A 72,089-nucleotide genomic window follows, 5' to 3' on the forward strand; every position below is an offset into this window, starting at 1 on the left:
GCTGAAAGCTGGACTGCTTCAACAATGCTTAGAAATAAAGTAACTGTCCACCTGCATTAGGCAGGAGGGTGCCCTGGCTGCCCAGCAGTTATGAGCCACTCCATGGGCACTTCATGTGATTTATAACAAAGTCAAGCCCCTCCTACCACAGTATCTTTTTAGACTTATTTTGAAAAGATGATTAGTATAAAATTGAAAAATTAAGTATAAAGTTTTAAAAAGAAGGTAATAGTGTTTTAAAATTAGTCCAAATAGCTCTGAACTATACTGAAAAAAATGGTACTATTTCTTTTTCTTAAAAGGATCTGGAGAAAAGCAGCTATCAAACTGAGGGAACTGAGCAGAATATAAATAAAATGCTGTACCCAAAGTAATTAAAAAGGAGTACTGCAAGTAATTGAAGTACAAGTGGAGATGTAAAGAACATGTTGAAGTTTTGAAACATGTTTTTCCAAACATTTTTAAAAGTGTCCAGATTACCTGGTGAGTAGCTCAAGACAAAGGTTAATATCAGCTCTGCAATATTTTTGATTCCACAGATGTATAAAAATTCCATAAATGCAAACTAATGTTCAGGCTGATGAACACCTTATTTCTACAAAGTGATTTAAAGATGTTGGCAAGCTATAAATGCACTGTGTGGTCACTTTCACATTTATTTCTGTGTGCCCAGAAAGAATAGACTAGAACAGGTCTTTAAATGATGAAAAAATGTGCGTGGCCACACATAAAAATTTGTGAAAAAAATAAAATGAAAATGAAGAACCCAAAAATGTCAAGAAGGACAGTAAGGCATTTTTCAAGATAGTTTCAAAAATTAATGGGCACTGAAGAGTGACTTTGAAAGTATTCCAGTGGTAAAATAAAATCTAAATGTTAAACAGCTCCTGTAGAAGCTGACATCAAAGTTGCTGAACGTCAGAGTGTTCTGGGAATGTGAAAAGTTTCAGCATGTCTTTAATCAGTAGTCAGTGCTGCAGTACTGTGGTTTAGGGGGCTCTTCGCCAGATTTAAAGTCCATGAATGATGCAAACTGTTGTCCAAAACAGAGGAAAAGATTTACCTCCCCTCATCCCCCACATTTTCCTTGCAGTTAAAACAAAATTAAAAAGAAAGAATTTATCAAGCAAAGGCTCAAACTGATGAGAAGTAACTGTGTACACCCCAAAGGGCATGACCAGGAGCTTCTCAGAGGCAGCAGCCCGTCTTGGGTTGATATCCATGTTTCCTGAGGGCTGCTGGCGGGGATGTGGGGCTGCTGCCATGGGAATGTGTTTGCCCCCCTGGCTCATGGTTTCTGTGTGGGAAATAGACTCTGCTCCTCCCCTGAGCCTGAGCAAGAAACAAAGCTTTTCCTTTTCTCCAGAGGGTGAAAGGGGCTGATGGTGCCCTTTTGCCAGCACTCCATAGGACTTTCTGTGGTGGAGCTGGAGCTGTGGTGTCCCACAAAGCCCTGCCAGGTTACTCAAAAAAAAAAACCCTGGGGAAAGACCTGCAAGTTTGTACAGCTGCTGTTATTAGTGAAGGGAAAGTCTTTTCACAGCATTCTTCTCTTTTTTTCAAAGCTGCTTTTTCAAGCCAGTAGCATTTGATGTTACATGCACCACATGTGAAATACCCAACTTCAGCCTGCACCTCATATATTCTCCCCAGCAGGGAGAGAATAGCCCTGGCAGAGGGACTGTAATTGTAAAGCGTCGGCCTGGACATGATCTCTTACAGACCTGTGTGTGCCTGTCATTTCAAGATGGCGTTTGACACCCTTGCCATTGCTGGGAGCACGCAATGGGCATCCTTTTGGCGTTTGCTTTGGCAATACACAGAGTCTCTTAAACTTCACTTCCCATAGATTAGCAGACAATGTCTCTATCGAGATTTATTTTGACAGCTTGGGTTTTAGACAGCCTGTTCTGCATTTTGGCTTCAGCCAGGATGCCACATGTCATTAAAGAGCCGCTGAACTGAGTGGACATCTGCTGTCACAAAAGTGACCATTAAATTTACAGGCGGGCATAGACTGGGCTGAATTAAAGAGGCAACAAAATCCCACTCCAATAGGGAATACAAACATAATGCCTGAAGCTAACACTGTTTGGGTGATTTTTCTTTTCTTCCTCTTCCTTTTACTTACCCTTCCTTTCCCTTTTCCCTTCCCTTCCCATTTTCCCTTCCCATTTTCCCTTCCCTCTCCCTTTCCCTCTCCCTCTCTACCCTAGAGAGTGGGTAGATCTCATTTTGATACGCGATTCACCACTGGTTTCTCAGGTTAATAATGGACCTTCTGAGTACAGTTGGTGTTTGGGAATATTTAGAGAAATGGCCTCTCAAGCAGCAAATCTCTATCAGCCTGAAAACAGCTGGCCTGTGGTGCTAACTGACACCACTCTGTAAAAGGCCTTGTAGAGGCCAGGTGGAACTGGGAGAAGAGTTTCCATGGGAAAAACATCTGAATTCTATTTTTTCCCCTGTTAATAAACTAATTTATTTAAATTAACGTGTTTCTTTCTAGCAGAGATGCCTGGGTGAAATTTTACTGGCTGCACCCCAGGATATTGGGCACTATTATGCATCTATACTGTGCTCAAAGGCGTACGGAGCTGAGGGATGACCAGGAACATCCTCCCATTGTAGCTGCTGATGTTGCTCCTGCAGCACTCTCGGTGCCTTCGTCAGCCCTGATGATGGGTGTTCGCTTTCCTGCTTAAACTACACTGAAGTGCATGAGGAGTGTCTGCCTCAGCTCATGCTGTGTTGCTCATCGCAACAGCAACAGCTTCACCAAAACAAATGTCACCGTGGCCAGGTGGGGATTTGTAGCTGCTGTATCTGCAGTGCTACAGAGCAGCAGCCTTGCTCCTTCACTCGTGGCTCATTGTCATGTTAAATGTAGAGCAGCTATTGAAACACTAAGTGCCACACTATGGACAAATAAGGAACATTTCAGTTGTAGAAACAAATAAAAGTCCTGTATGCTCATGGTTAGACACTGGGAGTAGTGAGCAATGGCAGCTCAACAGGCTCGCTCGCTGCTCACACCCTGCTGCTTGTACACCGGAGGCAATTGGGAGGCAACTGTGAGCACTGCAACAGGCCACAACTGTTTCCCCACCAGCTCATTTTGCTGATTCACCTTGATATATCAAAGCACCTGTCGATTTAAGACCTGCAGAAGCAGTCCTACATCTTCTGTATGGTTGCAGCAGCTGCAGTATTGCACATGCCCTGGCAGCCCTGTATAGATCTAAGCCGTTACACTATAAATATTTTTCTATCCTGGTCCTGTAGGTCAGAGGTTAAGTAGGTTCAGGCTAATCTTGATTTGTGACCCAGCTTCACGTGTATTGGCAGTGAGGTTAAGCCCTTTTCTGGCAGCATGCTGCCTTCACCAGGCTGTACTGGAGCCGACACACACTAGATGGCTCCAGGAGAACACGGTGCTGCGTGGAAATCATAACCAAAGGCTGCTACTTTGGACTAAAATAATTAAGAATCTTTTTACTCCAGATCTTCTCTTGTAGAATTATTTAGATTGAATTTATCAGCACACAATTTCCAGGGCAAGCCAGAGAACTTCTTAAAATATTCAAATACTAGCCCCAAAATTTTACAATACAGATTAACTTCAAAGATATTCTTTCCTCAGAGCAGCCCACAGACTGGCTACAGCTATTTTACCATTTTCCTTATTGGCACATGAGCCTGGAGATGGTGGTGGGGAAGTTATTTCAGAGGCAAAACTCTGCCATACTTACGTTTCTCACTCACCATGTGCAAATAGTACACCTTACACAGAGCTGTGGGCAGGTTTGGGGGCCTGATGGCTTGTGCAAGACAGCCCTCTGCACTGCCAAACTACAGCTGTGATGGCTGGTCCTGAACTGACTGACTTTGATAAATACCACTAAAATAGAGAAGATTGAGACAGACCCCCTCAAAATAAGATATAAAAAAATAAACCCAAACAAAAACCTAAATAGGCCTGGTTAACTGTATGTAAGGACTTGGGAACAGGAGTGCTTTTGGCTCCACCTTCATATTACCAACCAACCAAACATGTCTGTTAACGTCCATGCAGCTAAAGGCTAATTGCCAAGGGTGGTCCCAGGGGTGATTTTTAGCACTTTGACACAGGCAATGAACCATACATGTCTTCTTTAGGGTCGGCTCTCCAGCAGGATTTATTTCTGCGTCAAGGAAGATTACAACTAATAGGATTTGCTTCTTGGAGGCTGTTGGCATGTTTGGTGCACACCCTGCACAGTGCTTTCTTAAAGGAGAATATGGACCCTATGTGTTATATTTTTCTTCTTCTTCTGGCCTTCCACAAGATAAACCCATCTGTTTCATCTTGTGTCACAGGATGCTCTTGTTCTCAAAACAGCTTTGGAAGGTAAGAGCACTAGTTACCTTAGTTGTAGTGCCAGCAAAGCAGCTCTGAGATTCCCAATAGATATTTGCCGATGTTACATGCACCAAAACCAAGCAGCTCGCTGCACGGTATGCTACATCTAATTCTTGAATAGTACTAGCCTGAGCACAGACTGAGAATTCTTTTACTTCCCTGAGATACATAGTTGGATTACATAGCAATTTTAATGACTTAAATGTAGTCTTTGTGGAAAAACGGGTGTAAAACCAAACGGACGGATGGATGGCTCATGCATGCCCTGCATACAATTCCTTATATATGTTAAACTATTCAAGTGCTGCTAGACCTGTATAGGGAACTTGTTTGTTTGCCACGAATGTGATTTGCAACCTGGAGAATTTTCTGGTTTTCTCCTTAGGAGTTTGCTCTGCATGTCTGCATTGCTGAGGCAGATCCCTGCAAACATCCCTCAAGACATCCGGAAAATTAGAATAGAAAATTCTCACTTAACAGAATTGCCTCGTGGGTCTTTTGAGAACGTTAGTGCCTTGGAGTATCTCTGGCTCAATTTTAACAACATCACGGTGATGCACATCAAGAGCCTGGAATATCTACCGGCGCTGAAGGAGCTGCGCTTGCAAGGGAACAAATTAAGTTCAGTGCCATGGACAGCATTTCAAGACACCCCGGCTCTGAAAATCCTGGATCTGAAGCACAACCGGCTAGATGTCCTTCCAGAACATGCACTCCGCTATCTGCCCAACTTGACCTATTTAGATCTATCCTCAAATCAGCTTACCATCATATCCAGGGATGTCTTCTACAGCTGGCCCGTCTACCAGAGAAGCCAGAGGGTGGAGGGGCAGGTAGAAGCTATTTCCAATGCCGTCCTAGCCCTTCATGACAACCCCTGGATTTGTGACTGTCGCCTGCGGGGATTTGTCCAGTTTATCAAGTCAGTCGGCCCACCTATTATTCTGATGAATTCCTATTTAACTTGCTCAAGCCCAAAATTCAGGGAAGGGAAGTTTTTTCATGAAGTGGAGCTCAAAAGCTGCACGAAGCCCCTGACATCATCCCTGGACACTAACCTGACAGTCCCAGTGGGACTGAACGTCACCCTGACCTGCTTTGTGCAAGCCAGCCCTTCCCCAGCTGTCTGGTGGACCTATGCACTCAAACTTTTAAGGGCATTTAATGGTAAGCAAAGCTTTTTCTTTTCTTTTTTTAATTAAAAATTTACATTCTTCTACTAAATGTAATGTAGGTCCTCAGGCCATCTAGTCACCCCACCAGCTCCCTGCTCCTTTAGAGCATCACAGTTACTGTGGTGGCAATAATCCAAATAATCTTAATCATCTGATGTGTCTAAGCACATTTGACCTGCATGAGGAGAGCTGCTCCATGCAGGATAGAAGTCAAAGATGAAAGGAGCACAGCCTTGTTTTACACAATTATGTGTGAGGTTTTAGTAGTAACTCTTTCTTCATGGCATGTGATGTAAGAACTATTAATAATACCTCAGTCATATGTATATAGTAAATACATAGTTATCTAGCCATGCATACACATTTACACTACCTTATATACTTCATATATGTGTATGCACACACTCCATATATTTGTGTGTGCTTGTAGTAGCACACAGAGACACACACACATATATTTGTATACCTTTCCCATGTTTTGTCACGAACACACCAGCCCACACAAACCTCAGGCCTCGTTGCCTGTTTCCATTCATGTTATATAACCAAAACAGAGGTGGTTGTTGTCCATAAGCCTCCATAATTTATCTTCTTTATTGAGGACCTCATAATACAAGGTCTTTGCCTTTTCCTCTTCCTCCTCACAGTGCAGCTCTCATGTGCCTTCCTTCACATTTATTTTTACTAAGAGCCTTCACTAGGACAAGTTGCTATTTTCATCAGGTAAGCTAATAATGCAAACGAGCACCACACAGGTTATGTGTGGTCCTAAGCAGCCAGCTAGCTAAATAAGATGGCATTAGCCCTTAATCCTACCCTGATGTTTGTTGTAATCATAGCAGCACTTGTGTCTCTTTACACAAGCATATGCTGAATTAATCGTATAGACGGCTCCTGACCACAGCCACAGGCTCCTGTTTGGGTAGATGACAGGGTATTCTCACTTCCAGCACTGCATCTCACTTCCAGCCAGACACTTCCTGGCTCCCAATGCCTCATTTTGGCCAGAACCTCTTGAGACCAACAATTTTCCACACTCAAGCCTGACAGAAGGCAGAGAGCATGTGCCTAGAATGCAGCTGTGCCTCCCACCCCTCAGTTACTCGCCCTGACTTCCCTGATCTGAGCATGCTGATGGCAGATCACACATGGGTGGCTTGGGCCGCTCACGCTGTGATGGCACAGATACAGTCATAGACTCATAGACTGGCATGGGTTGGAAGGGACCCCCTAGGATCATAAAGTTCCAACCCCCCTGCCACAGGCAGGGCCACCAACCTCCAGGCCTGGAGCTACACAAGGCTGCCCAGGGCCCCATCCAACCTGGCCTTGAACACCTCCAGGGATGGGGCATCCAGAACCTCTCTGGGCAGCCCATTCCAGCACCTCACCATTCTCTGTAAAAAGCTTCCCCCTAATATCTGATCTAACCCTTCCCTCCTCTAGCTTTAGTCCATTCCCCTTTGTCCTGCCATTGCCCTTTTCAAAAGCTGATTCCCCTCCTGTTTATAAGCTCCCTTCAGGGATTGGAAGGCTGCAATGAGGTCCCCCCCACAGCCTTCTCTTCTTTAGGCTGGACAAGACCAGCTCTCTCAGCCTCCCTTCACAGGGGAAGTGCTCCAGCTCTCTAATCATCTTTGTGGCCATCCTCTGAACCCACTCCAACAGTTCTACATCTTTCTTGTATTAGGGGCCCCAGATTTGGACACAGGACTCCAGCCCTCATGAGGGCAGTCCCTGTCTCCCATGCGTGGGTGTCCAGTGTGTTTATTGCCTTTGAGCCTGGAGAGCTTTGCTCATGAGCTCTGTGGGGTTTATGTGCCTCTATTCCTCTTTTCTGGGGCCAGGCAGGGTCTGCCTGGCCCCCATCCCACACTGTAGTGGTCTTGTGGCTGCCCCAAGGACATGGTGGCTCCTTGCCTCCATGGACAGGAGGGGCCCCCACCTGCTGACACAATTCTCCTCTGCCCACAGTGTCCACTGAGCCCATCAGTGAGGAGACTGTCCGCTCAGAGCTGCTGATCCCAGCGGCACGGCCAGTGGATGCTGGCAACTACACCTGCATGGCTGCCAACTTCTTGGGCAACTCCTCGGTGACCATCACCCTCCACGTGGGGGCTCCGTGGGTGTCCACCACCCCTGCAGACTGGGCACTCGTTGCTCCTGCTGAGCCGGGTGCCCATGTAGAAGTGCGCATCACCAAGCAGACAGTCTATGGCATCACCTTGGAGTGGTTTGCAGCAGCAGCGGCAGAGCCAGGGGAGACCTGGTACACCCTTCTGGTGGGCCGCTACGATGCCGCGCAGAAGGATGCCATCTACATCGGCCCTGGTGTCAACACCTACTCTGTGACCGACCTGCTGCCAGCTACCAAGTATGAAGTCTGTGTGGCCGTGCGCAACCAGGCACCCCGCAAGGGCCAGTGTGTTGTCTTCGTCACAGGCAGTGATGTCAGCCAGCTGGAGCAGCGCGAGAAGCTCATCCACATCATTGTCATTGTCTGCGCCATGGTACTGGCAGTGCCTGCTGGCATGTACGCCTGCACCGCCGAGGCTCGCCCCGGCTGCCTGGCCCGCTGCCCTGGCGCCTGCCCTCGCCGCCGCCGTGGGGGCCAGGCACAGACCGCGGGCAGCAAGGAGAGCACGCTGGACAGCCTGCCTGGTGGCAGCGAGGATGGCCTCTGCCGCCCCGAGGGTGGCCGTGGTGCCCGGCGGCCCCCAGCCCGCGAGGAGCCTGGCAAGACCCGGCCGCCCCACAGGAACAGCGCAGACCTCTACTAGCCCAATGCCTGCCTGCCCCGTGAACGTGGCCACAGCGGCACTTTTGCAGATGGCCTTGTGGCACAGAGTGTGCTTGATTTCTTGAAGAACCATGCAAGGAAGGCTCTGTGCTTCAAGGATTCGGGGCACAGCAGTGTGCATGTCCAGGCTTGGGGAGCTCTGGGACTCAGGGTGCCCAGTGTGTGCAACTGTGGGGGTTGTGACTGTGCCCCCACGGCCTCAGACTGCTCTCACAGCACTGTCCCGAGCAACGCATGCAGACACACACACACACACACACAAGCAAGCATTAACAAAACCCCCTAACAACCAAACCCAAAACCTACAGCAACATATGTAGCAAAAGGGCAAAGGCCTCCCCTTGCTCACCTGCACAGCCCTCTGTCTGTCTCTGGTCTTCCAGGGGAGGTGGGTGGGAAGACTTGGTCCCAGCTCTGCCCTGTGCAGGGTGTCAGCTTCCCCTGGGTGCTGCCTCATGCAGCCCGGGCAGGGCTGTGGTCATAACCAGCAACAGTGTGTGTGAAAGTGGCTTAAGGTGATGGCTTTATTTCATTTCGAAAAACCCTTTTTATTATTATTATTATTATTTATTGCTCAGAGATGCTGGTTTGGGGAGGAGTGGGGTTGGTTTGGGTTTTTTTGCTTTTCGCATTAAGTTTTACACAGCCCTAAGATGTCCGCATCCCTGGTGATGAGCATGGGAACTCACTGGACACCAGCGCACTGTACCTGCAGCACAGGGTTTTGGGTTTTCTTGAGATGGGTATTTTTTGGGTACTGGGGGAGGGCCTTTTACTGATACCCAAACATATCCTGGAGGACCGGTTTAGTTTCATACTAGTGCGCACACACACACACACACAGACCAGCCCACCCACCCCCCCTAATGCCCATTGCTACACAAGTGTTAATACAGTCTTTTTTTACAGAACAAGCACGGGTGAAAACGGAACAGTTTGCATTTTACAGGCAAACACTCACCTGCTGTTTCCCCTGCTATCCTGGCCACCGCCTGTCTCCCTCAACCGGGACATCAGCACAAGTGGCTGGGAGACAGACATGGTACTGAAGCTGGGGTTTGGGAGCCAAAGGTGCAAGCCAGGCTCCTTCCCCACATGCAGATGGGCCCCCAGCCTATCCTGCTGCTTTGAAAGCAAAGCTTGCCTCCTTTCTAGAGGCACCCGTCTCCCCAAAATGTGCAGGTAAGGGCAAACGGCTCCTGCTCGCAGAGCAGCTCACGCTGCATTTCTTGGAGGTCTGAGGACAGGTGACTTTCTTCTATTTTGGCCTCTTGCTTTCCAGCACAACCAAAGCACATGGCTGATGGACCCGCAGCCCTTGTCATATGTGGTGTTACAGACTGACTCAGAAAGAAAATAACCTAGAGTAGAAACCTCAGCTGTAAGCAGAGATAAAGCCTAATGTGAACTTCACTACGCGGCACTTCTTTGGCTTTCTAGTTGTAGTTTGTTTTTTGCTGTGTGTAATCCATGCCCTCAGCCCCCACATTTCCTCCCCCAGCACCTCCTTACTGCACAGCTTTTGAAGAGACCTGTTTTGTCAATGCTGACTCTCAGTGTTCTACTTCATGAGACTTCCTAGTCTTGTCAGGCTCTTAGTGTCAAAGAATAAACTGGATGGATTTTCAGAATACGCAGAGGTCCTCTGCTTCCTTTCTATTCTTCTGCAGTTACAAGTTGCAAAGAAATGTGAATGCCCAGGGGCTCCTGGGTTTGGCTGCAGGGACAGGGGAGGCTGAGCAGTTGCAGCACATGTGACGGGGGGTCTGCAGCAGTGAGGAAGGGGCAGAAGCAGCTGGCTGAGCAGGGAGACAACTGTGTCCTGGAGACCACTGTGTGACTCCCTGAGGAGTCAGTGTATACAGGGTCAAGTATGAACTGGTGCTGGTTGAGGACCAGCACAGGGCTGTGTATGAAGGCAAGTGAAAAACAAACCAGTGCCTGTAACGACTAGCCTTCTCCCACCTCAGCCAACATAGAGGAACCACCGCAAACTGCAGAGACTGTAGAAAGAATTGTTGAATCACAGCAAGGTAACAGTGAGGGAAAGACAACACATCCCATCACAATGTGTACAAAGTTCATAGTAAATTGCATAACCAGCAACCTCTGGCCTCAAACTCAACCTGCCGCCCCAGGAGCAGTCTTCTTACCCTCAGGGCTGTGTTGCAGTGGGCTGCAGAGCATAATCAGAGCGCAGCCAGGGGCTTGTCCCCTACTCCTCATGGCATCCCACTTCTCGCCTTTTCTCCTTCCAGGTTGGTGGTGTCCAAAACCCACACAGCCCCCCTCCTGACTCACGGCCTGAGAAAGGGCCATTTAGCCACCCTGGAAAGCTGTCTGGCTGCCTGTGCCCGAGCGGTCACCTCACAGCAATGACAAGTGTCATTGCCAGCAGAAGCACACCATGCACCGAAGCACCTTTAGCAGGTTTTTTAATTTATTTAAAAAAGAAAACAACCCTGAATTTGAAATACAGAGTAACTGGAAAACAGTCTCACAACATAGTAATAAAACATCTTTATTCCTTCTTAAATATAATCTCTAAAACTGTAAGCCTATAATTCCTGTCAAATCTCACTTAATTGAATGGTCTTTATAGGCTTTCTTCATCGGAGAATGAACATTGAATACTGGCTTCAATACAACATTGGTAAAACAGTGGTAAATAAATCAGGAACTTTTGGTACCCCAGGAAATACTGCAGAACCTGGTGGAGACACAACCAGCAGAAGGCCTATGCTCATGCAGGGCACCAGGCGTGGAGCCAGGGCCTGAACATCCCCTCCCTTCATACCAGCTCGCAGCAAGAGGACAAGAACAAGGTGACTGCATGCAACATGAGGGCCTGGGCCTCAGACCACACAGCCCCAGAAGGAGGGATAAGTGAGAAAACAACGGAGGGAACAAGAAAGGCGGCAGGAAAGGCCCTGAGAGCAGCGCTGCTGCCATGGCCCCCACCTGGGACCCTGCTGCACCCCTCAGCTACAGCTTCCGTCTCAGCCTGTGAGGGACATGAGCCATGATCACCCTCTGGGTTCTAGGCAGCTTGAATTGAGGTTAAAACCCACAAGATTTTTCCCATAACCGGGTAACTTCTCATTCAACCAGGTGTCTCCCAAGCTGATGAAGTCCTGCTGCAAACAGAGGGAGTTAGACCAGCTAACTGGGTGAGGGACGAGGAGCCCCTGAGGGGCAGGTCTGCTGGCCAGCTGAAATGACGGCTGGAGGTGTCTCATCAGCCTCTTGAATGAACCAGTGGGGTCTGGACCCCCACCTGCATGTTCATGGTGCAGATCCATGACAGCACAGCTGCCATGCGGGGCCAGGGCTCAGGGTGCTGCTCCCCCAGCCAGCCTGGCACACAGTGCCTTCCCTCTAAGGGATGGTAAACAGTCAGGCCCAGCTGAAAAACATCTCAAAAATGAACATGGGGGAGAAACTGTGGGGTAGATGCAGTAAAAAATGTGCTCTGCCTTCAGTACCTTTTTACTGTCACATAACAGGAAAAAAGTGTCAGCTGCCCACTTTCCCCCTATGAACTGTTACATAATTCACACAAAAATACTGATAGAACAAACCAGAATATCTTATGGAAACCTCCTTTTGCACTCACCAGTCCCTGGAGCAAGACAGGAGAGGTGATGAAATACATTCCCCAACACCTCCTGCCAGCAAAACCAAATGATCTTTCCAGACACCTCCCTGACCAACATATGTAACTTCCCAGCACTTGTCTGTATTTTTCACTTACCGCTTTTCTCTGTGTTTTACCTCACCTTCCCTGCTGCTTTAATCATGTCCTTCTCCTGCTGGCCTCCCCCTCATTCAGGGACACAGTGGCAGGAGGCAGTACAGAGCGAGTGCTGCTATTGAACTTCTGCACTTGATCTTGCCCCAGCTGGTCTAGGAAAGGTTGAAGTGGCCCTCCCACCCCCTGATTAGCGAGCAGGCCCAGGGCAGCAGCGCAGCGCAGCATCATGTCAGTGGCAAAGCCCAGCAGAAGCTGCAGGAAAATGAAGAACTTCCCCAAGCCTGCCCGCTTACCTTTTGGGAATGAAGGTAGTCAGGCCATGAGCACGCTACTCCGCCAGCTGCTGCAAAGCGCCTTGCGCCCCAAGGACAGCATGTACCAGCTGCTGTAGGTACCTCATACAGTGCCCAGTATCACTGCTGTAGGAGACCTTCGACTGCATGCCGGCTCAGTGCTGGTGCCACAGCCAGGCCAACAACTTCAAAAGTGGGTCTGGGATTTGAAGCGATGGATTTTCAGACGCCTCAAACCCTCCTGCCAGACCAGATCAGAAGTGGCATCCACCAGCGCCTTGGCTGCAGAGCACCCTGTTTGAAAACCAGGACTCTGGGTAGGGACCTCTAAAATGGGGGAAACTTGAACCCCTGTCACTTGGGGAGACTGTGACCCACACGAGGGTACTCAGCACCCTGGTCAGACAGCTGCACAAGGGACCAGCACTGGGACATGAGCCAAAGGAACTGCAGTCACAAGTGGACATGGACTGCAGCATTTGCAATGGGTGGGGTGACTCTGTAGTGCGTAATACTTGTAGGAGGTGAGGGGTGGCTATCACAGCGAGAAGCTGCTCTCTGTTCACAGGGTGCTGACAGACACAGGGGAAACCACAGCACGTAAATATATCCATGCACAGCCACAATCCACAGCCTCTGCGGGCTGCCAAGAGCACCTAGATGTGGGGCTCACCGATTGCTGCGTTCCTCTTCTCAAACTTCATTTTCAGCTCCGACACGAGGGCGTTATGGGCGCTGCCATGACCTCTCTTCTTCAGCTGCTTGTTTATAAACTTGGGAGTGAGGGAGCCAGACACGGTTGGCACCCGGCATCCCGGGGCGTCCCCCTTAGGACCCAGGGTGGGGGGCGGCGGGGGCAAGGGGGCAGTCGGTGGCACAGGGACAACCTGTATGTTGTTGTTGCTGTTCTCATTCTGCAGGCTCTTGGCATCGTCCTCAACCACAAACTTCTCTGCAGCGTTGCTGGGCCTCTTGAACTTCAGCCACTCCATCCTGACCGTGCGAGACTGCGGGGTCTGTCTCTTTTTTATGATCCTTCTTACCGGCATGATTTTGTTGGATCGCTTATTGCGCCAGAACATGGCAGTGGAGATCATGATAGTTATCAGCACCATTATGCCCATGACACCAGCTAGCACTCCTAAGGCTTTCATGGGGTTATCTTTAGTTTGCATCAAAAAGGCGGCCATAGGCCCTTTGTGAAGAGTCTGTAAAAGAGTACAAAGAAAACACATGACTTACTCTGCGGGACAGACAGTGACCCAGAAATTTCATTTGTCCGAAATATGTAGCGAGTGGGGCTGACTAGTGGAAGCTGTCTCTAAAAAAACAAGAGTCAAAGAGCCAATCCAGGTTTGGAGAATTTAGATGGAGCAGGAGACTGGGCAAGCATCACAGGATTGCGAGATGGATGCCTGCCAAGCACAAAAGCTGACAGGATTATTACTGCTGAGTTAGGACGGATTCCTGAGTGTCACCATCGTGTTTAACTTGCAAGAACTGAGCAAGAAATAATTTGCTCTGGGATCTGCAGCTGTATTGTTGTACTACATTTCAGAGTTAATTTCCTAGGAATAATAGTGTTGAACCCAAACAGAAATTTATGAGTAGAAAATTATCTTCCAAAGACAGTTGCAGGTGATACGGTGATGCAATTTGTAGGACTATTACAGAGCACGGCATTAAAAAAAGATCCCTTCACTTGAAAGAAAACTTCACTTTCTAAAATTACAGTGTACAAATGAGCAGTTAGCAGGTACGTGCTGCATTCTGTTTTCAAGTACTCTTTTACAGACATGACAAAACTCTTTGAGGTAGGGGACATGAGTAGTGCTAAAGAGCTTTGTTTTTAGAAAAAGAAGAAATAAGCACTAACATCAGCTACATATGGCATATTAAGGACAAATGAATGGCCAGTTCCCTTCGCAGCTTAGCACACTGTGCGTCTCCGAGGTCCCCGTATAATTTTGCGGATTTTGCCCTGTGGGTGCAGCCTGGATCTTTTCACACTTTTCCAGTACATGATGGTGGAGATCACCATTGTTACAGAAATGGTGGAAAGGACGCCACTCATGCAAATTCCAAATATTGTCCACGGACGCTTCTTGAGGCCTAAAATATAGGATTTTACCCTGGACTTGATCTGGAAATATCAAAAATAAGAGAAACGGTCAACCCTCACTTAGTTGTATTTCAAAGAGGCCAGTATCTATCATAAATACAACTAGGGAGCTAAGGTACAATGTGGACAGGACAGAGCATGTAAATAAAGGGAGCCAGGTCTTGAGCTAGGCACAGGAGAGGAGCCAGTTGCAATGACACTGAACCGAACCCAGCACACTAGAAGAAATTAGGAAGCCTGTATAATAAACACCTGGTTGACCAGGGAATAAGGTGCAGCAGCGTGGCACTGGATCATCCTTACTCATGGCACGGTAGTCCAGCCTTGGACTACAGTTCCAAGGGAAGTTTATAATGAATACAAGCTCCCGCAAGGCTATCTGGGCAGATAGTAGTGCTGTGCAGGGAGGGGGCAGCCCACCATGCCCCACTCCTCCAGCCTCAACTCCAGGAGGGAATCATCATCACACTTGGCATGTCTAGTAACAGGTTACCTCCACTTTAATCAGCTCCCAGCTTTTAGCCAACGGGGAGAAAAGGACACCTCCAGGGCAGCAGCCACCACATGCTAAAACAAGTATCAAAGACAGTGAGTATAAGGAGAGCCTGGTGACATGCTTGGACTTGCACCCCTGACTTTTAGACATTACAGTGAGATCAGATGGATTTCCCTGTGTGACTCTAAACTGGGATGCTCATCTCATTACCCTCCTGAATCTGTGGAGGGTGATAACTAAAAGTATCCCCAAAGGACACTTCAGAGCACCTCTTGTCATGTGTTACACAGAAACACTATTTCTAAATCATGTTCCTAAACTTAGGGAATACAAATTCATTGATACACACCCCATTGGCTTCACTTCTGTATTTTCACAACCTACCTCAAACACACTATCCAAGACCACTCTTCCTGAACCCTGAGTGTTTCCCATTGCCAAAGAGAAATGGGCAAAGAAACACTGATGAAACTCATGGACCACTTTACCTTAGAGGAAGCAACTAATTTTCATTATTCTGCTGTGCAACGAGATTTTACATTATTTAATTAGGAATGGACCTAAGCTAGAAACCAAGAACTTGAGCAGCCCACCATTTTTGTGGAGCTTGGACTCACATCAGCTTTGCTGTTCTGCATTACATGGATTTTGTGCACTTAAATCCCATCAGATGACAGAATTTCTACCCTGGCTTACTTAACTTCATATGAAAGTCTGATGAATTAAGTGTCAGATAAACCCTGCTAAGTAGTACATGACCTGAAATGAGTGCACTTATTATGAGTGTTGTCAAGATCTATTTTCTAGCAAGGCACTGATGGCTAAGTAGTATAGGGCCAACACAAGGAGGAAGATGACATACACTTAAGAAGATCCTAGATCTCAGTAACAATTATTTGACTAGCTGTTTGAAAACCTTGAAGAAATGGGATTAGGCAGAAGTAGGTGTCTGTGTTGCCAGCACGCAACAGTTGCAGGGGTAAGAACTGATGGAAATTGTGTGGGGAGTTTAAGAATTCAGCTTTGTTCATCTCCCCAGTGCCTCACCAAGCATGGCATCGATACACATCATTGCATCAATTACCAACAGCACCTCAGCACTGGGTCAGCTAATTGTGCCACTTCGTAATTTATTCAGCTGGGTTTTTTCCTAAAAGCCCTGCTGCAATTTGGAGAGTACCCATTTTTCTCGTACACATAAGCCAAAGGCAGGTACACAATGACATGAGAGCTGGTATGGGAAACACTGTCATATCTCCGTGGGCTCAAATCTGGAAGAAATGGTCTCTTTTGTAACAGCCATCAAAGGAGCTAAAATACCACTGCTCACAAAAGATAGTGCTCCTTTTTTCTGCTGTGACTTCACAGTTCTAATGAGCACTGGCCCAAGGAAGAGCTGGGGCAATTAGGGGGTTACAGAACCGTGGCAGAAGTTTGGAACTAGCTGAGCTGTTCCTATGAGCTTTCAGAATGAAGTTAAATCCTGGGACAAGAATTTAAAGAGATTCAATCAATTGTTTGGATTAAAAGATGTTATCACCTATTTTTTATTTAATGGGCACATATGGTCCCTTGCAGAAATCTTGTGACTGTCCCCTGCAGTGTGTGTCCCGAAGGGTGCTGAAGCACCCAGCAGCCACCAGGACTCTCCAGCTTTTGAGAAGCTCTAACACTGACACGTGTCTTTGAAGCCAGTTCCATAGGACTTAGCACTGCAGACGCAGATTTAAGCACAGATGGGTGCCTTCCAGCTGCGCACCTGAAGGGCAGGTTGTGGAAAACACCCACTGCAGCATATGGGGCTTGCTCTCGCCATCCTTCCTCCGTGGGGGCTTTGTCCTCAGAACCCTGAGTTCACCAACGAGGATGCCCATGTCTCTCTCTGCTACTGAAATGGTGACTGATTTTCTTTGTTCCTTTTCCTCCCAACACAACAGTTCTCAGTGTGCAGACACCCATACCTCGTGGCAGCTTCCCAAGAGCGTTTCATAACACATGGGTTGCGGTGAATAGAACAAGTGAGTGATGCATCCAGAAGTTGGACCCAACAGGAACATGTGGTTGAGCTGTTCATCCACGAGACTGGCTAAGGCTCACCAGCTATATTTAGAAGACTAAGTAAGTGGGCAAAGCTGTTAAGAGCCCAGGCTATCACAGATTATAGACAACTCGAGCTGTGTTGACTTGAGCAAGCGGGGATGTACAGCGAACCGGCTGGTTCTGAAGAGCCCACTTCCACGTATTTGGCATTTCTGGGGTTTTGCTTTGGATTGTTCTGGCCTGATTGCAGGGACGGACAGGCTGTTAGTGCCAAATTGCACTATGCACACTGCCCAAACACATCTCATCTGAAAGTCCACTCTGTGTACTTGGAGCTGTCTCAGACATGAGCCATGCCACAGTATGTGGGGATGATCAGGAGGTTTGCTTCAGAAGTAACAGCTGATGGGAGGCAGAACACAGGCTGCCCCTCCAGTGCTTATCTCAAAGCAGTGCTGTCACCATATACGAAGGCTGCATTTATATCACTTTGCAATACAAACACCAGCATGGGGCAAGACTTCTCACATCAAGCCAACCTCCTCTGAACAATTTTTTTCAAGGTCCACATAACTGTCAGAAGAAGAGGCTACCTGCTCTGCAAACATGGCAATGTATGTTTAGTGCCATAAGCAACCACACTTCCTATGGTTGCAGAGTTCATGTGAGGAAGGAGAAGATATCCACCTTAATTCACAGAAGGTATTTATTGAACCCTTCAATTAGGGGAATCTAAAACTGAGACTCAGCAGCTTTATTTAGAAGTCTAAATGAGTGCCCAAAGCTATTAAGAACCACAGATTATGCTGTCTAAATGTGGACTTAAGCCTTGGTCCATGAAGAGGTGTAAATGAACACCCCCATATATTTGCAGAACCTCAGTGGAGTCATGAAAAGGTAAAGGGATGCCCCCACCAGGCCAAGCTTCAAGATCAGGAGTGGAAATCCATTTTCCATTAAAATCTCGGGCAGCAGGAATAAAATTTTGAGGGTGCAAAAAGAGTGACTTTTTCAGTGTAAGTGTCTTATTCTGTTGCGAAAGGACAGGAGATGAACTCAATACCAGCTTCCATTCACCAGACTCAGTTAAATTAAAGGGCCTCTGGAATTTTTTAGCACTGTATTATTCCATGAGAAAAAAGTCCTTTTGATGTGCAATACTGCTGAACTTAGCCACAAAGCATCTGTCTCGAAGGGTAGAGCCTTGCGCTAATTGCAATGGTAAATGTTAATCAGGAAATATGCCTATTTAATTACTTGGTGTGATTAACACTGCAGGAAACCTCTAGAGGATGTATTCAAAAATATCATCCTTACCCAAAAATCAGCAATACATAAATGCCCACTGAACAGCTATCTAAAAGAGACTTTGTATAGCTGGAGCACAGAGGGATGAAATGTACGTTTGTACCAGCCTCTGAGTGTCCCTATACCAAGAGACTGTTCTCTTCACAGCATGGTGGCAGGGACTGTGCTACCTCAGGGACATGGAGTGACCAAGGGCTTTCTACACTGGCACTCGCGAGCTGAAATCTGAGAGTGGTTTTTGCACGGAGATGCGACGCTCTCAGATAAAAACCCTACAGCTGAAATCAATGCCAGCAATGGAAGGAGTAATGGAGAGATGTACAAAAGCTTATGGAGGATGTGACATCAGATTAGTAGTGCAGATCCTGCTGAAGAGACCTACCCAAGTGAAGAAAGAAGATGCTACTGATGCCTCTGGCTCTCTGTTGGGACTTGGCATCAAGAAGAGCGTGGGAAGAAGGGAAAAACTGTGTCTGTGCCTTCGCAGCCCTCTCTGCTTCCCCTTTAGACTTTATTGGGAGGGGTGCTCCCTCACTTCCTGCCAAATCTGTACTGCTGGATGGGGACAAAAGGAAGCAGAGAGGGGACTTTTTAATGAGATGTGTTCTTTCATCAGGTGCTGATGTTGCTTCAAGCACTAGAAGGAAATCCAGGAAACTGTCCCAGAGCATCAGCTGCTTTTGTTTTCCTTCCAGATGTCCTTCATGACCTGCTTCAGGGACACATCATCTGCACCAGCAGAGAAGGTGTGGGGCACCCTCCCTCTCCTCAACACCCCTTAGCCCTGCATGCTAACAGAGATGTTACCAGCCCACCTGGGGCGGGGGAGGGAAAACTGGAGGTTAAATGTTTGAGGCTGACAGTGGGGACACTGCCTGAGGCAACCTGGTGCCATGCTCCTCAAATGAGAGCTCTGTGAGAAGCCTGAAAGCAATTGGCTGTGGCTAGCAAGTCTTATTTTGTTGTATAAACCCCATCAAAACTTAGAGTTTCTGTAGGAAATCAAAGTGTTAAGCAGTTATTTCCTCTATATCAGTAAGAATGGCTAAATCGCTGGACTTACCGCAGACACCCAGCATGCAGAGTCCCCCAGCTCAGAGCCTTCAAGCCCTGCCCACGCTGAGCCCCAGCGCCACTGCACAGCAGCTTTTGTGACCCTGTGGCGGGGCTGGCCAGCCCCAACAGGCAGCCCCACGCCAGGCACCCCACTGCCAGGGCAGCCCCAAGACCTTGGCAGACCTGGTAGGGCAGGTGCTGACAACAGAGACTGGCGGTTACTCTTGTGCTGCTGGCGGCCAACTTTACCTTGCTGATGGGCACAAGCGTTCTCTGCAGACACCTTTTAAGTTCCAGCAGGCTCTGAACTGTGTACAAGATGTATCACAGCAACACACCTGATAAGGAGTGTCAGTGGAATAAGAGGAGATGGAGAAAACAGAGAAAGGCTGGGAGCAGTGGTGCGTTTTGTCCAACGGAGAGAAGGCCAGCTGCTGTCTGTAGGAAGAGATTTGCATCTCTGCCCAGTATGTGTGTGATCCAGAGACTATCGGGCTAATGATGTGTTTCTCTTCTACTTTAAAGCCCATTTCCTCCCTGCTGGTACCTACTTAAAGGCATGGCAAGAACATTGCAATAAATAAGAATCACACAAGCATGTGCGGCTCACCATAAATTGCTGCTTGCTTTTTGGTTGACGTAAAAGTTGGACTAATAAGACACTCTCAACCTATGAGTGCTATCTTTTAGAGTCTTCTTGTTTCATCTGCTAATAATACTGAAATTATTAAACTCATATCCAAAATTCTATCTACTGTAAAGAATTTCTATAAAGTTTTCTCACAAGTCGCTTATACTGACTTGCAAAACTGGTCTGATATATTTCACTCTGGCCCCAAGCCAGTGACCTTCCACTCACTTTGTGTAGGGGAAGAAGATTGTTTTCTTCTCCCAAATGAAAACAAACAGAAATTCAGCAGTCAAGGTTTACCTTTACTCTACAGACCTTAATTTGCATCTATCTCTAAGAATGAGATTCAAGAAACTCCTCTCCCAACCGTGTTAATGCTCCTACCTTGGTGCATTTGTGATTTCTCAGCTAAAACTGTCTTTAACGTTTGTGGCTGTAGCCTCACCACAAGGCTGTAGAAGCACTCTACAAAACCGAGCTAGCAAGAAAGGAAAAGCAATGGCTGGCAACCTTTTGGCTGAAGCATTTTAAATTTTTTAAACTCTTGAAGCAATTTTAAAGTAGACTGAGAAATGAAGCAAGCAGTGACTACTCTTTGGTGCCTCTCAAGGATCACCTCACATAAGGATTTTTCTAACCCGTTTGCTTACCTCCTCTGTGATATCAATCTTCAGAACGGCCGTGGTACTGAAGGATGGGGAGCCTCGGTCTTTGGCCTGCACCACCAGTGACCATATGCAGTCTTTGTTCTTTGTGATGTTGTGTATGATGTCCAGGGAACGGATATAGGATTTCAGCTTGATTTCCCCAGTGCTTTGGTCTATGTCAAACACATTGGCCGGATCTGCTTGCATTATGGAATAATCCACGATGTTGTTGGGTTCTTCTGCATCTTGGTCTATAGCCTGGTAAGGGAAGTGTAAAGAACAAAGGTGTTATTGTTTATATCTTTGCTTCAAGACAAAACTCAGGAAGTTCTGAGCATTCACTTCTGATAATGCTGTGAGATGACTGGGCTGGTCTTAGAAATAATTCCCCCCTTTTCTGGTATCAGCTGTGCTACATTTCCTAGTGAAAAATAGTCAGACAAGAGTTCTTCCTGTATAAACGATTTCTATTTGAGATTAAATAAAATCAGAGGAAAAACTGAGCCATAACCTATCTGTAGAATGCAAATGCTCAACTGCTGGGGAGTTTCTCACACAATGTGGGGGCCATGTATGAATAGACAACAACAAGATAAGCTCCACACTGAGCTATCACTGCCTGCACTGTTGTGCTGTGGCATTTGTTCTGCTAACATTAGGTGTTGTGTAATCAGGCTTCACTACACGCATTCAAGTACATGTGAGATAGGATGTGCTGCTCCTTTGCCTGGGCATTGTCACTGCTTTTTTTTTTTTGCTTTTTTGCCTCCCTTTCCACCCTGGATCAATGAAAACAATTCTGCAGGGAAGGGAAAGGAGTTGTGTGGTTGAGCACAGAGGCATGGCAGGAAGGTTAAGGATTCAAAGCCCTGTGCTTTCATGCCCTCATTTTATGATCACTGAATAATCCAGGATCCTTCATCAACTGATGGTTCAAATACTGTCACAGAACTTTATCTTTTGCCTATAGAGTTTATTTCCCCTTCTCAGCAGTCTGCAAGTACTGTCATTCCATGCTTTAATCCATTTGTTTCATACAAATGGATGTGCAAAATAAAGCCCTGGGAAAAGCCAGCTATCAGGCTGATAGCTGATGATCCCTGAGCAATAAAGGGCAGAGCCAGGGCTCTTCCAAAGCACTCTGCTTTGTGCCATACTGTCTCGTCTCTCACCTCTATCTTCACCGGTGACCCGATGATCATCGTCTTTTCCTGGATGTTTTCATTGAACTCTGGAGAGTGGTCATTGACATCCAGCACAGTGATAAACACTTCAGCCAAGCTGTACTTCCCATCTGCGTCCTCTGCCTTCACATAGAAATTATACTTGGAGTTCACTTCAGCATCTAACACAGCCCAGGGCTGGGTGTAAATTATACCGGTTGAGGGGTGGATTAGGAACCTAGAAAAGAAGCATGGAAAGACCTGGGTGTTTTGGTCACTTTGTGTGTGTCTACAGTCTGCAGCAAAGGTGGGCTCTAAATTTGGAAATGCTGTGCTTGAAGACTGACACTCTCACCTAACTCCTGTCTGGCTGACGTTTCCAAATCGTTCACTCTACCTATTTTTGGCTAGTTCCTTTAGACTTGAAAACCAGGGCAGTACCAGTGTCTGGTGTTTTTCGATCTGTCATATGCTAGCCATTTCAGATGCATTTTGTCCTCAGTAAATGCTCAGAGTGATTTCCTTGCATTAAAACATTAAAGAACTAACTACTTTTTTCAGTTTGTAAGTGCAAGGTATTAGATCATGCCTTGCATAAATTAAGATTGATTGATATCACCTCAATAGCAAAGGGAAGCATGCTGCATATCATATTTAAGGTCTTCACTTCTCAGAATGGGTAAGAAAAATGGCTGCTCTCAAAACCATCAAAGTGCAGGGCAAATTATCTCCTCCAAAAATAATCACTTTTCCATAGACTAGCACTGGGATGGAGTGGGTGTTCAGATTTATCTGTAGCAAGTTCAATTCTACACATTTGTAATTACTGAGACACTGTCAAAAGTGTCAGCCAAAAGCTTGGATTTATAGAGAAGATACCAACAGCCAGCATAGGCTCTGAGCAGTGGGATTTTTAACAGATGAAAGGGTTTATATACCCTTTAATTAATGTACAGGATAACAAAATATTTTCTGTATTCCAACTGTGAGCGTAATTGAGAGTGATTATAAAAGGGGCACTTAATAATCCAGAATTTTCAATTGTTTTCATTACTCTGTTAAATATAAATACGTGTCTTGATGATAGCTGAGATCTGGAGGTGGAAAAAGCTGTGCAGACTCTAGGTAGGAGACTGTGCCTGTGCTGAGTGCCTCCCTAGCACCCAACCCAGCTTCACCGCGCAGCGAGGACTCTCCATCACCCTCATTGTAGTGGAAGAGCAGAAGCACCGAGATGTGCAGAGATTCCAGCAATATACCCCACTCCCACTGGCAGCTTGGATGTGGGATCACCAGCATAATGGTTTTATCTTCAATAGTTGACACTATTCCTCTTACGCCTGCGCAACGTGTCTTTCTGCTAATGCAACTGCCTATCCACTGATGTAACTCCATGGAAGAAGTCACATCTCTTAACTGAGACATCTCCAATCTGCATCAAACTCTGTGTTCAGCAACTCTGGAGGTCCCAGGGCTAGGAAATCAATCCAGCCTTGCAGAGCCATGTCATTCTCACACAAGAAAAAAATAAAAATCATAAGGAGGAAAAAAACACCTTCGTATCTTAATTTCCTCATTCAACAGTGTAAGAGCAGTGAGCCTGAGGATCCCCCTAACTCCAATCAGAATAAAGTTGCACACACATTTTTTTCTAAATCCTTTGTCAACAGCCTTCACCAGCTGCTACATTTTAAACCTAAGAGGTCTGCCTGCACAACACGACCTTTGCCTGCTTCCCTCGATGCAGTTAGCAGCTAGCTTATGTACTTAGCGAAGAGCTCAAAATAATCCATCCTGGAAGTGCTCCCATATGTGTATCCTCATGGCTACAGAAGAGGTTCACCCTTAACATCTTGGAATTTGGTTTTTGATTGTGCCTCCTAAAGAGCTTTCACCTTAACGTGAAGAGTTCAGCTTTAACTCCAGGTGGATAATGTAGGGTGAAAAACGGATTCTGGGGATGAGGTCCTGAAAAGCTCACACATTTCCAGCATTCTGCCCTGTGGCCCCACCACGTCCAGGAGCTGCAGGTTCCAGCAGCAGTATCTGTGATGGCCAGTGATGCTTGCCATGGCAGGGAGCTCTAGCGAACAGGCCATGGCAACTGCTGGGAAGGAAACCAGTGGGAGAAACCAGTGCTTCAAGATGTTTTTTTCTTCACTGTCCCCGAAGACAGGGAGAGGGAGCTAGGGAGCATGACAAAGTCAAGCAAGCCCTGGGTTCCCTTCTTCCCTCATGCAGGACTATTCCATTTAAGTACATAAAATGCTTTGAAGGCACAGTGCAGCTGGCCTCCCAGGCTGAAGTTTATATTCTTGAAAGTCTTGTCTTCCTTAATTTGTTCTGACAAGAGTTGAAACGGGACTATTTGTCCAGTGATATGGAAGGCAAGGGGAAAGAGCAAGGGATTTTTTTTTCCTCCAGAAATGAGTTTCCAAAAGAAGCAGACCCAAACCTCCTCTTTCTCTTACAAGTGTTTTTTCAAATGGTGATTGAACAGATCCTGTGTGCTGGTACTTCAGCTGCCTTATGTCTCTTTGGGGGCTTGTGAGTAAAATTCCTTGAGATCACAAAGCAGATGTTTAATGATCACACTGTTTTTTCTGTTGTTTTCACAGAACTCACAAAGAATATGGCATAAATGTCCTTGGAAATGAGCAGGTCAAAAATGAGACTGGTCTCTTTTTTTTAGAGGTTCTCTAGTTTTCTTTTGTGTAAGAAACCAAACCAACTTACAGATCTGCTCCTGTTCCATAGATAGAGTACTTGACTTCTCCCCAAAGCCCTGAATCTGGATCTGTAGCCTTAAGAAAAGAAAATAAGTGTCATCCTTTACTAAGTCACAAAGAGAAATGTTTCATTTTTCTTTTAACAACAGACCATACAAAAGCTCAAATGCTTTTCTTTCTTTTTGCCATCACATTTTTAGGGGGAATCACATAAAGAAACGTGCACCTAGCAAACCGCAAAACCTAACACAAGGAAGTGTCACTGGCTGTCTCAGGGAAGCTGCCAAGGTGCCACCTGTCCCCTGGCTGGTGCCCAGAGGCTGTAGCGGGGAGAAAGCCACTAGATGGCCCCATCTGCTGACATTTAACACATCCTTCCTTTATAAAGATCAAGCTGATTTCAGCGACAGGTACAAACTGCCCACTCTCAAGCCTTCCTAATGACCAGTTAAATATTAATGTATATTCCCTAAACAAAATTATTTACTTTATATAGAGTGGTTTTTCAGCCTCTGCTTAAGTGGTTCAATTTAAAGTAATGCATAACAAATGCTTTAATCTATACAAAGTATTTCAGCTTTGTTTATATTTTAATCACTCTTGTGCCTGTGTGACTTTTAGTAATGCAGATACTACACCAAACAATATCTCTGTGCTGGACTCTTGCTGGCTTCCTTTCTTAGCTCAGGGTTAGGAAGGCTATTGATTTGATGACAGCTACGTCCATAACTGATTCTTGTCCATGTCAGATTCTCCCAGCCCCTAATTTTGATTGCATTCTACTTTAGGGCTGCCTAAATATTCCTAAAACATTTTACACCATCTGAGTGGTTCCAAAGAATGTTTATCAATACAGTGATAGGCACTTTAAATATACATATATATATATAATATATATATATAAGCATCTATAAACATATATATATAAGTAAAAAAATATACACACAAACATTTTGCCAGAGTTGCTGTCCTGAGTACTTGGAGTATCTCAGTTTGTGAAGTGTATTTGGGGATCTAGGTGAAGCACTGAGCTGACAGCACATGACAGTAAATTCTACATGGACCCATCAGCTACGCTGTCCTGGTCACCCCAGCTCAGAATGGCTCATTTTTGCTGCTTTTTCTCTTAAAAAAAAATTCTTTCTTTGCTGTGCACCACCTAGAATTTTTTATTCCTTTTGCTGCAAAGACAGTGATGTTTGGAAGTCTCCATTTTCTACAGCTTTCTTATTAGCTTCCTCTATTAACCGTTTTGGCATTGTTTATGTTTTACTTTGTCTTTTATTCTTCCACCCCTGAAATCTGCCTTTTGCAGTTTATTATTCTGACTATTTTCCTTTCCTACTTGCAGCTGGGCTGTGCTGGAGTTCTCTTGGCAGCCTGCCTCCCTCATCCCTACCCGTGAGGCCTCTGCAAGGTGACTGACATCACCCACCGAGCCCCGCACGGACGGGAGCGCTCTCTCTCTCTGCGACATGAAATCCATTTCCAGTCCAGCAGCTGCACTGCAGAGATACAGCTCTCACCAAGGGCTGGAAACGCTCCTCCAGTACACAGGGCCTATGTAATACCCCGACTTTCTTTCTGTGAACATGTGAGATACTGGAAAATCTGCAGGCATCTTCTCCCACTGTGAGAAGATACGTACATAGGGATCTTTCTTTCCCAGCTTTTAACATTATATCCTTGCCTTCATTAATTGCCTAATTATGCATTTAGCAGCCAAATTCCTCCCAGGAGGAGGAGACTAATACAACAGCCATCTTGTTTTCGTTTTACTTGTATTTAGCAAGCAAATCCAGTAAATCCAATGCCACTCAGTCATAACTGAATCTTCCTGCTGGACACTGATTTGACTGCGGCTTTCTTAGCACTCACAAACCGTGTGATTTGACTTAAAATCAGATGGCTTTTAATTAAAAACCGAAGTAAATTTGTTCTACAAATGTTTACCTAAACCTTTATTTTACTTTATTATGGATTTTTTTTGGTTGATTCTGGAAAGGAACTGGAGTTCAGTCCAGAATCTAAATGGCGAGTAAGATTTGGTACTTGCCTCTGTCCATTGTTTTTAAGGAAACTGAACCACAGACACCCATAAAAGAGATCATTTCTCAAGAGAGGGATGAAGCTTACTGTAACAGCAACTACATTTGAGCCCCCCGGCGAGTTCTCGGGGATCCTGGCAATATAGTAGTCGGAGGAGAACTTTGGGACATTGTCGTTGGTATCCAGCAAGCGTATCACCACGTCAGCTGTCGAGCTGAATTTCTCTGGTGTGTTCACCTCTATTGCAAGAAGCTACAAGGAGAAATACAGGAAATTACTACAACGCAGCTATTGTTACTTCTTAAAAGAGCTTCCTTCCAGTACCCATGGCACACTGGTGCATTTTAGTCTGGTTGGTCCAGACAGATCAAGAAGAGAGAGATCATGAGCTGGGTCAGTGTGCAGTCCGGGCTTGTTTGTGCATGCTCATGATCAGCAATCTAGCTGTGGAAAACCTGTGTATACATAGTAGACTACGCTGTGACTGATGTGATACATCATGACTAACCAATACAGCTCAAAAAGCATCTAACAGAAGCAAGCAAAGGCCCATCCCTGGGCAGCTCCCGGAACCTAGGGAAACACAAGCACTGAGTAATTCTGAATAATCCTGTACATTGAATTATGATCATTTGCAGAGGAAGCATAAATTCTTCATCAGGAAATAATCACCTCACTGTCTCAGAGGAGGAAGAAAGGGCTCTGGTGTAACGTGTTCTCATAACTCTGCTCATCTGAGAGGGCAGGCAACCAAGTACAGCATGACCAGGGATGGGAAGAAGCAAGCAGCATGGATGTCCTGGCTAATAGGGAAAAGGCTTTCTTGGTGTTATCTCCTGGAGCTATTCTTGCTCTGTGAACATTTATAGGGGTTGGAAATATGCAGGGAAAGGGTCACTGAATAGATTAATCTTGAATTATTGTTTTCTCTAAAAGGGGAGTTGGGTCATTGTGTCTCTGTTCTAACTTCGGGCATCTCAGATGGTGCTACAGCAAAAGAAATTTCTGAAAGGATGGTTGTACAAGCATCAGCAAAACCTACTTGTGAGCAATCTCAGCTCCTGAAGCAGCACAGAGAGAAAATCTTATTGCTTATCATGCACATGGAGCTGTAACTACATTATAACATCTGCAGTGTTATAATAATCTACAGCTATAACTAAATTATAACAATCTCTGCTGCTGGAATCAGCCTGTCTTAAAATATCTTCTAAAGGCTTAGTATTTAGCTTTGCTTTTTACATTCATTTTTTATTTCCTCTCCTTAGAGGAGCCATAGTCCAGCTATGTCAACGTGCTGAAAACATCTGCCTTCAGGACAGGATTTTTGTCAGCTTTCTTGCCTGCAATGTCTTAATGCAGAGAGAGAGAAGAGCAGCATAGAACTGTAACTTCACAGGACTAGGTATCAACAATTAATACAAGTGCTGGAAGAACAAACTGAGATGTAACCTTAAAAGTGGCAAGTAGATTTTAAAGAGAGTTTGATTCTGTCAACTACAGATAACTGCAGCCTCCCATGGTCCTGGCCTACAGCAGCCTCCCGTGGGCCTGGCCTGCAGTAAGTGTCGCGATCAGCAGAATGGGAGGGACAGGTCCAGGCTCCTGTTGAAGCAGGATGTACTCTAAGCTGAAGGAGGCAGAGGCACGAGGTTTGGCCCCCAAAGCGTGTGAGCCCATGACATGGTGGCAACATGTTGCCACCAACATCTGGCCCCTGTGGCAGAGAGATTTGAGATCCAAGAGGCCACGCTGGAGGTGTATGAATTACTACAGCTGCCAAACCTTGGGACACCCACCTCGGCGCTCGCCAGCTGAAAATGAAGGAGGTCCTGATTACCAACTACATTTAAGAGCCAGCCCTAAATGGAAGACAGATTTTCTCCAGCAACCTTTGCCTCAGGTAGTTATCCAGTGCACCTCCAAGTCAAATTAGTTTTAATTCATCTCTGGCATTTTACACTTCAATAACAAACCAGAGAAGAGAGATCATTGCTTTCAGAAGAAAAACCCTGAAAATACCTTCTCAAAGCTGCTGTGGGATGCATGTTAAATAGAAATAAGAATATATTTCACCCAAATTTCTAACCAGAATGACTACATTGGCAAGTACAACTGAGTAGGAAGCAATTTGAACTTTTCAGGGAAATGGAGACAGCAGTGAGGTCTTTATAAAGCATTCGCTGCCATATATTACTATCATATCATCCAGCTGCACCTTCTTCATTTGGAATCTGGACAAAGGCTTCACATTTTCAGCGAAGTCTTATGGTCTTTCTCCAGTAGAAATAATTTCATCCCCCCAAAAAAGTGAATAACTGCTTAAGCTAAAATAATATATAACCTTTTTCCTGGTAATTAAGTCTTTCACTGTTCATAGAAATCACATTAACTACTTTTATTTCTATTAGTATTCATGAGGAGGCCATGTGTAACTTCTTTACTGGTCTTTTGGTAGTTTAACCTGAATAAATGTGCACTTATTATAATTAGTTTCAGTAGCACTTTATAACCCTTTCAGAATCTTCCATTTTAATACAGTAATGATGCCTCCTATTTTTGTAGCATCTATAACCTATGAAGCTCCAAACGACTAAGGAACATTACAGGAGGAGACATGAAGCATGCTGCAGTGAAATGACTTGCTAAGCACAAAGCAAACCATGTAGCAAGGGTGAGAACAAATTCCAGGAAGTTGGCTTCTGGACTGAGCAAAACCTGCCACTTTCTGTACAAAATGACAGCTAGCATATGTTAATACTCAGCTAGACAGGTTTGGCTATTTATTTATTTCTTCTTATTATCATTATTAGGATTTTCTGTGCCATTCTTTGCAGTCAGAACTGAACCATCTATAGTCATGTTCAGAGGCAGCTGACAAAATCAGACTATTTAGATATCTTGTTGATAAGCCAATGAATCCATCAGGGAAGCTGATCATGCAAGTATCCAGCTTCTGTATGAATTCTTGAATGGCTGGTGTGGGGCACGGGTGAGATTGCCTCAGGTCAGTCTGCAAAAGGCCAGATAGATCAATACACTCTGACAACGGCAGTGAGCAAATTGGGGAAATGGTCTTCCAGTCAGCTGGGCTCTTCAGCTTGCCAGCATTCGAAAGGATGAACATGAACCAAATTACTTAGGACTAAGCAGGTAAAGTTCTGGCTCCAGAGAAATTAGGATTTCTCTCTGTGAATTTATCCTTGTAAGAACAGAAATAAGACCTTTAGGGCTCAGTCTAGAATGGCTCAGAGTCACAAACACGTGCAGTACCCACACAGAGAGAATACTCAACATTTTGCACTGACTGGACTAAATTGGGTCACAGACACATCCATTAAACCTTTGGAAGTTGATGAAGCAGGGGCAGAAATGAGTTTCCTTCACATGGAATACAATGTCACTGACAACGGGTCAGACAGCTCCAGGTTGATTAAGACCCTAAATCCTGTCAGATACATGAGCCATCATACATGTATCATATACACAAGTAGAGAGGAGTCAGAAAGCAGAAGTACCTTGAAGGTTAACACCTTGAATTTTTCATAGTCAATCGCAACAGAATTTTCCACGATTATTGTCACCTGAGCCTCATTCAGGACAGTTTGGGGAACCACTCGGAAGATGCCACCAGGTCCAACAAGACGGAGGTTGAATTTAGCATTAGCTCCCTGGGAACCAAAGCAGACACAGCATTGTTTTCAGTGCATTTCTTACAGCCTAGATTGGCTCTGTTTCTTCACACTGCATAATCAGAATGAGTCTTACCACTCTCCATCCCCTTGGCAGGAGACTGCTAAGCAGCTTAAGTTAGATAATCCCTCCAGCCCTGGTCACAAGACGGACACAGCTTTTCTTAAAATAGATTGACAAGCATGGTTATTCTTTCAGTCATAATGGTAAAACCCTGCAGCAGGACTGGCTTACAGAGCAACTCTTGTGGCAAGCAGCCTTGGGCTTTGCGCCACACACTGTGAGCTAGCGCAGGTGACAGAGATGGCACCACGTGCACACTGGGAGGCAAGTCCTACTTCCTCCTGGCTCCTGCCAAGGAAAGGTAACTGCCTGAATCAGGACAATGGACCCTCAAAACCCCTGCCTGTGTCCCTTAAGAGTTCACAGCCTGGGATGATGACGCAGAATCAAGCAGACACACTGTTTCCAAACACAGGTGGTACTCCACTGTTGGTACTCACTAGGTTAAGCTAGCCCAGAGTTACAAGACACTAAAGCTTTTGCAAGCTGATGCACTTGGGAAGATGGAGGAGCTCCGCTTACGTAGGATAAAATATGACACATATTTGACAGCTCCAGGTGAAGTGCCAAGCCAAATCCCATAATATAGATTATAGCCAGGGAGGTCGTGGGAAGCAGCAATATCTAGAAGGTTACCACCACTTGTGTGGGAGCAAAAGAGGAAAGATGAGAAGGGGATTCTCGTGTTCCAGCCTTAGTGGGAGGTGTGAAAACAAGCTGAGCCCATTTAATCTACTCTCCGATTCATCAGTTTCTGAAACAATGTCACAGTTACTGTGTGACAACAGCCAGGTGTGCTGCCTGGCTGGTGCCATGCTCTTCCCCTAGAGTGAGCCTGAGATGAAGAATTTCTAGTAAACGGCTTTTATGCAGGATAACTCTACTGTCAGCTGTATCCCTGGAGGACTTGTTATGAGCAGTTCTTGCTGCAACCCTAGCTCATGTCAGGAGGAAAAAGTATTCAGCAGTAGTTCCCCAAGGGAACCAGAACAATTGTGGATCCCAACTCAGCGGTCTGCGTTGTTTAGTCATACAAACCTCCACAGCTACACAGATGACAACAGGCTCTCTTTCACTGGGCCATAAAGCCAAACACAGAAAGCCAGAGGTCCTGGACTGTGGAAAAAAGTGCTGATGGGAAAGGTGGATCCTCTGACCCTACCAAGTCCTCCGCACTTGGAACTGGACATGACTGGAGGGATGATGGCATGGAGTGGAAGAGAGAACTGCCTCCCTCCTACAGCTAAGTGGTTTCTGACAGTGAAGTCCACCAAACCTAGATATCCTCAGACCAAGCCATGCTGCTGCACATCTCCAAGCAGACACCTGTGGGCCACAGGAATGACTGAAGGAACATCACCACTGAGCCCTGAACGGTGTCTGTTGGATGAAAAGGGTTGGGGAAGAATTTTCTGCATAATATTCTTGCAAGATGGCATTTCCATCAAACTGCAGGCCTAAAGCAGTCTTTTCTCACAGCCTTCTCCTCCTCCCCTGTACCATCCACTCCCTCAAAAGAAAGAGCCACTAATGGCTGTGAGGGAAGCAGACATATGTTAAATTTTCTTCTCTATACAGTCCTCTTGTACAGAAGGGAAAACATTGCATTCTGTGCCTTAAAAGAAAAGCAACCCTACCCCCTGCAGTGATGTCTCACACTGCACCAGGAAGCCTCTTCAGAAATCTATACAGTGTATTTAGCAATGTTCTCTGCTTATTTCATAGCCTAACTTGCAGCCTAAATATTTTGTCAGCCTATGTATGATACATACATATTTTTTCTCTAAATAAAAGAGATGGGCTTTGTTTCTTTCCTTCTGCAGCAACATCCCCTGTGACAATAGCAGGAGATGTAGCACTGCTTTGAAAGCAGTCATTTATCTGCTTGCTGCAGAGCAGCAGGAAGGAGGGGGAAGCAGCTAGTGGGTTTGATAGCGTACAATCCAGTCAAAACAGCACAATACTGAGTGTGGTTACAGAAGAGCACCCTTTCCAATAGTAATACAGTTCTCAGATGCATTAAACTTTTCTCTTGTCACTGCCTAACCTCAGGCTAACTCAGATGGATGCCATTCACACAGCATTTAGCTTAGGGATCCCTATAGCAACCATCACCATAGTATCTTTGGGCATTGTGGGCCAGTTATGTAGCGGGCTGAGATGGATGGAGTCTTCTCTCCTTTTCCTTTACCTGGTTAGAGTTAGTTTGGCTCTGGTACAATTTTCAAGATTACCTAAACACTATCAGTGAGTGGGAATGGTTTATCAAAACATGCATTGCAGACAGGCTGCAGCGCAGGGCCAGAAGGATAATATACTGTAATAAACCCAATGTCAGGCAGGGTACCGACTGTTGTTTCCAGCGGGAGCTGAGGAGATACAGACAGCAACTGCACTTTAAGTTACTAAAGCGATGGGAAGCTCTGAGTAAATCTCCAAAAGCAGTACATACTTGGACATTACACTGACAACAACTGAATATAACCAGTAGTCAGGGAAGTTCGTAAGGACTGTTCAACTTCAGTCAGCACAAGAACTGGGATGCAGCTTTAGGACCACCCTTCTCATTGACATAACAACAGTGTATGACATACTAAGTATACTTCTGGGTCCAAACTCTCTGTGGTAACGCAGCCTACAACTACTTTGTCTGCCCTAGGCTTCTGGGGGATGCAGGTGAAATAGCTGAGTTCCTAAAATGACCTTTCTCCACCTGACAGCTCTTTGCAGTACTTGGGAAAATAAGGCAGGAAAACCAGAAGTGCACATAGTTTCCACCTACCTGATCTGAATCATTGACTGTAATCTTCAGCCCCCTCAAGATTTCACCCTCTGGGGGATGCTCGTACATGGTCAGTTCAAATCTGTTCTGGGGACCATTTTCTCCATAGAATGTGGGTGGATGGTTGTTGAGGTCGACCACCCGTATAGTCACCATGGCAAAAGCGTAAACCGAGATGTCGCCTTCTGGGCTGACTTCTGATGCCTGCAGCAGGCAAATGACAGCAAAGAACGATGAGGGAATACTCTCTTTTCTCACTTCAGGTATTGTTCTGCAGGTACCAATCGCCCTAACACACTAACTTGCACAAAGATTCACAGCCTTGTATTTCTCTAGAAATCTCAGACTGTTTCACACTGGAGTTTATGGAGATTTATGGTAATAAACCACAGCCAATGAAAAAATTCTCCTAGTTTTGTGAGCATACTACCTCGCCCTAGGTGAGAACAGTTGTCTAAAGACAGATAATCTCATAGAGACAACGTAACTGCTTGCCAGAGTGTTGACAGAAAAGGAAGACAATCTTCAGATTTGCTGTGGTACCACAGGTAGCTGATTTTCACATTGCTGCAAGGACTGCAGCCTTGAAAACACTGTGAAAACAACTGTCCTTGCTGCATGTAGGCAAATACTTGAAACAGGAAAATGACACACTTTAAAAATAAAAGATCTAGTCTCTGATTTAGAGTTCTGTTTTGCTGTCTAGATGAGCTTAATATAATCTGGATATAGTTTGGACAGACAGGCAAACCTAGTTGGCATTTTTCTGAGCTGAAAGATCAAATCTGACTGGGTTTCAATGGTTCCAACGTGCAGCCTTGTTCGCTGGATTGAACCTAAGAAGTTTCTTCTGTCAGGACAGAAACGATGGCTGGTGTTTCTGTACCAAAAGAGCTCTCTCTAACACACTTTTTTGCTCAAAGGGCTCAAAATGAAAGGCACCAGGCTGCTCAATTTCTCTGAAGATACTAGTTCACTGAGACACCTGCCACTACCTATGCTGGTTAATGCAACACTTCTGGTTCCTCTGGCAGAGTTTGTAGCCTGCACAAGCTCCAGGTCTCCCCTGATATAATTAGGGGATCAGAAGAGCTCACAAGGACTTAACTAATCCTGTATCTGGGAAGCACTATCAGACTGCAGTAAACCAGAGGGATTAGGGGAAGAAATGTTGCCTGAGTTTAACTTGAACAACGGGAACTCTACAATCTCCCAGGTTCAGAAAGCTCCTTGAGCCCACTAGCAAGTGCCCTTGGGGATGTCACACTGCTTCTGGCAGCGTGCAAGGCCTCAAAGCTGCCTTTAGACAATATTGTCCTTACCATGACAAACTCTCCTGGTTCTGATATGTGTGAATAAAATGATATAGTCTTCACAATTTAACTGCACATTTTAAAACTCTCGGTCTTTAGAAACTGCTTAAAATAATGCAGCCTGTCACAGTGATATGACTTCCCCTATGCATTGGCTCATCAAGGTGTTAGCCTGTATTTTTATGTGTCTGCTTGATGCTTCAGGAGTGGATACTGACATGACATTGCATGATCTACACCAGTCAAATTGACAGTTACCTATCTCATCACATAGAAGTTACAAGACATTAATTTCCAGTTTAGCAATAGTGTCTGAAAACAGAGTTATGTACATAGGGATATTGTAAAGGATGTTGGTACTGTAGAGTCAGAGATTAAATTAGCCAAGATGACTTCACTTGAAAGCAGTAATTTGAGACACTAAATATCCCAAGGAACAAAAGCAGTTTGTCTAAAATAGCTCAATTTATAGCTGACTTCACCTGTTTTAGAAACTACTTCCTATATTTGAGCAGAGTGCCAGATAGTGTGAAAGAAAACAATCTTGCCTGCTCATGGTATTTGGGACCAACAGCCTTCAAGTGGCCACTGGACATACCTGAACTTTCAGTTCGTACACTTCTTTCTTGAGCTGATTTGGGCTTTTTATCACAGAAATGGCTCCAGTTGTGTTGTTGATTTCAAATGAACCTTCACTTCCTGCAATAAAAACAAGATGCTCTAGTTACGTGCCACACTTCCTTTTTCTGAACAAGCATGTGCAATCAACCACACACTTCATTAAGCATATCTTTGTCCGTGTGTGTATCCATATCTGCAAGTAGATCCAAAGACACTTTTCAGAAATGAAGCATTTCTATGCCTGGTCACAGTGAGATGAAAACACAGATGAGAGCCAAAAAGGGTTTTATCCCCTAGGAGCGGCTCAGTGGAGCTCGGCCCCTCTGGGCAGCTGCCCTCACTTTCCTCTTCCCACCCTGGTCAGGCTCCCTTCAAGCCTCAGCAACCAGGCATGTGAATTTGGCATTCATTTCTATTATGCTGTCTTTATATGCTGGTTTAGACAAAAATAGACATTCCTCATTTTAATTAGCAAATGCATAATGAAGTCTGAGAAACAAGAACATTTTGCTCACTAATATCAGCCAAGGTGAGAAGTCTGACAATCTGTCTGAAAGAAACAGCCAGTCTTTCTGCAAACACCATCTCTGGAGAAGTGTATTCTGGCCTTTGACATTCAGTTATTAAAAAATGCAGCCTCTTGCAAGTCTGTCCTGAACAAAAAGGGATTTTGGAGGATCTGGGGTAAAACCCAGGCTTTTTGCATTGAGGCCAAGCCTGACACAGCAGGACAGGGTTGCAGGCTGGCTCTGCTGCAGCTGACCTAACCTCCATTAATCCCAACAGACCAGTCACAGGGCTGCAGCCCCTTGAGACCTGGTGAATTTGCAGTGAAGCGAATGCCAGTTTGCAGAAAGGAAGTGCTGTGTCATCACAGTGACTGCACCCATCTCGCCATCACAGCCAAAAGCAGGCTGTTGAGAAGGGAGGGGACCAGTCAGCACCTCAAAGGGTCCTGTTCTGCTCTGCCGTGGGACTAGGAGTACCCCTGCATGCTATCTCATATGTAGGGTATCATCCACAACCTATGCTGTGGCAGAGCCTACCGTTCAAAGGAAAAGAGAGGGAAACCCTTACGATGAAGGAGATCAAGGCTTCAGAAATAATGGATGATGGCCTGAAACCCCAGTCATTTTTCTTTTTCTCTAACTCAATTCCAATGCTGATGTTAAAGCACCTGATAGCACCCCGTTTTGCTAATACCTGCAATAACTGCGACTTCATTAAAGTACACTAGACACAACATTGAGCAGGTATCGACTCATACCATGGTCAATTATTAAGATACATTGGCCTGGAAAGTACATCCTGACTGAGAAGAAGCTTAAGTCAATAGTGGCTCCCAGCCACCATACTTCATGTTATTGTATAGTTATCCCAGGGATATTGGTAACTCGGAGTACGCAGCATTATGTGTGTTCCTTCGTACAGCACGGTCAGGGGACCGGAGTATTCTCTAAAATTATCCCACACTCCCCAGTTTAAAAATAGATTTATAAAGAACAAATAATTTCCTATTTGCTGTTCGCATTTTCTTGCCCTTCGACAACCCAGCCTGCAGATACTGAAATAATGGCTTGTCACCAGTAATACCAGGGTCTGAGGTGCAGCAGTAGCAATCTATTGTAATCCTTTGTTCTCTATTTCTTCAACTTTCTATGCACTAAAAGCATATTCCCTTCCCCTCTTTTCCATTTCGTGCTAATAAAATCCTGTGTTAATGTGCATGAGGAAAGCCTGCTCTCCATTAAGTCATATTTTGTGCTACTTATCTGTCATCCCCTTCCATCTTCATTTTCTGCTCTTTCCTAATCACTTTTTTTTATCCCAAAGCACCTTTTGGTCCTCCTCCTATTTTCTTTGGAAATCTTGTATCTTTCCTCATTAATCTTACTTCTTTTTGACATTTTCCCAGGTTCCTCTGCCTCCATTTATTTTCCTTTCTCAATTTTTCCCGTCTAGCATATTTTCATCCCACTCATTTTCATTCTCCACCCTTCTTTTTACCTTTTCTCATTTTCCCTCTGTTCTCTTCTGCAATCTCTTTTCTCAATGTTCCTACCTTCCTTTTACCTTTTTGCACTGAGAAGAAGGAATCTCAGCAAGCGTCCCATCCATCAAGGCAAAACCTCAGCTGCAACCCTCTCCATCCTCTCCAGACATCACTGTTTACACCCCATAACACAACAAAGAACTTATTCAATAGCTCTGCTACTATTCCTCAGATATCGCTTGTGAAATCTGGGGGTCTTTCATGCCTGGGAGCGGGGTGCCCAGGAAGTTGCCATGGAAGTCTTGTTTTGGAGGAAGAGAGAATCAAAGAGAATTAAAGTTGTAGCTTGAAATTTAGTTGAGCTAAGCTGTTAACTTCACCAGCTAATGAATCATCAATTCAGCTAAGTCTCACATTTATGCTATTAAAAGATGTGTGACAGACACCCTCAGAATAGCTGATGAAAAGCATTAATCTTCTGATAACATCTACTTTCTTCCAGTGCAGTGTACAGACAGCCTCTCCTCACTAGTAAATATAACTTCTTCCAAGAAACCCAAGGTTTGACCATTTAGTCACTTTAATCACAATATTAATAAAAATATCCCTCTAAATACTGTGCCTGGGTCTTTCATTAAAAGACAGAGATGCTCAGTAGCAGTGAACGTGTCTCCCTTTATGCTCCCTGGAATGACAAGCAGGCTACTGATGCCTAACAAATCAGCAACATTAAAAACTCCAAGCATAGTTCTGTGAAGCAGACACTAAAACTCACTGAATCATAACTTGGCTGGTTTGAGGCACCTGACAATATTTCATGAGAGTTTGTCTCAGCTTTATTAAACTCCAGCATATCCCATTCTAATTTAATGTCAGATCTAGTTTTGAGTGCCCTTCGGATCTCATACAAATCTACTCACCGTTCACAATGCAGTAATGAATACTGTTAGGCTTTCCTCTGTCTCCATCAAGAGCAACAACGGTAAGGACCTCAGAGCCCTGGGGAGCAATGGGAAATCACAGTCTGTGTGCTGAGATCAAAGAGCAGCAAAATTGCAAACGTGTAATAATAAACCCAACCTCCGTTAGCCTTTCTGCAGCAAGGTGTTGCAGGGAAGAGTAATTTCGCTTGTGCAGCACGAGGAGCACTGCAAGGTGTGTGCAAGGTGGTTTCTGGGCCTTAGATGCCTCAGGAGGGCAGGGCTTGCTGCAGCCTCAGGGCATGCCATGCCCTGCCAAGAGACCAGTGCCAGTTCACCCAGCACCCTGCCCTCCTGGGTCTTTTCCACACTGCATTGGGTGAGCACCAGAGGATGAGCAGGAGCACTGCACTGCTCCCCACGGGCTGCTCGTGCCCACTGCTGCGGCAGTGCTGAGGTGTGGGTGAGAAATGGCTGCAGAGCCCATGTGGCTACGGGTGCCTCAGCCCTTGGGACTGTCTGGCTGGCTGCAGGAGCAGTTGGAAGCTGTGGTCTGAGACACCTACCTCGAGTCACAGACTTGGACAGAAGACTTTGAGCAATCAGAGATGCAAGGTACAGTTTGGGTCATTACCAAGCTGCCCTCTGGTAGCTGCTGTGCAGGCTCCCAGCATTTCTGCATGCCCCATGGCCACACAGCGTGCTGAGACACAGGCCCCTGCTGAGGAATCAGCAGGTCGTTTTGGTCCTACCTGATTAAGTTTGGACAGGCAGTGAAAGCAAACAGGGAAACACAAAGTAACTCGGCCCACAGAACATTTAGGGCATAAGATTGTGATGAAAATGACAGTGATTTCATTGTCCTTAAATGTTCACTGTCTGTCTTTCTGTGCCAGCTACATGGCCGTGGGCCATATGTATGGAACTTGAGTACTGGAGATCATTTTCTTGTGTGACTACTCCTATCAACTCAGAAGGATGATGACTGCCAGTGTTAGAATACTCACCCAAGTGGCAAGGAGCTGTGCAATTTAGGCCTCTGAACTAAAGTGTAACTGTTTGGGACTGCAAAAACAGGCAACACTAAAGTAACTGTCAGTTAATCACAAATGGCAACAGGGAACATTGTCATGACAACCCCTGAGTGAATTTTTCAAACAAGAGCAAGGTTCTGTTACAGCAACAGGAAATACAGAACTGTATTTATTATCATTTATGCTGGAAGCTGCAATAAAATCTGCCTAGTGGGCAAAATGCAGTGCAGTCCCTTTGAAGGTGACAGAGTACGTGTAAATCCTGACAGCTCCACTGAGGAGAAAAGGAGCAAGTTTGCAAAATTAACACCAAACGTGTAAACAACACTAAAATCAGCTAGTGTGTCTCTCTCTGCAGAGTTCATTCTAATAGCAAAACCCACACTGGGAAGGACTGATGTCTGCTTCCAACACAGTAATACCGTAATGGTGTAAGTTATGAGCTCAGGCTGGATGTAATTAACATTTATTGACTCCCATTTCCATGGTAAACAATAACTCCCACGTGCACCTGATAGTTATTTCAAGATCTATATGTAACTATGCAGAATAAATCAATATACGGAATATCATTCTTCTCTGCCCTGCTGAAACACAACAGCCTACGTGCTGAACTGCAGTTGACAGTGATGCAAGGGCTGCAGCATACACTGGAGTTCCGAGCAGAAAGCAAAGACATGATCTTTCCTGAAGTGCAAGGGAAGATCAGCTGAACAGTGTGCAGTCACACTGCCAAAGAGACCAATGATCCGATGTTGGCTAATTTCAAGAGTAGATACCATTTCTTGTTCTGCGTAGGAAGTAAACTTCAATTCAGGGTTGTGCATCAAGGTGAAAGTTGATCTATACACAACATCATGACACTGCGTATACAGAAAACTCATTAGTTTGCAGCTTCAAGTCTACTGTGTGGCTGAAAGCATCATGGTGGGTATAAAAACCTAACCTGCCAAGGTGTATACTCCCTTTTAAGCAAATCTGCATTAGGTGTTTCTGAGGTGAGGGCACAGCCAGGTGCTCAGTGTACTCCTTGGGTTCTGTGTTTGTGATAGCTGTCTTCAGCAGCACACACATACCCACAAATGCAATGTCCCCACTTGTAAGTGGTTCTCTTAAGTATGTCCTTGCTTGCCTGATAATTTGGTCAGGGTTGGGCTTGGGAGGACTTCTGTCTCTCTAATCATCACTGAGCAGAAAGTGTCCTGCATTGTGGGGATGTCAGGCTTACTTTTCCTAGGTGATGTCAGCGGGACAGCTCAAAAAGTGTCTGGAGTATCTGGGCATAAATTCCCCGCACACCTTGCACAACCAGCTGTTGGTACCAGACCGATCAGGGAGAAAAAAAAAGCACCATGAGACCATACAGCACACAAACACACTAAGGCTTCTAGCATGACATGTTCAGGTGAGGTAATTGGCAACCTGCTGCAACCTTCACCCAAGTTTCTCTGCAGGTCTCAGCTACGGAAGAGCGTTCAGTCATTTTCTGGGCTTAGGCCAACATAAATGGGCCAAATTCTTTCTGATTTTAATGACAGCAACAGGAAGCCCTGTATGGCAAATCTGCAATGGATGTGAATAAGAAGTCTGAGATTCGGGCAGCTCATTTCACCAAGGAGTGAAATCACCATTTGGGTCCCAGTTTCCAATAAAGCCTGAGCTGAGATGTGAAAGACCGTGCTTGTTCTCCTTCAGGTGAAACCCAGCACTTACTGCAAGTGTGTCCTCGTAGACGTATCCATAGTAGGGAGTGCCGATGAACATGGGAGGAGTGTCCTGAACATCCTCCACATTGACAGTAACCGTTGTTGTGGCTGAAAACACTTTGTTGTCTCCCCTGAGCTTTCCACCACCATCCTAGAAGAGAAGTTATCATCAGATCCCTCTGCCAAAACGTGTCTAAAAATCGGCTTATGGCATTGCAGGCATCCCACAAGCCTTCAGAAGCTCACCCCCAGGAACACCTCTCAACATACGGACTTGTCTCTGCTGCCCTACTCTCTTTTCTATTTGTCCTGCTCCTTCTCTGATTAGGAAGATGGCTTACAGTGCCTCAGAAGTAATTCCTTATATTCGAAATGGTTGTGTCAATATATGTAGCCACGTATCATCTTTTATCAATGGCTCAGGATACAAGGAATTCAAGGGGGATTTTTTGGGAAAAAAAGAATGCCAGAAACTGATGCTAAAAGTTAGTGACTAAGTTCTTCACATATAGTCTTCTCAAATACAAGGTAGTGCATTTCTAGGGGGAAATAAAACAGCGCACATGATCAAAGTCTCCTAGGGATTCTTACATGACAAAGTGAAAGCACAGAGGAGCCATGCAGCCAAGAACTGTTAGATAGCCACAGTGTATAAACAGTCTCTGGGGACCTGACTACAATCAACCCTGTGCTACTGATACAGCAGAGGCAATTAGAAAGATGACTCGCAATTTCAGAAGCTTTTAACACCCTCAGTCTCAGAGCACAGGCTGGAGGTCAGTAGTCATGCTGGTGTATAAGAGTGTGAATTCTTCAGCATGTCTACTGTACCCGTTCTAAATATTTTTTTTATGTTTTATTTAAAGATATACTCACTTCTTTTTCCTACTTACTTCTCCAAAGGCAACATTTAAACTGAATTTTGCTACTTCTCCTCAAATGAACTCTGGCTGAATAAATACATAAGAGGATACGTATGTTTTTCATAAAACATGAGAAACTCAAAGTCCTCACAAGTAGTAGCAAAATCATCCTCTTTCCACCCATGAGAGCCTGTCTGTGTGACAGGTCCCCATAGGATCCTGAGCAACTTTACTTCAGAATCCATAAACTTTTAATGCCTTTTATGAATCCTCAGCCATGCCACAGGCACAGCACTGCTGAGAACGGCAGTGCCAAGAAGGGATGTGCAGCAACATTTGCAGGATTTGAATAAGCTCCTGCCACAAGGCAGCAGAGAACTGAAAGGAAGAGACATCCATGGATATTTGCAGAAAACCAGTCACTCGTGCTGCACGATGTCCAGCTGCACCCTGTGTCTTACTGTGGCTAATGGCTGTGACTCACAGGGCCTGCATGCCAGGGGTTTGCCTTTGTTGTGTCAGGGCCGTGATGAGGGCAGCATGAGGGAGCCCTGGGCACCTGCATTTGTTGAAAGGCTGATGCTTCCTGAAGCCGGGGCTGCATACACCAACCCCTCACCTCTAGGTGACTCAAAACTCAGTGACTTGCTGCAGCAGGGCTTGCTGTCCTGGCACTGGGGCCTGAGTATGAAGTGGGAAACCTGCTCCTAAATCCCTCCAGATGCTGCTCAGCAGAAGACACTTGTCACCGTTCCTGCCTCACTTTTCCATGTTACCCCACACACCTCCAGATGTTATAGGGCGAGCAGCTCTGCTCCCTCAGCGTTATACTTCACATTCCAGCAACCCTGAACTCATGTTCAAACTAATCATTCCTACCCAAATAAAGCCCCCTACCTCCTATAGTTTCAGATAAAAGCTTTATACCTTGGCCACAACAATGACAAAATGTGTTCTTGATTTCTCATAATCCAGGGTGACCCCTGTTTTGATGCGCAGGACACCACTGTGACGGTCTATTGTAAACTTATTAGCATGGATGTTCTAGAAGAAAAGAAAAGCAGAAACAGTGAGAGATTACAGGTATGGAAATAAGATTGCTGTAGGGATTCATCTTTTATTTCATCTGCTAAGGGAAAAGACTAGAATAATGATATGGTTTGGGTGAATAATGTATTTGATGAATTTCACCTCTGTGTGTTTATGAACAATTCATGAACCAACCACGAGCATCTCATTATTCAGACTAAATCAGTTACCTTCAATGTAGATTTTTTTTTAATCTTTTAGTATTTCATTGTGAAATCTTAAACTTTGGTTAACACAGCTTATTGCATGGAAAGAGGTAGGGAGGCTTAACAGAAAAATACTTGAGGGGAAAAAAGGAAGAAGAAAAAAGCTTTTACACCCAAATGTTGCAAAGTTCTGGCTTCAAAAAAAAAAAAAAAAAGCAAGATTATTGCCAATAGAGGGGTGTTTTGGTGATTTTTGTGATATACAAATAAAACCTAAAAGACATCTGATTTCCAAAAAGGCCTAAAAAGATCTCCCTCCATTCTTCTGGTCCGGAGGTATCTATAAACACATGTCTATTTGGGTGTCAATACATGATGGTCACCATCAGACAATCCTGGTCTTTTCAGTAGCCATCACCACCTGCTCACATCAGACTTTCAGAGAGCTTTTCACTCTGTGCAACTTAAGAATCCTCAGAGTTTGGGCCAAAAGACACAGCAACCTTTTTTCAATGAGAACATGTATTTAGTAGGCTTTCTGTCATACAAATGTATCGACTAGATACAGGAGTTTGAAGCTACTGTTCCTTGGTCTCCTAGTCATCAGCTTACTGGAAAAAGCCCTGTGCAAAATCAAATCCTGCATATAATGTATTTGAAATAGATCATAATTGTTGAAATCAAAACTAAATTTCAACAAGGCACTCAAGGTGGTATTTCACAGTATGCCCAAGCTCTTAACAAGATTAGATTTAGTGCTATGTAAATATCTTCCAACTTGTTTCCATATTTGTATCCAAAATAAACACTGCAACAAACTGGGTTTTTTTCCTGCTGCCTTTAGAAAAAGGGGAACTGCAGCTAATCTCTACGAAGCTGCTTGTAGGAAGAAAAAGGAATTTTGAGGATATAATGCAAAAAATTGCCCTTTTGGCATGCAGAAGGTCTGTAATAAAGAAATTCAGATTTAAATACAGAGCCCTTTCTGTTCTTCACCAGCAGACAACACCTGAAAGGCTGGTTTCAAGCAGGCACAGCTTTGTCAGTAAGAAGACAGTACCTCATATTTCACACTGTGATCCAGTTCTCTGTTATGCACCAGCCTACTCCACCAAAGCCCACGTTTCTGTTTCCAGTGCATTGTGCTTCCTAAAGAAAACTATTTCACACTGTATATATGTATATATGTGTATATATATATATGCACACAAGATTCCAAGTTAGACTTGGTCTCTCCGTCACACCAAAGGAAGCACCAGGAAGGGCTGTGCTGTGAGAAGTCCTGCTGGCAAGCATAGCTGCCAGATGGGCAACTCCAGTTCCTCCTTCTGCCTGCTGGACTGCGCTTGGCTGCTCAGGCAGGCGGTATCCCTTTTGTCAATGTTTGTTTTCTTCTGCACACAACAAAACTGGTCCTACTGACTCTAGTAGCAGGCTCAACCCTCAAAATCTTTTTGTCGACGAGGTTTCAGTAAATAGAGATCATTTTTGAAGGCACAGGTAATACCTTACCTGCAAGAAGTAGGTGATACTTCCTCCAGAACCGGTGTCTTTGTCCACTGCCTCAATTTTAAAGATACTGCTGCCAGAGGGAGCATTCTGTAACCAGAAAGAAGTGGAAAAACAGATTCTGTAACCACAAAGAAGTGGAAAAAGAAGAAATGAGAAATAAGCACACAAGGAGGCAAAAAGACAGTGTGACGGTAGAAAGATTATAAACACATTGAGAGAACTGAAGAGCAGAAAGGAAAGAGATTAAAAATGGAGGACATTGGAGAACAATGAGAAGGAAGAAAAACTTTTTGGAATGATAGGAAATCTCAGCTAAGACAGAGCGCATCCTATTCCCACTGAAGTAAATTCTAGAAAGTCCCAATGACCCACATCATGGATCTTACCCACAAAATAGCATACCTTCAGTACCTACAGACTTATTCCCTAAGTTTGCAGTGGTGATTAAATATCCACCCAAATCCCAAAACAAAAGTTCTGCACATCTTACTTCACTATTTTACATACTAGCTCCTTTTTACAACCTATTGGAATATACTTCCAGTATGCAAAGGAATTGCACCAACCTCTGGGACTTGAACTATATAAGGTGTATTGATGAACTCCGGGCTCTCATCATTAGCATCCATTACAAGGATCCTGACTTTTTCAGAAACCTGTAGCAGAATATAAAGAACATATTATGACTCAAACTGATCTTCAACACATACCTGCTCTTTTTCCTACTAAGGTGTATGCAAAGGCAATGCAAAGTCCTGTTGCAATAGAGCATCTTTGCACTACCAAAAACGAGCACATAAAAGAAAACACAGAAAATCCCACAATCCAGGAGAATTTGCTTTGTGGAGAACACCCAGATATCTCCAGACTAAATAAGGAGTCTCAGAGTACCTTGTAAATTACAGACTGGGGCTATTTTTCAAGTCTTTTGTCATCTTTATGGCATTCAAGATCCATGATGTATTTTATGAGAATACATAAAAGACTGTAAGAGTTGGTATCTGACAGCCAAGAGCATTCGTTAATGCCTCATTTGATATCATGATACTGTGTAACAGCATGCATAATTTGGATGTACAAATGCATGCTACTAATTTGTAACAATCCATCTCAAACAAAATGTGTTCTTCTCCTAAAAATACAGCAAATATATTTGACCAACAAAGCTTCCCAGTTATTTGCAAGTGGACACATGGATGTTGACCCCATTATTCCCTATTTACAGAGGTTGCCTAGGCAGTTGTGTCCGTAGGATGCTGGCACCTTCCAAGCATTTTTAATCTAAACTAATTTGTTTGAGATGAGGAAGAGCTCTAGAGTTATTCTGTCTTGTGAATAGTAAGAGGGTCCCACTTTTGTGACACCTCTAGTGATGAAGCCCAGGTCCTTTTATTGGCAGGCATGTATCCTGGCTGTGACAGCATCCATCAGTAAACTGAAAATGCCAAGGAAATTTGTAGAACTAGGACTGGATGCTTGTGCAATGCCTTGGATTAAGCCCTTAACGATTAGAGATGATCAAAGCTTTATTCAACAGCAGACAAGAAAACCCCCACCACCTCAGCCTAAGCAAATCTTCTTAATGTCACTCTAGAAAAACACCGTGGGGGTGGAGGGACACTCAGCTCTTGGGCATCCAACACTAGCTCCTATAAAGTGATGCATTTCTCCAAAAAGCTTCCAGATCTTTCTTCGGTATGAATCCTACTGAGCTGACAGCGACACTTCTTAGGAAGCTGCTGTAATTCCACAGGCCACCAAGTCATTTTTTCAGCTCACGCTGCATTGTAATTATTCTCAAATAGCTGTGCAAGGGGCTGGAGCGAGACCCGAGTTACTGGAAGTTCAGCGGCTCTTGAAACAGGAGGGAAGACTAATGAGATTGTGTTTTCTGATAAAATGAGATAGTTCCTGTATGGTAATTTAAGAAGAGGAGGTATGTGGGGACAGACAATTTGACAAGATACCGCATAATTAAATACTTACTGTACTCAGGCCATCTGAAATACTAACAATGACTTCAATCTCGTCTTCCTTCTGAAAACCAAGAAAATTCCTTAGTCAGAGAGACAGTGTTTGCCCTGATTGGAAAAGGCCCACAAATTTAAATGTGCCTCACAACCGGTAGATGAAAGTAACTAATACCACAAAACAACCACAGCAAGGGCTAGGAAGACCCCTAAGAGGCTCCAGCTGCAGAGCTCCTTGGACTTTCTGTGGCCACTTTCCAGAGGTGGGAATCCCTGTTGTCCTACAAAGTGCTAGTGAAAATCAGGCATCTTTTTCAAGAAACATTCCCTAAAAAGGCACTGCTGGTTCAAAATTCTTCTGTCTCAGTATAAAGTATTTTGCAAAGGGGACACGAAGGGTTCAGTGCCTGTGTTCTCAGGGCACTATTGCTGGGAACCTCTTTAACCCACATGCTTACGTGTAGGCTAATGGGCTATGAAGTTACTAGAGAAGTGCCCTGGAACACTGCTTACACAAATCTCTACTTCCACTTAATGATAGGATGGTCCCCTGTCTGAGGATCAGAGGGCCATAACTGCCCCATAGCATTTCACAGGGTGTGGGAAGATAGAAATGGAGAGCAAACTTCTCTTTTGGCAAAAGCTGGATAGACAGCTGCTGAAATATTTGACAGCAGTGTCAGTGGCACAGGTGAAGTGGAAAACAATGTGATGGATGAAGTATAATGTCTCAGAACTGCAAAGTATATTAGATGTTTCAGGGGTAACTATACTGGCATTGTCTCTCAAAGCTACAGATCAAATTAAACTGAAGGGAATTCCATGAATGGCGTGGTGCCATTTCACTGTACCTCTCTGTCAAGCTCTTCGATCAGTGTAACATTTCCAAGGTTCTTGTCAACAGAAAAGTAACGTCTTGATCCAGCTTCATAGGCCAGGCCGTATGTCACAGGATCTCCTTCTGGATCAGTTCCATTCAGAGTGTACACATGGGTACCTGAAAAATTGGCATTCAACAGCGTTTCCCTGTGGTTACTTCCATCAGCAACTACTTCACTGATCTGTTCCTTTGGAACTGAGCTCCCCTGTGGCAGACAAAGCTTTTGTGAATCAAACTCACTTACTGGGAAACATGAGTAAGCAGACAGCTCAATAGCCCTGACTGCCACTTTTCTGTCTACTGGCTAAACTGTGTTTTATCAGTCTGGTTTCTGTCACTTTGGGTCCTTTCCTGTGGAACCACACCTAGATCAATACTGTTCACATCACGGTGTTTACACAGACAGTAAACTCTCGACTGTCAGCCCAGGTGACTTGGAAGCAACGCTTTTGTACAATTTCAGCCATAGCAAAAGGCCCTCACACACACACCCCCCTCTGCTCTATGGGAACAACAAACTAGCAGGCAGAGGATCTGGCAGCTGAAGGCAGCACTCCCACAGGACTGCACCCAGGCTCTGAAACTCAGGAGGTGCAAGGACATTTGCAGACTTTTCCACTTACAGAACTAATAGATGCAAGCCTTTCCTACTCCGCTCTCCCTCATTAGCTCCCTCTCATTAAATTCTCTACTTAACACACCCACTCATGCTCCTACCAGTGAATAAATTCTCTAAACTCATCAATGTATTTCTTTCACAAGCTGTGGAAGAGATTGTTATTTCTATTTTTAAACATTTGAGAAGTTGGTGCCAGTTTTTCCAGTGAACTGACTTTGTTTATCCGAAGTGATACTTCCTGGGGGAGTTATAACACCCACACTTTCAAAACATGGTGAGGGTTAATTAGTATTATTTTTTTAAACTTACATCTTGTCATTCTACTATGCATTAGTATCTTTATAGAAATAACTTAAAGTACTTGACAAATAACAGTCAACTGAGCCAGAAACATAAACCACTGTTGTTTCCTTCCAACCTGCTGTGCCCGAGATATCCAAGCTGAAGAGAGTCAGAACAGTAACTGTACCTTACACCCAACAGAATTCTCTGCACTGGAAATACTGCAGCCACCCAACAAACTGGTGAGTGAGTGAGTTTTGCTTGCATGTGGGACACAAAGATATGATGGAAGGGTCCCTGCTAGGAAATTTAGCATAAAGTTAAGGAAGATGACTGTTACAGGGAAAGCAGAAGATTCCAGATTTGAAGTACACTGGACCTGAATTTAAGAGAGTTTTAATTCTGTTTTCAAAAGTCATAATCTTTTTCTCGCACCCTCTCTGCAGTAGCCATGGAGTTTTTCACTGATCAGATCCACAAGCCCCTGTTTAACTCTGGAGTTTTGGTTGAGGCCCTGCACACAGCACTGCAAGGTCAGCTTCTGCAGTGTTTCCTCAGCCTGGAAATGCAGCCTTTTTGTCCCTCATTTGCTTTTTCCTCACCATGCAGAACGTGAAGCAAACAGCCCAGTGAGCTTAATGGACATGCAACATCCAGGCACAAGCTGTGATACTTAGAAAACATCTTTGCATAGCAAGAGATTATGCCAAGCCATGGGGAATCTCTGCTCACTTACGAGTAAACTCTCTTATGATAACTACCAGGGCAATATTTGGGCAACTTTGTCCAGAAAGAACAATGTTCACACTGCAAAAAAACAATGGGCCCACAGAGGCACAAACAACAGACCCTGTTAGAAACTGACTCAGACAGCCAACAAATAGACCAGATGTGTAAAACAGGTTCACAAAAGGAAACACTTTCCACAATTTTCCTGGATATTTCCCACAAAACAAAGTAGCAAACAAGAACACATTTGTAACTGAGATCCCCAAAAATGATAGGGAAAGACAAGGAACAGTGTGGTAAGACACTTCTCTGACTGTAACAACTGAACTGTAAAAGTACAAAGCCATGCAAGGAGAAGAACGAACTGGGGCTGATATAAAACTGTGTCCTGAAAGGACACCCACCTCCTGATTCAGCTGTCTACAGAAGAGACTTCAGGACTGTTGAAGGTTCTAGAGCTCCAGCACTGACTGCATTTATTCTTGTTTTTCAAAAGCTTTGTCTAAGCTTTGTTTTAATATCACAGCTGGAGCCAAATGGAGAATTCAGGTGTCAACTGTCAGCACTTCACTGACATCGTTATCAGTACAGCACTTTTCTTCAGCCTTATTCAGTCACGAGAAGCTTCTACTGCACAGCTGCTTTCCTGCCCTTCTCCACCTTTTTTCTGTCCCTTCCACGTTATACACCACTGGCTATCTGACCTGCTTCTAGCTTGGTGGGTGCCTGCAGCAGCTGCTGAGCAGCGCTGCCGGTGCAGGGGAGAAACAGGATGGACAGCACAACCCATGCCTGGGGTCTCTTGGAGCCCACCGGGGACAACCAGGCACATGTCGGGAGCTGTGCCCAGGGCTGCCTAGAACGATCAGCGCTGGCTGTACATGAGCTGCACGCCAGTCCTCAGGGACCACGGGGCATGTGCTGGAGGGGAACAGACTGTGGAAGTTCAGGTGGATGCATTTGATAGATTTTCTCCCCTACATTTTCTAGGCATTTTCTTATAAGGGAAAACAGGAATTTTCTTGCTGCTAAATGTGAGAAGAAACACTCATAGTGGTACAGACCAAAATCACTGAGGTTTCCAAGCAAGCAACAAAGGACATCATAGATCTTTACACCAGAAGGTTTGTTTCCTGGCTAAAACTCATGCTGCTTAGTTTTTCATAGTACAGGACACTTGTGTGCCTTTTAAATTGGATTGTGGATCAAAATTTATTTTCTAGCTCATTGTAATTCCTAATTTTGTCTGAATTGTAATTGCACTGCACAATACTCATTATGATACACATATCATTAACACCCTGGGAACACTTCTCAGCACAGTGTTAATGCCTATTAAAAATCTCTCAGTGAACTGCCTCCGCCTGCTGAAAAGGAAATAAATGAAAAAGCCAGCTAACATCTTATCAGTGAGTACCAAGCAAACAGCCTCTCTTATTCAGAAAGGGAAGGGAACAGAAGAGTCTTTACCCAGGGATATGGCAAATGCTTCATAAGGGCCTCGGTTGGAAGAGCTGAATGCTCCGAATGTTTAAGGCATGCTGCAGCAGCCTGGGATGGGGATGTTCTGGGGAGCTGCACATGACTCCTTGCTACAGCTGCTTCCCAGAAGCGATGCCAGGCTCTCACCCCATCTTCCTATTCCATCTCAAAAGCCATTTGAGCTTTGCTCCAGCCACTCAGGCTGAATGGCTGTCTCATGATGCCATTGCTCCATTTTACTTCATTTCTGACTTGAATTCATTCACAGCCAGCCTCTGTCCATGTGCTCTGGGGCTGGTTTTGCCCTCCCTCTGAAGGCACACTCTCCCTCTCTACTGTGTGACACACAGCAATCAAATCCCCCTCCCTGCCAAATTAAAGAAGCCAAGCACATTTGGGACTCATGCTCCATTTTCCCCTTGTCTTTTGCCACCACAGCTGACATCCGTTAACAAGATGCTGCCAGGAACATCCATGGTCACGCAGCCAGGACAGGACATCTCTGGTCCTGATGTCACAGCAAATACTATCTTGCCTAGGGTTATGGGCCTGCTCTCCACCTGTCTCAGCCAAAGGCCCATTTCTCCACCAGGAAAGGGGATGGACAGTTAACACAAAGCCTACAGACAGAAGTTTTACACTCCAAGCTTACCCCAAGCAAAGGGGAGGTCAGGCTGCTGGAAGATGTGGACCACGCACACAGACTACCTCAAAAGCATCTCCTTTACCACTCACTACCAGCTACTGTTCCTTCCGAACAGACACAGCTGCTACAGCAGCCACTGAAACACACCTTGGTGGTGAGAGGGGGGTATGGTGGCAAGTGCTCAGCATGGGCCCCAAAACACCAGTCCATGGGCAGCAGCAATTTGTCTTCTTGGCACTCACAGAAACTCCAAGGAGAAGCTATCTGAGAGAAATTTTCTGATGTATCTGCAGCTTCTGCTAGAAGAATAAGACTAAAAGCCAAGTTTGTAACACCTATGAGTCCTCAGTGCACCTCCGTGCAGTGCTCTGCTTTGCAGGGCCAGCCCATTTTGTGCAGTGTCAGCTCTGCTGCAGGATGCAGGCCACATTTAAGTTTTGTTCTGGCAGCTCCTACCTTTCTAAGGGGGCAGATTTTGGTGTCTGCAAAAGGTGGAGTATTTTTGCACCTTGGAAAAAATACAGCTTTTCTGGAATTGCCTGAACGTGAGGTCTTGGTGGGTCTGTAGATTCCAAGACACAGCTGGTGCTGAACCTTTTGTGCCTGTCTTGGTCAGAAAGGAATCATCCTTTATAAAAAGCAGCATGTTAATTCTTTCACTCAGGTATTTTTTTGTGACAAGAAGGGCTGGAAATAAATTGTAGGCAGAAAAATTTCCTTGTGGGTTCAACTACTATGTCTGCGACAGGTGAAATACAGGAACACAGAGAGACAGCAGAGGGGCAGGGTGAGACCGCTGAGTGCTGAAGGAAGGACCAGGAGACACATTAGCAGGAACTCACACCAGTTTGGGGAGCATCAGTTGGATCAAGGTGACAAACAGAGGGAAGAAACAATGAGGATCGGAGAGGACAAGAGGGCTCTCCACAGCCATCTGTGAATGGTGGGAAGAAACAAGATTGGGAGTGTGTAGGTACAACAGGGCTTGAAGGATGGAGAGACCTGAAGTCAGCCAGTGGTAGGTAGCATTGCTGGCAGCTGTTCTTTGATCAAAGAATTGCTGCTGCAAACTGGCTTTTAATGGGAGGGGTGTGTGTGTGTGTGTGCATGCACATGCATACTTGGGTGCATGGGGAAAAAAGAAAGGAAAAGCATAAGGATGAGAGGCATGAAAAGATCTCTGGAGCACCAACGATGCTTGGGCTTTGAGAGAGCAATGAACTTAGGCCTTCCGAGCACGCTTCAATCCCTTGCTCTGCAGCTGTTCTCAGCCTCACTGTCCTCACTATGAGGGCTTACAGGGATTAATGAGGTCAGATGAAACAAACAACCTGAAATAGCATCCTACACATGCCTTAAGACTTTGATTAGGAGCATGCATACATTTTGTATGTACACAGGCAACTCCTTGAAAAGATCTAATCACCCACCTGCTCTGCCAAGCAGCTACAGAACTGCAACCACTATCTCAGTTTATAGCTTTTCCCATTCTTCTCAAACCTGGCACTGGAAGGGGCTGCAGTTCTGGCCCTTCTTACTCGAGGGGTCTCATGCTCTGCAGCAACAAACAGGACCTGGCAACCTGCAGACACTTTCAAGCTTTCACACATGTACAGTATTTACTGGTTTGATGATAACTTATGTCACAGCGTATGTAACTTGGTAGATGACAACTACCTGTAAGTAAGCAAAATTAAACAAGGAAAAAGAAGGTGGAGCTAATGGATGGTATGAGCACAATAATTTGATGTGCTTATGCAGCTGCAGCACTACAATTTCTCTTTTTCATAGAGAAATTGCAGTCACATAGAGAATCCAACATCTTGTTCTGGTGCTCCAAAACATTTCACATTCCCAGGCATCTGTAGGCAAGGGACATAACTAAAACACACTGCTTTGCCAACTGCTTGTAATCTCAGTGGGGCCAAAGACCGTAAAATTCCTGGAGGTTTATTAAAGCCGCTGTCCATGGCATTGCGCAGATCAAACACTGGCTGCTGCCAAGAAAAGCATCCTGTCTATGACTCCAAATTTTATGTAAGCACAGGAAAGAACTAATGGCAACCTGCCCATTTTTGAGCACCTAAGCCTGAGTGAAACCATCCGGAATCAAACATATGGAAGTTTTAACTCCCCTGTTTGGTCACTGATCATCCTGCTCAAACTGAAAGGCAACTGCTGGACTGTGGATGTTTGGGACTGCACTGTGACACAGGAGAGCAGATACCTTCTCCTGGAGATCAGGGCAGAGGGAGGAAGATGTTTACAGCCACCTCTGTGATGCGAGACCTGTCACTGTGGCCACTGAAAAGGGCCAGCCTAGCAGCCATTTAGCACAGGTGTGAGCCCTTGCTGAGCTCTGGCACGAAGCTCTGACCGTGGTCTGGTGCGAACACTGGTCCTCTCGCCCTGTGAGAAGCTGAATGCATGCCCTGCACTTCAGCACTGAAGTGCCTGTGTGTTCATGGCCTCACTGGGAGCCTCCATCCTCAAGGGGTGGCTGTGCTGACGTGGGCTGCAGGTAGCAGCAGCAGTTTGCATTAAGCAAACCTCAAGCAGCTATGTCCCAAGAGAGCTTCCCAAAGTGCTTTCAGAAGACAGGACTCTGCACTCTCAGCTTTTCATCAAGGTGTTCTGAGAATTAGCCCAAAGAAGTACTGGTGGCTGCATGGCAAAGATACCACACTGGATTTCACAAAACTAAGGTCTTATCTCCCTCTTGCAAGGGCTTCTCTAGGCCCTTTGCAAAAGCCTAAACTCAACACTTCCTAACATTTTGCCTCAGAGAAATGCTTTTGGTGGCACCTTTGGAGCTCTGAGCCGGAAGTTGCTTCTTGTCTTTTAGAGCACATTCATACATCAAATTAGAGGTACAAGCCAGACAATGTAAACACATGTAAACACATTCTGGATGAAGCCAGCATGCATGAGGCACAGCAGCACTGAAGATGGAACAGCCTGAGCTTTATCACTGCTGCAGCCAAACCATAAACTCTTCAGGGACCAATATGTACCATATCCTGGTTGCTAGCATTAAAAAAGCATGTGCAAAAGCCCATTGCTCATTTATCATTATTCTTACTCAGATTGCTTACAGGAACGCTAACAGAGGCTCTGACCCCTCACACTGCTGTTCTGCTCTTGAGGCACTCATAGTCTCCTTTTTTGCCTAGAGCCCCAGATCAGATGCACTGGGTCCCAGCGCTGGAAAATTGCTGCTGCACTTTGCTGCTGCAGGGAGTGCTGCCATTCAAGAGACTACATGGTGCTGTGGTCCTGATAGGAAAGACATTTTTGACTGTGTTGTGGCTCTGTGCCATCTGTAGCTCCCCATCCCCATGCAGGTGGCTGGAGGCTCCCAGCATGGCAGGAGAGGCTGATGCTCTGTAACTGTCTGTGAGCTGGCACCACACCAGAGGATGGAAGTTTGATGGCTAGCGAGTGATAGGTACCGCCTGAGGTTTGGGTGGTGGAGTTGGCAAACACCACCCCAAACAAACTGAGTTGGGGGCCCATTTTGTGGCTATCTGGCATTACGAGCCTTATCTACATGACTAAACAGCTCATTCCCCTGGCTAATCTTACTCCAGCAATCAGCAGAGCTGTCAGGATCACCAAGTCTGGTTTCCACTTGAATCCAGGCAGAAGTATGGCCAAAATTGTGGTTCCTTGCTCTGCCTCTGGCTTTCACAAGTGTCACTACATTACTGTTGGCCTTAAGCTGAGGTTTCCACTTAAGCTGGACCAAGCTTATAGCAAATCCCTGCTGCATCATAAGCAAGCTCTTTTTAAGTTCATCTTAAACTCTCATCTTGACGCTAGATGCGTCACTTCTACACCTTCTCCCCCTCCTCTTCTCTGGTTGAGGAGGCAAAGAACTGACTGCTCAGCCACCCCTCTCCCCTCCCCTGGTGTGGCTCTTGGCTGGCACTAACACCATTGGACCAGAAATGGAGACTTTGAACAAGCTCAGGCAGCTGCTTCCCAAAGCAGTGAGCGACTCTGTTCATGTTTAGGAAGGCAAAGATGGCAGCATCATCGGTTTTCCAGAGGAGGCTGTGCCCTCTGGATCCTTCCCTCACCCTTGCCTCCCCGAGGTGCCTAAGCCCTGGGAGGGAAGGGGTTTGGGTGCACCCTTGTGCACAGACATCACCCCTCTCTATGCATGAGGCAGCTAATAAATGGGTGCTCTGGTATTCAATTTGCAATAGCTAAATAGTTTTCTGATTTAGTCTGAAAAAGCTACAGACAAACAGGAGCAAATCCTAAACAAAACCTCAGTGTGGTGTTTGAAGAACAGCTGGTGTTCATCACTGTAATATATTTTACATAATTTTTTTTAAATGTTAGGAAAGTATTCTTCCCCCCGTGGAAAACACTGATTATAAATCATCTTCTTATTCTTATTTAATTTTACTTCATGCAACCACAGTTAAAAGAAGCATAAATAGACCTGCCTCAAAATGCTGAAAGCTGAAAAATGTATCATTTTTTTGAATTTTCAATAAAACAAAAACTACACCTTTTTAAAAACATCAGTTATTTAGCTAAAGCAATTTTCACTCCAGGTAGAAACATTTTCTACCACTTGTACCATAAACATGAAGAATTTGACAACTGTTTAAAGAAAATCATGCCTCTATTACTTTTCAATGTACAGCTTGCTTTTAAAACCAAGGCTGATAGAATTACTAGGAACTAGGCTTTCTTTCATAAGCATTTACAGAATTGGTAATAAGTTCCTCAGCACCACAAACTTATTTCTGACCCCAAAGGTCAGTGGTCTGTTGCTGTGGATAGACTGGTGAACCGAGAAAAGGGGAGTTAAAATTCATGTTTTAAATTACAGCTAGAACTCAAACATGTCATTTTAAATTGAGATAAATTAAAAGCTTGAGGGAAAGAAAGACACACCCCCCCCCCCCCCCAAATCCCAAAGACCAGGGTATATAACAAGAACCTGCAACAAAATACACGTTGCTGATCAAAAGAGCAAGCAGCTCCAGTTTCATAATCTAAACATAATAACATTAATACTGACCAACAGGTGTGTCTTCCGAAAGGCTGAGGAGTGCCATGTTCCCGTTTGTGCTCCTGGCTCCGTTATCAAAGAAATAGGGGGCATAATTTGCCTGAACTGTAATTAAAACAAAACAGAAGCCAAAGAAAAGCATTTTGTAGGTGGCAGTTACTTGGCTTTGTAACACGACTCTCAGTAAACATGAGCTGTTCTGGGAATACTGTGAGTAACATAGTTGCTGCAACGGACTTTGAGAACTATATCTGTACACAGATTTTTTAATAAAATTACTTCCACATGCCACTGTGCCAACATTCACTCAGCAGCAAATAGAGACAGTGCACAGAAAAAAAAAAGACTCAAAACAACAGAAACAAATCAAGTAGCAGGATCTCTCTCAGAAAATCTCAGTCAGTTCCAGACAGCTTTACTGCAAAATTAATCTTTTCATCTTGTAACAACTGCACAAATCTCCCCTACTCCACACACACAAGTCTTGAACTTTCCCAGTGCCTCGGTACCTTACCCAGTATTCTAAGCATATTCTGTCTTAAAATTATGCCTACTGCATGAGCAATTAGCCATAATTAAATAGTTACTTACTTGCTGCCAGACAACAGCAAGCAAAGTTAAAAAAAAAAAACAAGAAACAGCAAATTAGTTGTCATTCTAACAACTGACGGTTAGAGAGTCAAAATAGCCCATTTGAAACTAAACTCCAAATAAATAAACAGAGAGGGTAACATCTGCACAGGGACCAGTTGCCACGGAAAATATTTCAGAACAACATCACCACATCAGTAAGGATTACTACAGGATTTAAGGTTATGCTTGTATCCTCCTATATTTTTACTTAACAAAGTGATTATAGTACTCACCCAGACAAACGTGCACCAAATTGAGAAATAAGGAGGGGGTGAAATGCCTTACATGCTTCATCCCACTGAAGAAAGGACCAATTTCTTCTCTGTTTCAAGAGCTTGCTTTGCTTTTTCAGTGTTTGGGGGTTTTGTTTGTTTGGTTTTTTTGGTTTGTTTTTTTTTTTTGTGTTTCTGAAAGGTCCAGGAAAGTGTCCTTCAGACTGATGTAGTGGAGAAATGTACAAGAGGCAGTAACAGATGCTAAGATGTTAAGCGGATGACACGTCTTAATTTCTGAGGAATTTAAAGAAGCTCCTTCCTACCACCTAATTAGACCAATTACTTTGCAGGGAGCTGTGGGACTCATTTCTGAGACAAGATTTGGAGGAATCAGTGTAACTCTCACAGGTTCTGCTGTTTGTACTGTATTTGTGCTGTCCAAAGAGATGATAAAATGGAAAGTTGTTTTCTTTCTGCACTGTATCTTTAATTCTCTAAGCCAGTCCTCTTTTTGAGAGCTAAAAGAGGTTTCTCTTTATTTACTGATCTTGAGAAACTACAAAGGAATAAAATCTAACACCAGCAACAAGCAGCAAATGTGATTCTAGCTGTTTTAAAGGAAACGATCACATTTATGATAGAAACAAATACACAGAATTGGGTGCTGAAAATGCTGAAGTCACATTGTTCTCTTCATGAGCCAGCTCGATCATTCCATTCTTAAACTGCATGAATTTCTGAAAGCATCTTTTACATTCAGCAGGTAATTTTTAACCAGCCAGGTAAGAAGTGTGTTTAACCACCATCGCACGGAGACAGTTAACAAAGTAGCTTTTCTTATTTGCTTGTTTTGTTTTCCTGTACATAAAAGGGGTTTGTACAGGTTTAAGCTACGTATCATCCAATAAATTTTATGTTTAAAAAAAAGCCACTCTGGGAATTGTCCTCAGACAAAGCTTTCTGCTGCTTAAAAGGAACTTCATCAGCGGTAACACTGGCGTTCCAATCAAGGTGTTTACACAGGGGCTTAGCTGTTTAAACCAGCGCTGAGGTGAAGCACTTGCTCTTTAAGGATGTGTTAATGGAGCCTTCTGCCTTTCAAATTAACAGCCTGCATGAAAGAAACGCCTAAGAAATGAACTGTACTTCTCCACCGCAATGCTTGAAAGCTGCACCTTCATCCCAGCGGAGCCCGGCGCTCACTGCTCCCTCAAGAGCAGGCCGCGGAAAGCAAACGCAGAGCCGGGAAGCAGCTTCAGACTGGGCAACAGTGGGGGATTTTGGCTCCCTAATTCATCCACGTGTTTTACGGTTACTTGCTAAGGTTTCGAAAGGGAGGAGCCAAGTGTTCCCCGGACAAAACCCTGCAGATTCTCCCTTCCCGGTGCCTGCCTGCGGGGTGCGGAGCGGGGCAGGCCATGTCCCGAGTTGCCCTTCACCACAGGCGGAGGGGAGGGACAGGCCGAGCAGTTTGTGTGTGTTTTTCCTACAGAGGGAGCCGGCAGTTAGATCCTGCCGCGTATTTACAGCGCAAGGTACTCACCGGTGCTGAAACTGCAGGGGTGATGGAGGAGGCCGCGGGAGGGAAGTGTTTGCTGCAGAGGAGCGCTGAGATGCTTCCTTGCTGCAGACAGGGCACTTCAGCATCTTCAGATTCCCCCGGAGCTATGGTGCTGCTGGGAGGACACCTCTGCCTGCAGAACAAATCAACTGCAAGGCTCACAGAAGGTTGAAGTAAAACTCTGGTGGATGGTCTTAACAAAACTCATCATCCATAGTGGAACTTGCCAGGGAATGGTACAGAGTGCAAAATGCTCCAAAATGCATTAGAAATACTAATGAAGACTAGGTTTATGCGTAACTTACAAATGGTGATACAGATGCAAACCCTGGCTCAGTAAGGCACTAAATTAACACCTGCCAGAAGCTTGAAAACTAAACCAGGAGAAGGATCTTTCTCATCTTGATCCTTTTCTAACCATGTCCTACAAGGTCAGACATTTGGTGCAACTCCATATGCCTTTTCTTGCAGGGCAGTGTTTGCAAAGGCTCCACACTGAACCAACATGTGACTTCTGCAGTGGCCTGTAAAGTCCAAGGGGAACTGCAGCAGGCAGCTAAGAAAAAACAATGTATGTTTAGTGTATTTAAATTCACTTTATGGGGATCCAAAGCTGAAAATCGTGTGGGAGGGAAGACACATGTAGAAAACAGATATAAATGTAATCCCTGTTACAGATGTCACTGCTGCCAAAAGTAACATTAAGCTACTGAGAAAGTCACAGAAACGCACCTGCGTGGTGCCCAGAAAGAAACATAAATAGCATCTAAGTGTCCTCTTACCTGCTGCCTCAATCTGGAACCAGACCCACGCTTTTTTCTGCGGAATATTTTCCCAGAAAAAGTGATGGAGAGGTCTTGTCAAAGTTAATAGCTGTCTGTTCCCCTGGTTGCACCCCCTGGGGCTCTAAATCCCTAGGGCCTCGGAGAAAGCAAAATGTCTCGCTCCTTCTGAATTTCAATGAGTTTGAGCTCTTAATCCCCTTTGAGTTTGAAAACCTAGCTAATATGAGTCTATGCACACTCAGACACACACCCAACACAGCGACACTCCGACAGAATATTCTTTTCTGTCAGAAAACATGCTTTGATCAAAGCTAATGCAGCTTCTGGAGCCAGGCTGATTTTGATGAATTTTCTCCTTGGGAAGGGGCAGGAGGGAGTTTCAAAAGAGCAAGATACTCTGTTCCAACAGCTTTAGGAATGGAAAGATTCCTTCTCTCTCTATGTAGAACTTCCTATTTAATACACTTTTAGCAAAACAAGTAGGAAGAGGCATAAAAGAAGGATGAAATATACCCGTCTCATCTGATTCAATTAATCCATCAGGTTTTCTGTTTGTTTTCTATTCAGTATGAAAAGAAACCTAGAAAGATCCGGTATTTTCAGAATAAAAGGCCTGGATTTGGGTCACTGATTGGTAATATCTACTAGAGCTTCTTAGGCAACCTGAATTTTTATAAAATAAAAGTTATGATGTTCAAGGATGCTACAGTAATGCAATGAATATTTCTGCAGATGTCACCTGCAGCTGGGTGACTTATGACCACAGCTTGGGTGAACCAGTACTGGTGCAGCATGGTTGTAACTGGTTTGTGCACTGGAAAGCCCTGGGATGCCTTGAGCCATAGAGGCTCCTCTTCTCTCAGCACTAACCCATACCCCAAACCGAAACCAGAACCTTCCAGGGTACGGGGGCCAGACACAAAACTAACCACACAGCATCTGCCAGCTCCTGACCTCCTATTTTTCTGAGCCTTTGAGAACCTTGGAAAAACCTGGGCCCCAACATATTTACTTTTCTTAGCCCTAAACCCCAATTTAAGTATAAGACTACTAGTCTTCCTTAACCAAGTATCACAAGAATCACAAGAATAACAAGGTTGGAAGAGACCTTTGAAGATCATCGAGTCCAACCATTCCCATCCTATGCTAAACCATATCCCTAAGTACCTCATCTACCTTTTTTTGAACACATCCAGGGATGGTGACTCAACCACCTCCCTGGGCAGCCTGTTCCACGCCCTGACAACTCTTTCAGTAAAAAAAATTTTTCTAATATCCAATCTAAACCTTCCCTGGCACAGCTTCATGCCATTTCCCCTTGTTCTATCTTCTGTCACCTGGCTGAAGAGACCATCGCCCACCTCTCTACAACCTCCCTTCAGGTAGTTGTAGGTGGTGAGGTCTCCCCTCAGCCTCCTCTTCTCCAGGCTAAACATTCCCAGCTCCCTCAGTCATTCCTCATACGATTTGCACTCCAGTCCCTTCACCAGCCTGGTTGCCCTTCTCTGCACTTGCTCAAGGACCTCGATGTCCTTGTGGTGGGGAGCCCAGAACTGCACACAGTACTCAAGGTGTGGCTCAAAGGTATGGCTGACAAGAGATGGGATTCCACCAGCACTTTTTCTGTTTCCACCTCCCTGGATATGGGAATTGCAGGCCCAACAAGACTGCAGTTCTTGAGCCCAATCCCTAAGCCCAACCTAATGTAGGGCAGACTAGAACTGGTGACAGAAGCCAAACTGAAGCCGCACATAAGATGCCACGAGACCCTAACTATGATACCCCTCACACTAACTATGCAGCAATATCAGTATGAGCCTGGTTTCCTCTGCAAGGGGGTGGGAGAAGACCTGTTTATAGCCTGAGATAAGCAAGTGCCCCTCCCCTACTCGGTCACCAACATCCCAGCTGGCACTCACTGTCACCTGTGCTGGCAGCCTGAGCAGAGAGGGCAAAGACTGAGCTGGCACAGAGATAAATTACCCTTTCCATATTGCGGGTGGCCCTTCCACCTCAGGGCAATCACATTAGAGCTGCCTACCTGGGGAATGCCTGCTTGCCATATAAATGTGACGTTTCCGTGAGCTGCATTGCAATCAGTTTTCTCATGCTTTCATGCATTCACAATTTAGAAATAGAAAGAAAAACAAAATTAAGGAAATAACAGAGATTAAATTATCTCCTATTTCCTGCTTTGCATTACATGTAGAGTCTTCAGATTTTATGCCACATGAGTTAAAACCCCTTCTGTTCTAGACTCTGGACATTATCAAGAAGTAATGCAGTTCACATTCATATAGTAACAGCTCAGGCTACTGTTTTTCCTATGCTCATCCTCCAGTTCCAGGTGCACATAACACTGCTACCATGGAGAAGAATATTCAGCATTTTGCATGTGTGCACTTTTGTGTGTAAATAAATTCAATGTAAAAGGCACCGGACACTTCATACAAAACTCAGCATGTGCAGAAAGAGTCCAAATTACACTCTGGTCTTCCCTCTCTAAATCTCATGCTGAGGGGCTGTGGGAGATACCATCGATACCCGGAGGCATTCTGCACAGCGGGATTCACTCAGAATTGCTCTATGCAATAGCCACAAAGGAGAGAAGTGGGGCCTCAGCTATTTTCAAGTCTCTTCTCAAAACTATCCCTATTCTCACTTCTTCCAATGTGATAGGGAATTTCTCATTTAGCTTTGAAAGCCAAGGAAAGGGAGCAGGGCATGACATGCACACATACACTGTGACACACACCACGTGTAAAACAGACACCCTGACAACTCTGGGTTTGACACACCAAGGGGTCAATTCACTAACAAGTCCCACAGCATGGTGCAAGCAAGAATTGCCCAACATGCTCTCCAAACATTCTAACAGCAGCAGGATGTGCTAAGGTGATGTAACAAACGCCTGTTGCTTGGACATTTGCTCTGGCTGAGACCTGGAGGGGGGTGCCTTAGTGCTACCTGTTTCAGCAAAGCTGAGTCAGTATGAGCAGAGAGTTGAGACAAAGGTAAAGGCACAGTTCCCACCACAAACAGAACAAAACGAAATAGCAGACTGCACTTGCCTGTGGAAAATACATCATTTGTACTCCTCAAAATCTGCCTGCAAAGGACTGAGGAGATGATTTATAAATCACTTTCCACCAACTCCCATTACTACAGAGTGCAAATGATGGTGAAAATCTAGGAACAACCGTCAATGGCCATTTCAGATGACTGGTTTTAGGGGTGAAGAAGTTTATGTGAGCTATCCCTTGCATTTTCCTAGCTTTCACCATCACTTCTGTCTGGCTACTGATAGAAACTGTGGGAAGTGCTGGGGGATCTGCAAGAACCTGAGCCAGACTTCAGGCAGGACAGAAGAGCTTGAAGTCTCTCAGATGTCTTCACCATCTGTCGCTGTCTCTGTGTTTTGAATTACCAACTACAAGAGGGAAGCAGACTCCCAGTAGCATTGCACAGTAAGAAGAGAAAAAGAGAAACAGTCCTGTGGTTTTGGTGGCTTAGTCAGACACGTGCTTGAGCCCTTAGCCATGATCACCAAACTCTGATTCCTCCCCTTAGCCAGAACAAACACACCACATCCTGCGTAAGAGTTTCTGCATCTCTCCACAATATACTCACATGACTTGGGATATGCAAATTAATTACAATGACTAAGCATTTTTTATAGTACTGCAAGATTCAATTGCAAGCCAATAAACACCTCTTTCTCCCTCTGTGTTACTCTCTTTTTAATAACTGAATGAGTTTAACAATTTTACAACTGGAAGGGAAATGATCTCATTCTTACAGTTCTGACTCACAGGTTCAGTTTTCATCTCTACATCAGAGTCTATAAATGGTCGGCCCAAGATCATTATATTCACATTAAACTAATCAAAAGATAGTGACATGATCATTAATGATCTTGGTCAACTTTAAAAACCTCTCTCAGCTCAATAAAGCTGAAAGCACTACTGTATTGTTTGGTTTGAGGAGTTTAAGAAACTCGAGATGTGACTCAGCTGCCTATACACCCTTTTTTATATTGTAGCTCCGTGGAGCAGCTGTGCTAAACCTCAGCAATATGCAGGAGAAGGGGAAAACCCTGGAGAGAATTATAGAATTATAGAAGGGTTGGAAAGGACCTTTCAAAGTCATTTAGTCCAACCCCCTGCAATGAGCTGGGACATCTTCAAATCAGGTCAGGTTGCTGAGTGCTCCATCCAACCTGACTTTGAATGCTTCTTCCAGGGATGGGCATCTACTAGTTCTCTGGGCAACTTGTGCCAGTGTTTCATTGCCCTCATCATAAAAAAATCTCTTCCTTATATCTAGTCTGATAAAACACATACCATGTATAAAACTGGTAACCGATTCAGGAAGATACTCACCACAAAACAGAAGAAAAACAATCCTCATTTACGGAAAGGAAACCCAAGGTTTAGAGGTGACTACGAGCATCTGACCACAAGCATTATGTCAACTTGAACCTGCCTGCAGTGTCCTAAAATGGGTTACAAGAGCAGAGGCATCCAACGTGGCTGGCTGCTTTTGAAATGATGGGGCAAAGTTTGGGCAAACAGGTGATTTAAAGCATGCAGACAAAATGCAGTTTCTTCAGGCCAGATGTAGCACATTACCTTCCTCCTTGACACAGAAAAACATGGCAAAAGCCATGTATCCAAGAGCTAGGTTTTCTGGTATTTGGTTACTCCTCAGTGCTGGACAGCAGTTTTTTTTGTTTGCCTTATTTGTAACTTCTGGGAATTACATTCTCTTTTAGATCCAATGTGATCTATTTTATTCCCTTGTGTCTATAAATAAATTGGAGAGCTTATAAATTAAGACATACATGTTAAAATTAGCAACTTTGTCCTGCTCTTAAACAAAGTATCTTAATTATTAGGATCGGGAAAAAAAAATCCATTAATCAGCAGTTTTTCTAATTCAGAAATCAGTTTTTAACCTTTAACATTTTCATTTTCTTTTGTTGGAAAATATTCATGTTGCAGTAGCCATATTCCAATTTGAAATATTTTCATTTTTTGCATAAATATGGCTTATTGATAAATTGATACATCACATAAATATTGATATTCCATGGGGAAACTGAAAAGCTCCCACCTCACAGCCTCATCTCACATCTGATCCAGAGCAAAGTTAGTCTTTGTCACCCTTTGGGACGTACCTTTTTTCTCTGGGCAAACACCTCTCCCACTGCCCCTCTGATGAAGTGCTGTCACAGCCTGGATGCACTGGTCAAGCATGATTATGCAGAAACATCTATTGGTGAGGGCAGCGGCGCATGAGGAGCTCCAGAGGTGTCACACCAGATTCCCTTCTACAAGCATGCTCTCCCCAGCCCAGGCACCCATGGCTCTCCTGTCAGCACCACAGCCAGATAGCTCTTCACCAGCCAGGAAAGTTTTATACTGTCAGATGAAGGTTTACTGAATAAATTAGCAGAAAAAAAACACGTGCCTAAATAGTAATTCTTGACCCCAGCTATTCTGGAGAAGTCCCACTGCTGAATGTGGGGTATGTACTCACATGTTTAGATAAGTGTAACATCCTCATGACAGGTTTTAATTTTTTTTTCAGGTTATATTCTTGTATCCCATGTGCACTTGAGATACAAAGCAAGAAATATAACAAGAAATGTATTGCATTTTCCAAAGGGATAGCAAGGCTTTCTAAGAGAGTAGGTACACAGTCATACCCACACACAGTCTCCTACCTCTGAAAATGCATTTTATAAACTTTTTTTAAAAATAATGAACCAACAGTGGACGTCTACCTCCAGTAAAAACCTTCCCCTGCGTTCACTCCCAGTGCTACGAAAAGCTAGAAGGAAGTCAGAAGTCTTGTTCCAGTTAACTGCTAGCAAAGTGGTGCTGTGTAGAAGACAGACCTGGAAGGAGGAAATACTCACTTTATCACTCAAGCATGCACAGAACAAGACCAGATTATGGAGGAATGTATGGTCAGTATTTCAGAAGGTAAAAATGATGTCAGATCTTTTTTCCTTTCCCTAGCTCCTTAAAAGACCTGATATAGCTGAGTCAGACTGGAAACTTTTCTTGCTGGGGTAGTATTTTAAATGCCAAACGCCACACATACATCTAAATAAAACCAATTTTCATTTTCAGTGGACCTCAGTTTACTGGATGTCTGATAACATTTCTGTTACAGACAATCTGTGAGAAATGACTCACTGTACTGCATCAGGAACCAATAACAGCTACCCTGGTAGCAGAGCAAGCACGCCAAGGTAATGGCCTAGAAACACAAGTGCTCTAGGCTCCTTAGGACAAAGTTGTCTTTAAAACTCTGTGGTCACACAGAAAAAAAATCTGTGTGGTCAGACGGCCCTGTTATGTCACACACCACAATACATTCAATGCCATACTGCAGTTTTATACAATGCTGTCAAGAGTAAACCTCAGCTGTGACGTCTTTCTCCAAAGTAATTAAGAAATGACAATGGGAGGAAAACAGAGGGAGAACAGACACCAAACATCTAGCAATTTTAGCATTTCCACAGTGACTTTCAGACAGATGTCAAAGCGCTTCCCAACAACCTGTGGTGGTTTGGTTTTTTGGGGTTTTTTTCAGAGAGGTAAAGAGATAGTGCTTTCATCTCCTCAGAAAAAAATTGCTAGCCTGCAAAACAAAAGTCTCAGAGCACTTGCCTGCATTATTTATCATGAATTGTTGTCATTCACTGTGGCTGCCAGCAGAGGTTTGGGGAATTCCTGGGAAAAAGAAGTAACTCCTCCAGTGCTTCATCTCAGAGATGGCTCCTCCTGTTTGTAATCCACCAGAGTGTTTTATGGTGCTTGTGAAAGAGGCACTGCAGGCAGCTGGGGAAAGGAGAACATTTGCTACAGCTGCTAAATAGTCAAAGTTCCTGCTAAGCCATTTTATTAGCTTAGAGGCTTTTAAAAATCATTGCAAAATCCCTTTGTAAATCACTAACCTTGCTTCTTTGCAAGCTATGCATCACTCTCCTCATTTTGTTTTGACTGGGACAGAAAAAGAACAAAGTCCCTAGAATATCTAGGTATATTTGGAGAGCCTACATTCACTTTGGCAGCATGATCTCTGATGGATGTGGTACTGTGGAGCATGACACAGATCTGTGCAAAGAATGCCATTTAGCAGCAGAAAGACAGTCCAAGTTATTTATGGAAGAACTAGTATTGTTCATTGTTTTGGCTGTAAAAATTGTACATATAACTCAGTTGGGGTGTGAATATAAAATGAATCAAGATTTTATAGTTTACTTGGTGTGGCTGAGAAAAAATAAAGATATTTGTCAGGGCAGAGCAAGGAAATGCTTGTATTCTCCCCATAAATCTTCTGGCTGGCCCATATGCCACAGACATCACTGTGTAGATGCCCTGCTCACAAGGCAGTGACATGCCTTGATGAATCAGGGGATGTATGAAAACTATGCACACCCCTTTCACTGCCATGTCTAACCAAACTTGGCTGCTCAGTACAGGAACAGAGTAAATGCAAAGATTACAGCTGAATTAAAGTCCTTGCTAGAGATCAGCTCTAGACCACAGCAGCACCTCAGCCACAGGGGCTGGCGCACTCCCTGGATTATTGCTCAGGTAAACGTGTGGTACCATGGCAGCAGATGGGCCTTCCTATGACCTGCCTTGTTAGGAACACAGGTGTGTGCCTTAGCCATTCTTAGAAGGGAGACCCATAACTCAACAACTCTCAAACTGGAATAAGTGCCAAGATAGTTCCTTACCCTGTTAGGATTCAGGAGATCCAACTGGCCAGGGTGTACCTTAGCCTTTGCCTTCAACTGCTGTATCAAAAGGGTAACCAGGCATCCTTGCACCAAGCCAGCACTTGTCCTTAACCTAGAAAGCAAGGTATACTTTAACAAAATTTTCTAGCTATGAAAAGAGGCATGAATAGCAAGCTTTGAGGTAATTTACCTTACCTTAAAAACGCGTGGGAATATCACTGTCCTCACATTTTCCAGCAACTATCTAGCCTTTGTCTGTAGAGATTTCTACAGTCAATAGTGCTGTATCTATGTTGGTTCTCAAAATAAGTAGGTTAACTTGGCTAGAGCCCAGAGGTTGGCTCTTCATGCCTACTAGCTCTACCTAGGAGCACTGTGCTCTTACCATCTCCTCCCACACCTTCAAGTACTTTATCTCAAAGCGTGCTTATTTGGTTTTTTACAACCTACCAATAAAATAAATCAATAGAGCTATATAGCAAGAATCTCAACAATGGATGGTAATTTGAGGAATGAATAAAATATCTGGGAATAGACTTCCACATCTGGTAACTGAGATTATGTTATCCAAAGTTATTGCAGTGAAGGCTGAAATATAAATTGAATGGCAGAAAAATCCCTGCTCGTACTATGACTTTAAGATGCTTATGTGGTGCCTTGAAACAGAGATGCTAAAATCCTGAAACAGTCTTTGGTACAGAAACAGTGTCTGGAAATGGCAAATGCAATGTAGCAGCATTTCACACCATGTCTTTTTGACAATGGGCATTCATCAGTCTCATGGACAGAATTTCATGGAATCAAATTAAAACAGCTCACTAAAAGGAGAAAATCTCAAAGAAATTCAGACAGGAGAAGAACCCCATATAGACAAAGAATCAGTGCAAGACCATGATGTCAAGAGACAAAAACTGACTTTTCTAGTCAGTGAGAACAGCCAACAAGGAAAACTTGGCATCAAAACCTGCAAAATCATGTCTATGAGTAGAACAAAACAGAGAGAAACATGAGGAAGGAATAGAAAGTTTTGTTCAATAGGAAAAGGTGCAAAGCACATTTTATAATAAAATTACAAAGAGCAGGTTGACTTCACTTCTCGGACAAGGATGTGTTTTCAAAACTGCTGAGTCTTGACTTAAATTGATGGAAATCTAGAGGAGTTCCTTCAAAGATCATCAAAAGTGAAGCCCATGGGGTTAAGGTCAACCACACACATAGTGCTTTTCTAGACACAACTTAAGCTTAAATTTATTTTAAAAATCTCTCATCAATCACTCACCTGAAGATTTTTGCAGAAGCAGGCAACAGCATTGGTATATATTTAAATCAAAAGACAAGACTAAATTGTTTAACCCTGGTACATTCAAACAGCTTCAAGACAAGAGCCCAGTGACAATTGCCATTGTTTATTGTTTCCAAAGTAATGAAAAATTAACAATTGGAAAAACAGTGATGAAGAGAGCTTTAAAGAGGGACTTGCAAACACTGCTTCATTATCTCATCATCCTCAGAATCTTGTTTTCAACCATCATCACTGATAGACAGTATTTGTGAACAGATAGACTTCTTCCCAGGTTTTTTTTGGAATGAAAACACTTTCTTCCCAGGTGTATTGATCTCTTGCAGAAAATGTGGGTATGTATTAGTCAATGCACATGCCACGCGGCTGTCACCGACTGCGACACAGGGCTCTGCAACAATGCAAACAGGAAGTTTTTTGTCAAGAACCCACCTAGCAAATATGATCTTTACCAGTGAACTTCTGGTTTAGGAGCCAATTTTAAGAATGTGCTACAGAGATTGGATTTGCAGAGACCCAGCAAGCCATACTGGCTACACTGAATGGTGCATCAGGTATCGGCCTTTTTTCCCCGAGGCTGGCATCAGTGCTGATGGCCAAGCATTGCAGAACTCAGCAGAAAACCACTCTTCTTTACCGACCTAAGGTCTAAGTGCCATCTTGCCTGTTGGGTGATGGAAACATTGCTGCTTTTGGACTTGGAGCTCCTATTAGTCAGGATATATTAGTTCCTTCGATTGCATTACACTTATCACAGATGCACGTGCACATGAATGCAGGTAAGAGAGTGCACAAGTGCCCAGTGGGCAGTTAATCACAACTACCTACTGAATAGGCATTTTTGTGTGCACTGAACTTTGGAATTCTTGGGCTCCAGTACCTCCTATATAAAGTTTAACTCATCACCCATGAGCATCTGTGCTGTACTGCCAGCTGGGATCAATCAACTCTTGAAGGAACATCCTGGATACAGTTTGAGTCTGACAGAAATTGGGCTTGATGTGACAAGCTTCTTGCTACTACAGAGATTTATTGCGATCTTGTCAGCCTGCAGAAGACAGAGAAGTCATGTTTAGTTTTGGATCTCTCACAGGCACAGAGTGACCTGATTTCTCTGATAATGCTTTCAGAGGCTGACCAGATGGCATAGTGAATATAAGGTGCTTATCCTACAGCAAATCTCTGGCCTTAGCCACTCACTTGTGGAGAATCAACCTGAAAATGTGGAATTAAATCCCTCCCATTCTAAAATGTGGCCAGTGCTTCTGAAACACATGAATTTTGGGAGAAAGGTTGAATGACAACTGGAACAAATCCACATCCAGGCACAGAACTTTTCCAGGGGAGACTCTCACCACTGAGATATTGGAAACAGAAGTAATTTGGGGGAATTCTTTCAGTGCTAATAGCTCAGCTCTAAGATCAAAAAGCAAAGCACATTAAAACACTTGAGTGTTCAAAAACAACATAGATCATTCAATGGCTGCCATTAAGTCTAATAAGAGTGAAGGGCTACTGGAAACCAGAGCCATACATGTGTTGGAATCGACACCCTTGTTCATGTAATTTAATTTAGGACTAGGGAGCTCTCTTCACTCTCCACTGGTGATTAAAAAAAACACTTGATGAAATTAGCAGAGAAATTAGCTGTGGAGACAACTGCTTACATCTAATAAGAACTGTTTGATCTAAGGCAAAAGATGACTAATGTGTAAAGGTTTTTTCCCCCCTCACCTTTAACCTACAAGATAAGAAAATCAGTGCTGAGCTTTGGACAAATTCTTGTCAGAATAAGCTTCAGTAAAAACCATACATACATCTGCTCTGCGTTCACTGTCTGTTTCACTTTTGGTAAAGCTGTGCATGAAGGGGTAGTTTGCTACACTGTCAGTCAAAATAGAATCTGGCAACAGATCTCCCAACTTGATCCAATGAATACTGAAGTCACCACAAGACTTCCACTCAGTTTTGGCATGAGCAATCTTCTCTTACATATTCTATCTATCTACAACAGGTAGTGTTTATTCCTCTGCTTTTCTTTCACCTGAGTTTATTATTTGAGAGACATCACAGAGGATGTTAGTTTTCCTTGGCAACTATAATCACAAGAAGTTGCCAGTATAATCCATACTTTAGATAAATGGAACTTCCCAGAGCCTGAATTCAACTATATCCAGGCCCTTCTCTCAGTTGTGGGTCACAGCCTAGAGAGCTGAAAAAGCCAACAGCAAGAGCTCCCATTATACCTTTTAGGATCATATTTTATAAAAAAAATGTAACGTTTTATTTCTTCTACTACTCATGTTGAAAGGAAAGACCCCAAAACCTGCCTCTGTGCCAACAGTCCCTGTCAGTGGGGATCATTTTTCCCATGTTCCAAATAATTCTGTCATAGCATCAAATAAAGAGGGTGGTTTGGTGTTAGCTGGTGGTATGAAGCTCTAAGAAAGTGAGGTGTCCCTGGCCTGGATCACTTAGTTGACTAGGTCAGACCAGGATCCAACTTCTCTTCTGGCAGACATAGACATACTTCAGAAACATCTTTATTGGAACTTGAAGGCTGTGAACTTTTCTTGCTTGACAGTCAAATGCATGCAAGAACACAAGATACAAGCTTGGACAAGCTAAATTTACTGTTTTATATAAGCATACAGCCTGTGTACTTTGAAAAGCCACTGAGGAAACACGTTTCACCTCAGGTAATGCCAAACAAATACATACAGAAGTGAAAGGAAAACGGAAGAAGAACAGATTCCTGTAAGTGAATCCATGATGTGACAGTAGCTCTCTCCTACCACCTGTGGAAAACAGCCCAGTACCTGAGTGTCAAACTTTGCTGAAGAATCACCTTCGAGAGCTGACACACCACAACCTGGTACCTCTAGATGAAGCAAATGAAGCATGCTGGGGCAGCAATCACAACCCATGCTGAAATAATTTCAGGATTCTTGCTTTAGTTTCTTCAGCCAAGGGTTGGACCTCACGCAAGTATCGTCTTTACCTTGAACAACCCTCAATTTTAGGCTGAGGCAGTCTGGGAAACGTAGTGAGTAAAATACTGAAGCACATTAAATGATGTCCCAGGATCCCGTCAGAGAGACAATGTATTTCTGTAATCATGCTAATGGTCTTTGGGGCTTATATTTTTGCTATCAGAGAGAACATTGTGCCTGAAGGAGGACTGGAGAGTGTGAAGCACACTGAAGGGTGTGGAACAAAGAGAAGAATCACACAGTATTTTTCAGATATAGAAGAAATGGGCTTAACCCCATGTTAGTGAATAGAATCTTCATACCTATTAGCAATGCTTTTACAGAGCTGTAAATACATGTGGCCATATTTTACAGACTAAAACCCTGCTGCAAACACATGTAATACCAAAAATGCTTTTTAAGTTTACTTGTAAGTTATATTCTACAGATTCTTTGTGAGCTACAAAAGACAAAATAGGAATAAAATATGTTGGTCCAGTGATCCGCAGCAGAACAATCAAATGGCTCCTTCAACATCCTCCTGCCTCAGATCTTGTGAGGAGGACTAGCATCTCCTTTATCTTTGACATAAAAATGCTGTGCACGGTCAGCTCTTCAGCAATAGGAAGCTGAGTCAGATCTATCTAATCTCAAAACCCAGTAAGAAAATAAAGTAATAAAAAGCACACCGAAACCCCAGTAATTGTTTCAATTGCTCAGTACCACAGAAAGATTGCTAATGAGAGAATGGCCACATGTAAGCGCCCATAAACTCGACCTTTGGGAACTGCATTTGCCTGTGTGGTTACCACAGGCTCTTA

General features: G+C 44.4%; 2 protein-coding genes across 2 annotated transcripts; one reads left to right on the forward strand and one right to left on the reverse strand.

Moving 5' to 3' along the window:
- Nucleotides 1–4,280: 4,280 nt before the first annotated feature.
- LRIT2 (leucine rich repeat, Ig-like and transmembrane domains 2) lies at nucleotides 4,281–8,357 on the forward strand (the record flags this gene model as incomplete). Its single annotated transcript, XM_084264348.1, has 3 exons — nucleotides 4,281–4,390; nucleotides 4,788–5,569; nucleotides 7,552–8,357. The coding sequence occupies 3 exons, from the start codon at nucleotides 4,281–4,283 to the stop codon at nucleotides 8,355–8,357; spliced, it is 1,698 nt and encodes a 565-aa protein (XP_084120474.1).
- A 4,723-nt stretch (nucleotides 8,358–13,080) lies between these two features.
- CDHR1 (cadherin related family member 1) lies at nucleotides 13,081–56,967 on the reverse strand (the record flags this gene model as incomplete). Its single annotated transcript, XM_084264399.1, has 17 exons — nucleotides 13,081–13,632; nucleotides 20,728–20,982; nucleotides 21,897–22,125; nucleotides 24,624–24,691; nucleotides 26,753–26,917; nucleotides 30,184–30,336; nucleotides 33,204–33,407; nucleotides 35,115–35,215; nucleotides 38,051–38,129; nucleotides 40,798–40,941; nucleotides 42,581–42,697; nucleotides 44,401–44,487; nucleotides 44,967–45,056; nucleotides 46,387–46,437; nucleotides 47,222–47,367; nucleotides 56,050–56,145; nucleotides 56,907–56,967. 17 exons carry the CDS (start codon nucleotides 56,965–56,967, stop codon nucleotides 13,081–13,083), a joined length of 2,598 nt encoding a protein of 865 aa, XP_084120525.1.
- Between the last annotated feature and the right edge of the window lie 15,122 nt (nucleotides 56,968–72,089).

This window comes from Gallinula chloropus (genome assembly GCF_964237585.1).
Source record: "Gallinula chloropus genome assembly, chromosome: 5".
Taxonomy (NCBI): domain Eukaryota; kingdom Metazoa; phylum Chordata; class Aves; order Gruiformes; family Rallidae; genus Gallinula; species Gallinula chloropus.